This window comes from Hibiscus syriacus, unplaced genomic scaffold, assembly GCF_006381635.1.
Source record: "Hibiscus syriacus cultivar Baekdansim isolate YM2019G1 unplaced genomic scaffold, ASM638163v2 tig00117048_pilon, whole genome shotgun sequence".
Taxonomy (NCBI): domain Eukaryota; kingdom Viridiplantae; phylum Streptophyta; class Magnoliopsida; order Malvales; family Malvaceae; genus Hibiscus; species Hibiscus syriacus.
The window spans coordinates 5929961-6002049 of record NW_024063538.1 but is presented as its reverse complement, the minus strand read 5'-3'; the positions used below and the strand labels follow the sequence as shown (position 1 = coordinate 6002049).

Sequence of the window (72089 nt, the reverse complement as noted above, 5' to 3'; positions counted from 1 at the left end):
GCTGAAGGGCTGGAGATAAACCTTCATTTGTTACATTTGATATGGTGCTGTTCTCCTCCGGTGTTGCCTTACACGAGGTTACCTTTCCCTCATTTGTTGCTTTAGATGATGCAGGAAACTTTTCCCGACTGGATGTCTTTTCCTCATTTGTTTTACCGGACAAACTAACCTTCTGAGAAGGCAGTTTAGGAAGTGATTTCCGCTGCGGCTTCTTGGCATTGACAGGAGAAATTACTTTGGAAGAGATGCACCGAAATGCTTTCTCATCCAGGCTTAGCAGGATTGATTGGTGGCCATTATTGCTGTTACCATCAGAGTCCGAAGGAGTTGAACCTTTTCTTCGACCAAGCTTGGGAGATTTAGCTCTTGTTGGTGGTATCTGAATCCAGAGAATTTTAAAATATCAATGTTTGCAAAATTTGAGAAAACAAATGCAGCCATACATATGAAACTGAGAGAAAAGCAAGCAATGAAGTCCGATGTGGTTAACAAAATGCGTATATTCAAAAATAGAATTCTAAGACCAATAGGGGTAGATTCAGGTGGTAAGCAGCTTGAAATCGCTTAAACAAAATCTCGAGTTCGAGTTCTTGTGTATGCAGAAAATCTCTGTTTGGAGATTCACCCACCAAAACTAGGTGTGTGACACGGGTCGGTCCAGATTAGTCAATGCGAAGCCTTGGAACCAAGAGGGCAACCAAAAAAATAGAATTCTACGTGCACAAAACATATAATGCCTACATTTATCAGCCCATTCAAGATGTAGAACCAGAGCATATAAATGCATGAAAAAGTTGACACATCATGCTATAACTGGGACACGTTTTTTATGATAAAAAATTAGAATAAAATGATTAACCTAAAGTAGCTTTGATATTACTTGGCAATTCACATGACCTACCCTAACGGATTGACTAAATTTTGCAAAGTATCAAATACCCAATGGAAAATATTGGGAAAAGCATGTAAATCAGTATCTTATGACAATAAATGAGTCCGAGAGACTAGAAAATTTATCACCTCAAGCTCAACCTTGCATTTACAATTTCAATTTTATGCTCTCAGGTTTGTTTAGAAAGGTTTTTCATAACTATCACAACATAGATTTAATTGTAATGCAAACTAGTTCAAGTTGTTACAAGTTAAATGCATCAGCTCCATCTAACAAAGAAGTTGACAGAGGTAGGGCTTCCCAATGCGCAATCTAAAGCATTTTGCAGACACAAAAAGTGGCTCTTGCAAAGATGATGAACAGATACATGTAAAGGCTTGAATAAAAATGCATACAATTAGAAAAAAGGTGGCAAACTAAAATATAAGAAAACCTTTTAAAACAGGAAAATAAAGCAATATGAATAAGCATGCCATTGTAATTAAAATTGAAGTAAATATTGCCTATGAAAATTTTATATTCAACGGATCATCTAGCTTTCTATACATCAGAACACTAAACTAACCTTCTTTAGTTCCATTTTAGGAGGTGGAGCCTCCTGATAGAAGCTTGGCATTGGAGTTGCTTTAAAGTTCAAACCCTTCCTAAACATCTTAATTTCAGCTTCTTGGGTTTCCTGGAAGAAAATTGGAATATCATTATGATAAGAAAGGAGTTCAGAACAATAAGTAATTGCATTTACAAAAATCACCTTGGACTTGGCTTGCAAATTGCTTTTTTCTTCTTCCTTTGCCTGAATCTTTTCCTCAAGTTTGGTGTAGAACTGTACAACATAATGGTGAGGGCAAATAACAGTGCTGCAATGACTAACAACATAAAACCTCATAAATATAATATAAATCACCGACCTCTTTCCTTTTCTCAGCTCGTTCATCACACTTGAAACTGAAACCGTAATTTGGAAGAGAACCAACCTTACAGGGTTTGGCATCAGCTTCAGTGGGGCTTCAATGAAGCAATAAGGATAAACATAAATATGCCATTAAAAAATAGAAAGAACAAGAGTGCTCAAATAGCACTCCCTGAACCCACAGTCCCAAACAGAGAGTAATAACAAAAAGTTCAAACCAAAAAGGATACCAGGACTCTGTGTCTCCTTCAGCTTTACCAAGAGTCCCTTTTTTCAGAGGCTTCAGTTTGGGTTTCTCACTGTAATACAAAACAAAACAGTTGAGAATATGCAGGATAATATAGCTGTCATCATCTAGCGCATAAAGTTTAATTTCAGGAGAAAAATTTTTTTGATAGAATTTCAGGAGAAAATAAATAGATAAATGGTGACTAGTGGCCACTAAGCGCTTTCCCTTGGATAACAAATGAATACAAAAGGGTAAAGGACGCATCAAAAAAGGAAAAGAACCGCAAACATAAGAACAAATATTCCGTACAAAGGGCCCTTGGAGAAGGCTGCATCGGTTTTCTCAGAACGCTGTACAGAGAGAGGACAAGCAATGATCAGAAAGGAATGAACAACGTTATAAAAAAAACAGTCAATGGAAACTGCAAACAAAAAGAAACCAGTAATACCCACAACTCCAACCTTGGATGCATTGGCTTGTCCTTCATTACAAGATCGACTTTTTGGAGGCTGTTTCGGATGTGAATTTGTAGCAATAGATCTTCCATTTGAAGTTGTTAACCTCGCCTCTACAATATTTTCATCTTTACCTTTTTTCATTGAAACTGAAGAAGCAATTTTGGGACCAGACGGCTTCTCATTCTTCGTCTTGCATTGAACCTTCCAAGGTTCGCATTGCTTCACATCCACATTATCTTTTACTTCCCCTTCCTATGAAGACAGGATGAATATGATATCAGACTAATGGTAATTCATTAAAGCACTAAGATAAAATGTTTAGACCTTCTACCTTATAATCAATCAATCCACTGTTTCCGATTAAGTCATTCAACCCTTCTCTAGCTTCCCCAGTTGCTCCATTGTCATCCCTTCCATTCAGCAAACAACTCTCAACAGTTTCCTCAATTTTTCCATTAACACCATTCAAAACATTAATGTCGTCTCCAGCCACCCAAAGTTGCGGGTAAACACCATTTTGATGGGCAACCTCAAGCCCACCCGCAGACGAGAGATTATCCGAATCCATCACACTGCACCAGAATAAAAACAAACAAAAGTGTGAGCCTAACTACAAACAATGGAAAAGAAATTAATATACAACATTTTAAAGTAACTCAAAATTCTCAAACCCTAAAAACAATTATAAAATTTATATAATGCTTAATAATTTTCATTGGTTTATTTCTATCCATACAACTTCAAACGGATAAATAAGATCAAATTTGAGTTTCCAAAAATATTTATCGATTTCATAACTCTTTTTAACAGATGTAAAATTTGGGGGGGGGGGGGTAGCAAAGGAAACACTAAACTAGATCTTATTTTTGCAGGTAAACAGTAAACAAACATCGAATTCAATACATAACGAGTTGCTTCATTTTAAAAAAATGAATTAAATCAGTGACAAACCGAGAAAAATAAATGCTCTAAGCAGAATAAATCTTTTACTCCAACGAGTACAGAGATCTTCAACGCCACCAAACAATTAACACATTGCACTTCACACCGATCTACTCTTCACCAAAAATCAAATACGAAATCCATCAGTCTTCTCAGGAACCAAACAAACAAACCTAAAAGGAAAATTGTTGCTTATTTTTCTTTCTTCCTTACCTCGTAAAGCGTGCGTTAAATCAAATCTACATAAACCGAAGACGTAAGTCTAATGACAGGAATTAGTGAAGAAAATCGAAAGGATCTGAGGAAAAAGAGGAAGACAGTAAGATAAAGAGCGAAGATTAGAGGATCTAGGGCCCAATACAGGAAGAAGAATCTTCAAATTGATTGAAATAAAATGTATTTATTTTGAATTTGAAACTCTTTTCTTTTGGATTTGATTGGGTTTTATTGATCACCCGAATTTAACCCGAGTATAAATAATATCATTCTATTTATGCGTTAATTACTTTAAATATCACTCTCTTTTAAATATGTATTTAAAATTATTATTATCTTAATTTTATTAATTTTAACATTAATATTAATATTTAACTCTAATTATGTCATTCCACCGTTAAATTATTAATGGGACACTGACATGACATATGTTTACCATAACTGTGATGACATAGACCTTTTCATTAAAACGACATAATTTTTTATAAGGATTATTCTTATTTTCTAAAAGACGTAATTTTGTTAATGATTTTTATTATTCTCAAAATCCATTAAATTATTCATTAATCTATTCTTATTCTCAAAACAAAACTAAACCCTTCCCAGTCAAACCCCAAAACTCTTCAGACAAATGAACGATTCATGTGGAAAAAAATTGTCTTTCAATTGATTTTTTATTATGTAGTCACTTATTTTCGTCCAGAATTTTATTTAGTATATATATATATATAATATAGTTTAAAAATATTTTTTTCGATAACATATATAATAAATAATTTTGAAAACATTTTTTGAAAATATATATAATATATAGTTTTGAAAACGTTTGTTGAAAATATATAATATATAGTTTTGGAAAACATTTTAAAAATGTATATAATATATAGTTTTGAAAACATTTTTAAAAACGCATAATATTTGGTTTTAAAAACATTTTAAAAACGTATATAATATATAGTTTTGAAAATATTTTTGAAAACATATAATATATGGTTTTGAAAACGTTTTAAAAAACATATATATAATATAGTTTTTGAAAATGTATTTTTGAAAACATATAATATATAGTTCTTTTTTAATATTTGAAAACATATAGTATATAGTTTTAAAAATATTTTTTAAAAATATAATATATGTTATATGGTTTTTCGTTATTATTATTATATTATTTGTATTACTATTTATTATTTATTTATTTAACCATTTCAGGACCAAATCAAAAGTAGGATTCGGGTCCAACAGTCCAATAGGCCCAGTAGGGAGCCCAACCGGGCAGACAAGCCTGACCCAGCAAGCTAACCTGGTGAGCCCAACAAAGTTAGGGTTAGGATATTTAGCAAAGGGCACCACAACACGTCAACCGTTAGATCTAGGCCCCGTGATCTAACGGCCCAGACCACATCAGGAGGGCAACGGGCAGCACGTGAGAACCAAGTGCCACCAAGGCTGAGATTTCTGGCATCGAAATCCGAAAAATCACAACACCCATGGACTGAACCATCCCCAAAATTGTTGGCCAACAAACCAATATGAGGAAACTGAAACCCTTAACCTCAAATAAATCAAGAAATAGGGGTAAACGATCCCCGAAGCAAACGGGATTAACCCCAGAAAATCATTCCGAGCATGGCTATAAAAGCCCATGCAAAGCACGAAAGAAAGAACACGACAACTAACACAAAAAGAACAAGTGGCAACCATGCAATAAAACAAAAAAACAAGCATCAAAATAGCAAAAATCGAGCAAAAGCATCTCGTAAAACCACGAAAAATCATAAAATAACAAATAAGAAGTTTTGATTATGGCCTAGGAGAGGAGCGGTCGTCAGAAGGTGAAGAGGCTCATCGGAAAAGGTAAAATTAAGACTTTGTATTTTAGATCTACGTCGTTGGGTTTGTTTTTAGGGCGTTTGGACTTAGGTTTTGGGTTCACAGGGTCAAGAGGATCATTTTACGCGTAGTTGAAGATTTGGTTTTTTTCTAATTCAAATCCCCGGAGTTTGAGAAGTTCGATGGGAACAGCTACCCGTCAGCTCACATTACCATGTTATGTCGAAAGATGACAAGATATGTAGGAAACAACCAACTCTTGATTCATTGCTTCTAGGAGAGTCTGTCTGGTTTAGCTATCTAGTGGTACAACCAGTTAAAGCGATCTCATATCAGGACCTGGAATGATTTAGCCAAGTCATTCTTGGAACAATACAAACATGTCAAAGATATGAGATCATATCGAGTTATGCTACAAAGTATGAAGAAGAAGCATAACGAAAGTTTCAGACAATAAGCACAGAGGTGGAGGGATTTAGCTGTGCAAGTTCATCCACCCTTGGATGAAAATGAAACCAGAAATCTCTTTGTGCAAACACTGACGACTCCTTACTTCGGGCACCTGGTTGCAATCAAATCTAGAAATTTTGCTGATTTGGTTATGGACGAGGAGATGATAGAAATGACCATAATGCAAGATAAGATCGAGGGAGAGGAGGCTGGAAATAAACCTTCTATGAAGAAGAGGGACGGAGAGGTCAACAACATCAACACCTACAACAATAAATATGTTACAATCTCCAACCCAAAATCAACTACAGTTATACTATCAGGTACTTCTAGACAAGATTCAAGGGAACCCAGGAAAGAAAGAGAAAGGGAACATTTCGATCATGTTCCCATGACTTACAAAGAACTGTATCAACAACTCTTTGACACTCACATAGTGTCACCATACCGGGTGGAACCCATGAAGCCCCCATACCCCAGGTGGTATGATAAGAACGCTCATTGCGAATATCATGGCGGTGTTCCAGGGCACACTATTGAGAACTGGTTCATATTCAAGAGGATCGTGCAAAGAATGCGTAATAAGAATTGGATCCACTTCAACAACTCAGGGGCACCAAATGTTGCACGAAACCCTTTTCCTAACCACCAAGAAGGCGGAGTTAATACAATTGTTGAGGAAATGAACAAGAGAGTCAAAATAAGTGTTGCTGAAATAAAGTCTCCCTTAGCCTGGATATGGAGATAGATGGTGAAAGCAGGGTTTCTTACGTCACATCCTAACACATCAGATCGCAAAAGTGGTAGTCATTGTTGTTATCACAATGAGGATGGACATGATGTACAAGAATTTGTCAAATTTAGAGCTTTGATCTAGCTAATGATAGACATAAAAGAGTTGGAATTTTACGATGAAAGCAATGACACTACCGAAGCGAATGTTTATGCAACTAGAGATGCATCTGAAAAATGAATCAAGGAACATTGTATCTTGGGATGAGACAATAAGAGATCATCATTATTACCACATAATTGTGTTGCCTATGAAACAATGTTTTGTTTGAATTTATCTTTTAAATGCTTGAACCGTTCTTTTAAAATAACATTTCTTTGAGTAATAGAGAATTGTTTGAAATTCAGTGAATATCAAGTATAATGAAATACACATTTTGAGAAATGAGGTTATAGTCTTTTGACATATGCCGATATCAAATTCCTTAAAAATAAGATCCATATTTTTTACCCGAAAAAGAAAAAATGTTTTATCACGTGTACAAGTATAAAAGTAGACAAGATGGGGCATCTCCGATGCATGACATTGCAAGACCAGTTTAGTTTGCATGTCTATTAAGTATGTTCCGTGATGATATACAATTTTCACAAATGGAATGGTGGAATAAACAAATTTGGCTTAGATCAGTTGTTAGAAATTGAGCACTAAAGACTAAATTTTCTGATTTTCACTAACACTCAGACTATAACATATTCTTCTTGACAAACTTAGGAAATCTCAAAATCAAAGAATTATTGTGGTATTAATGAACGATAATTTTAACAATGTTGGGGGCACTCCACTGAAAGTAGTAGGATGTTAATCTTCGGAGGTAATGTCTGAAGCAGTTATGGTGGTAATGTCTGAGCTTTATCAAGTGAGTTTCATTTGAGTTTGTCAAGTCGAAGACTTTTTGACACTTGAATCCTTTAACTAAGGGTATTTCGCTAAAGTAATGGGCAATGTTAAGTTCCCTAACTTTATGAATACGAGTACATTAAGATCATGACACTAGTCTCTAGGTGTCGAGATGAATCTCCCAGTAAAGCGAGGACATCAAGTTTAACAAAGTATAATAAATATGGATTTGAAATTAATTTCGATAAAAATAGACTAAGAGAGTTAAGAAACATCTGTTATAGTTGACTACACAAAATCACTCAGAGGTTTTTTTTAGATCAATATTTCGTCGCTATCTCTGCTTAAGGAGTATGTGAAAATTGAACAAATGGAAGATTCCTGAGAATTGAAGTAGAAATGCTCTCTAAAGGGCCTTACAGTGAAATGTATCAGTTGCGCTTGTTTACATCCTATTTGAAAATAATGAAAATCAAAACCAAATTGCATTGGCTTCTCATGGATCTTGACACTTTTCAAAGGGATATAACTTTTGAAAACAACTTGTGTGATTCATTTATTTAATATTCAGTGAATTGATACTTTGCTTCAATTGTTGTGACATCATTTTTATACCTAACCTTTTAAAAAAAGGGAGATATATCTCAGACAAGACAGTTTTTTTGAAAAATCGATTGAAGGACCTGAAACGATGTGGGGCATCTCCAGGTTCCCAATCTCTTCTCTTTCCACCATCCATGCCTCATAACGTGGTTCCTATCAAAACAGAGCTTGACATTGCGAAGAAAAATGTAGTGTTACAATCCAGTTTAGCTTAAATCAATGGTGAATGGCTAGTTTCCAGTTAAAGTTTTTAATCCATATTTCAATGCCACTCGAAGAACATCTCATATGAATTTCCCGTGAAATGGAGTCGTCCAAAGATCATCTCACTTGGTTCAGACCCATGAAGGGGAACCACGTAAAGAATATACCACTTGGATTTCCCGTGAAGAGGAGTCATCTAAAGAATTATTACCAGCTTAGACCCACGAAGGGGAGTCATCCTTTATTTAAAGGAACCATTTACAGCATAGCTCAAAGCGAGAAGGGTTATCTGTCAACGAAAACTTTCATGTTTGATTCTATTCAGATCGAGGGTGTATCAACCGCATGGTAGCAGCGAGTAACTACTTACCATTTGAATTTTAAACTGAGGTCTTTAAGTCAAGAAGAAGACCTAGGTTGGTTGTGATTTAGCAATAAGGAACTATCTCCCAACTGAATTTACATTATAGCTCAAGGCGAGAAGGGTTATCTGTTAATAAAAACTTTCGAGTTTGATTTCATTCAGCTCGAGGGTGTATCAACCGCATGGTAATAGCGAGGAACTACTTTCTTATTGAAGTAAACCGAGGTCTTTAACTCAAGAAGAAGACCTAGGTTGGTTGTGATTTAGCAATAAGGAATTATCTCTTAGCCTAATCTATGACATAGCTCAAGGACAGAAGGGTTATCTGTCAACAAAAACTTTTGAGTTCAATTTCATTCAGCTCGAAGGCATATCAACCGCGTAGTAACAGTAAGGAACTACTTTCTGGTCAAATTTTCAAACCGAAGTCTTTAGTCAAGAAGAAGACCAAGTTTGACTACGATTTGGCAACAAGAAGTCACATTCCGAATCAAATTTTGAACTATGATTTCAACTTCAAAATGAAGTATATCATGTTCAAAGACATCTCAATAGTCACCCGTAGTTCGGCTCAACAACAGGGAGCCTTACTTTTTCTTCAAGTCTCAACTCCATAGCAGATGGTAGTTGATAAAGATTCAACGGCAACATGGAGTTGGATTTTAAACTCAGAAGTCGACAACTCCCATAGGAACATGCTTGTTTCCAAGCCCATATACCGAACGAAAATTTGCGGTAAGACGTAGATCAGGTAAGAAAATAAACCGAGGTGTCAGATCAACCTAGTTTTTATTTTTAAAGATAAATGATCGGTGGGTACTCTAACACATTTATTTAAGTCGAAGCCTAATTCCGGACCCAACCGAAAAACAGTTACGACACACTGAAAAATCAAAATGGAGAAATGATTGTTGCGATCGAAATGAATGAAGAGCAGGAAATATGGTAAGGATTTTTTTAAAAAAATGAAAGAGGATATTTTTTTTGTTTTGTTCGAAATATATTATGGTTTTATCTAAAAAAAGATATTTTTTGGGAACATTTCTAGGGTTTTATCTAAAATACTTATTCCAATTGTTGTTTGGTTTGGGTAAAATGTAACTGAAATATGATTTTTTTTTAAATATTTGTTTGTTAATGCTTAATAGTTTTTTTTAGATTTGTGATAAAATAGGGTTTTCATTTGTTGTTTTCGATATGTTTTTTTTAGTTTATGATTGTTGCTGCATATGACTATTTTTATATGTATTGTGATTGTTGCTACTGAATAGGGTTTTTACTGTTATAAAGTTGTCATTAATGGTGGTCCAATTTTTTTCTTGAGTTTACATGTGAATGATGGTCCATTTACTAGTTTTATGTCTCTCAAAATTTGATTTTAAAAGTTGGGTAAAGGGACCACCATTATGTTAAAGTAATATTTTATGTTTTAAGGACTTATTTTTTATGATTTTTTTACAGGTACATAATCTGAATATTTTACAATTTTCATGCACCATGGTGACTTTATGGTAAAATCTTCTAGTTTAAGGTACACTGGCAAGCAGGTAAGTTTTTTTTATATGTGCCATGTGGACAGTATGTCAATGCTTGAGATGTATGATATGGTCGAAGAGTTAGGTTATTCTAGTATGTGGAAACTATTTTGAAAAGAACCTAGGGGATATTAACTGTTAAGCCATTAAGAACATGTTGTGATATTGTGAACATATTAGAACATATGCCCAGAAATAGAAAAAAATCATTTGTACTTGGAAGAAAGTGAATAAAACTTTAGAATAGAAACCAGTGAAACAATTTTGAATACAACAAATGAAACTCATAAAACTATTGTAACTGAAACTCACGAAACATTTAGGACTTAATTACACTCTGAAGAAGATAAAAATTTGTAGATGATGAAAGTGATTCTTCTAATAGTGGGTTTAAGTACAACGACAATGAAGTGAGTGATGAAGAGGAGTCTATACTTAAGGTACATGTGAGAGTAGATTTTGAAAGAGAATTTAATGAGTTATGCAATAGAGATGAGGGTGAGGTTGATGTGTCTTCGAATGATAAAGATGGGACTAATTGAGTAGAGTCATTACATAGTGAAAATGAATCTGAATATGAATTTGAACCATATGGTCAAGGAAAATGTAGATGTCCTGAGTTTAACGTTGAAACTGATATGAAAAACTCACAATTTAAAGTTAGGATGATTTTTGGTGATAAGTTGAAGTTGAAAGAGACTATCAGGTAGTATATGATTAAGAATAGGGTTGATACCATATTCAAAAGAATTGACAGTGTAAGAGTGCATGTTGTTTGCAATGAAGGGTGTCCATGGTATATTTGGGCATCAAGGGTTAATCGAACAGATAAGACGAACACCTCATGGAAGATTAAGCCTTATGTAGGAGAGTAAAATTGTGTGATGGGTTTTAAAAATAAAAATACAACCTATAAGTGGATGGCTAAAACATATCTTAAAAAATTAAGGTTGATCCTAAGTACCCGATTAAAGCTTTAAGACAAAATATATTAGAAGAACATATCTACAAAGTGTCATTGAGTAAATGTTTGAGAGCCAAACACTTAACTCTTAATATCATCCTTGGGAATGGTCAATACTTAAAAATATATGACTATCTTGGCGAAATTAGAGTTTCTAATTCTGGTAGCACAATCAATCTAAAACTGAACAATTGGGTTTTCGAAGGAATGTGCATATGTTTACAAGCAAGCAAAAAAGGTTTCAAAGGTTGCAGATCTATAATTAGCATTGATGGTTGTCTCCTTAAGGGTTATTATGGAGGTACTCTTTTGGTTGTTGTTGGTATTAATGGTAATGACAGCATATATCCAATTGTTTATGTTATTGTTGAGAGTGAAAATGAATCATCTTGTTCTTGATTTTTTTTACTGTTGGAAATTGATTTGGAGATTGTATACAACCATAATATTAAATTTACATCAGACAAACAAAAGGTAATTATGATTTACCTTCCTATTTTTTTTAAATAGTGTTACAAATACTTGGTTTACTTTCTATTTAGAATAATTTTACTAATACTTGTTTGTTTACTGTTTTTAGGGACTGGTTGAGGTAATGTTACATGTTTTACCTAATATTGAGAATATGACTTGTGTGAGACACTTATACTCCAACTTTAAGAATAATGCTCAATTCAAAGGGAAAAACTTAAAGGATGCATTATGGAAGGCAGCTCGAGCAACATACAAAAAAGAGTTTGAAGATGCAATGATTGAACTCAAAGCATTATCAAAATCAACCTTTGATTGGTTGAATACAAATGATCCTCCTGCCTAATAGTTCAAATCTCATTTCTCTCCAAGGGGCAAATCTGACATGTTACTCAACAATTTGTCAGAGTGCTTTAACAAGGTAAGTTGATTAAAATTATTAACCTTGTTTGTTTTCATTTTATGGATACTAAGTGCCAATTTTTTCTATTACAAGATGATTTTGGAAGCTCGGGATAAGCCAATTATAACTCTAATGGAGATGACCTTGACCAAGATAATGAAAAAATTGCTATGGAAAAAGAAGTTGCAGACAAGTACACTGGAAGTTTGTGTCTAAGAATTAAAAAAAATTGAACTTGTAATTCAACAGTCCACTACATACTGTTAATTTGGATATTGCACATTTATTGTAATTTTTTGTATTCTTACTAATTCTTGCTTGATTGTTGTGTGTAGGTGTTAGCCTACCTATGCTTGAGGTCAAAAGTACCAGGTGTCTTTTGGATCATCCAACCAACATAATATTGATTTAGAAAATCATTCATGCTCATGTAAAAAGTGGGATCTCACTAGTTTGTACCATAAAAATCTATGTTATATTTTCATTCTCATTTACTTTATTAATTTCATTTATAGGAATCTCATGCATACATGTTGTTTCTGTAATGGTGTCCAATAATCATAGGCTTGAAGTTTATGTTCAGAACTGTTATTTTGTAACCACCCAACAAGAAATTTATAGCCACTTTATTAAACACATGAGATGGACTAATCAATGGCTAACTGCACTACTTGTGAGCCAGTTATTGTACCTATGTATCAACAATTAGAAATCCACCAAGAAGGCATAAGAAAAATAGGAGAAAAGAAGCTGATGAAACCACGAAGTCTCATACTACAATTACCAAGAAAGGATTGAGAATGTATTGCTCCAAGTGTGGTCAAGTAGGACACAACCAAAGGACATGCAAAGGGAAAGATGGGGCAACATGCCACCTAAGCGGCCTAATTTCAATACATCAAGAAAAACTAACCAAAGAAGGGTTGAATTTAGACACAACAAGACAAAATTACAAGTATACATTTCTCATTTTATTTTTCTATTTTAACCTTATATCGGAATCATGTTTTTCATTTTCATACACATGTGAATATAGGTTAGGAACAGAACTATATCAACGACCACAACATCATCATGGGCTACACATCACAAGCACCATCATCACAAGTTACGAAATCACAAACTAATTCATATGTCTTTGTCCTTACTCTAGGCCACGCAGTTTATCCAACCAACCAACAAGCAGAAAATGTAATAAAGTTAGATGGATGTCAACCTCACAAGAAGACATCACTGCCAACTAGCATTTAAACCAATCAAGCACTATAACCCATATTTCCCAAGAAGATTGTCCCTATGTTTTTACAAAACGATCAAGGATGGTGTAGGTTGTAGGTTGATACTGTTTAAGAACTTAGATATTTTGGTAGATGTTTTGGATTGAATACTTAAGTTGATGAACAATGGTCATTTGAACACGTGTTTAATGACTTTGATATTTTGTTTCATACTTTTATGGGTTTCATAGGTCGATATTGTTTCAATATAAGTGCTTATGTGCATTTTATGTTTTTGTACATGTGTGTTTATTATCAACCACGATTGTAATTGAATGACATTTATTATGTTTACCATTCATATCCACTTATATTATTCACTGACATGGTCTCATTTTACATCCATTACATGCATACTATAAATGTATTTCAAGTACAATATATATATGTCAATTTCACATAAATCAAAGGGTGACATTTTACATCAACTACGTCATTCACAAAAATGTTATACATGCATCTAAACCCTAAACCAAATACAACCCATTAATCCTCAAAATTTCACCCTCAAATTTTTGTCCCATTATAAACTAAAAGTACAATCCACAAATTTTAGTCTATATTTTCATCACCATTATTTTAACATCAATGGTTTACATACCATACCAATACAAACCATAAAACAAAAGTAACAATCCAAGTAATTCTCTAATTCCTTTTTCTAATTTCATTTGCTTTGATTTTCTTCAGCAATCCCACAAGAACAACACATGCTCGTGGAGTCATTAGAGGATCAAACTAAAAGAAAAATCGACAAGCAGGTTGTATCAAACTTCCATAATTTTTGCACCCAAAAAACCTCTTTCTCGGATTATCATTGGACCATGACATCCTCAATTGAGCCGGATATCCACAACCAAAGATCAGTTATGCAATAGGTTGCTCTATTCCACCTTCTTGTTTTGCCTCATCCATCGTCAAACTTTCCCTTTGTGATTTTTGTTTTCTGCCGTTTATGAGAAGAGAAGAGAAGAGAATGAGAGGATTTAGATTTAGATTTAGATTTAGATTTAGATTTAGGTTTGCAAATTATGGTTTTATATCAAAATAAATCATTATTAAAAATGCCAACATGAGATCCTACTTGGATTAAATTACTTTAATGAAACAATCCATGTCATCACTGTTACGGTAAGCAGATGTCATGTCAGCATCCCATTAACGGTTTAACAGAGAGGTGGTATAATTGGAGTTAAACATTAACGTTAGTGTTAAAATTATCAAAATTGAAATGTCAGTGGTATTTTCAAGCCCGCGCTTAAAGGCGAATGGTATTTGAAGTAATTAATCCTTTTATTTATAATTGTATGTTTTTATTAGGTATAAAGGTATTATATTTTAAATTAGATGTAGATATTTAAATTCATACAAGACAGGGCCGACCCTGGATCAAGGCACGAGAGACACTCACCCAAGACTCACAAATTAAAACAATATTAGTATAATATGTTTTCTTATTTTTTTATAACAAATTCAAAAAAAATATAAAACAAAATAATGGGGTTCATAAATTTATTAATATTCCAATTCTCATCATTAAATTTTTATATTAATGTTAATAAACTTTTTAACTTCCCATAAAACTCTAATTTAATATTTCTTTCCCGAAATTCAAAACAAATCTAATTGAATATATCTAATTTTTGGACTTTCCAAATTCTCACCATCAATTTACCAAATCTCTTTCTCGATTTCCATATTAATGAAAATATTTATGAAAGTTATTTTTTTCTCTTAAAAACTCAACAGAAGGAAAAATTTAAGTATAACATGCTTCTTTTCTCTTGTATATTTCACAATTCCTTTTAAAATTATTATCCTAACTATTTAATTTTTCGTAATTCTCACAAACACAAAGTCACAATTGTCCTCTCATCAATTGTGGTGCTTGAATCATATTGAATATTGTCCTTTAAATTCTAAGTAGATCATGTTTTAAAATTCTTTCTTATGATTTTTATATATTTCCAAATTCTAGATAAAATTGTTCTTTTATTTTCAAATGTTATGTTATGTATTGAGAAAAATATGTTAGAAAGTATAGATATTGACATTGTCATCAATGGTTTTTTATCATGAAATGTTCAAAGACAAATTTTTATAAGTATTTATATGCTTAAATATACTTTTTGATATTTTTAATATCATAATGAATTACCATTTGTTTAATTTAATAAAAAAATAGAATATAAATATATTAAACATTTCTTAAATTTCTTTAAAATTAGGGGCCTATATTTTTATTTTTGCATGAAGAAAAATAATAATCAGGACCAACCCTGATACAAGATACGATCATATATAATTATTGGATCAATTAATATTAATTATCACTAAATTTAATTTTTTGATGCAAATAAAAGTGGTTAATTTCATTAAAAAGATAAAATATTATAAATTACAATAAAGATTTACAATAATAAGTGTAAACTTAATACATAATTAGAATATTTTTCTATAACTATTACACAATAAATTATATATTTGAGATCATACACGGACTACAAAGAGAAAAGGTTAAAAGCCCTTCCAAAAATTTTGAACGAATTTAACTGTATCAATAAACTAGCCACTAGATTTAATTACGATTTAAATTTTTTTATTCAATTTAATAGTTAACTTTTAAGTTAAAAATACACACCCAATCTGGTCATATTAATTATATTATTTTTGTAGGTTATGTTAAATTATATTTAAATTTTACTTTAGACTTGTTCAGAACAGATGTATATCCCTACTTGCACCATACACTGGCAGCATACATTTAAGGGTGTCAATTGACACTAAAGATGTAAATGAGACGAGACAGATCGCGAGCTACTCGAGATTGATTCGATCAAGGCTCGATAAATACTCCGATCGAATGGACTCCACTTGAGCTTGAGCTCGACTCGAGTTCTTAACGAGCCGAAATGAGCTACTCCATATTCGACTCAAAAAGCTCGTGAGCAGCTCGAAGAAAATGTTATATTATAATTTTATATATTTTTAAAATTACATTATTAAAAATATATTAAAAATACATTATTGATAATTATAAAATTTTAAAAATATATTAAAAATTCTATAATACAACTACCCTCAAATTTTAATTTTTTAATTAATCAGCCCAAATTCAATTGTTACATTATATATTACTAAAAGAAAAATAAAAGCCTATGTAATTAAGCACATGTTATATTACACGTGATTGATTGATTTTTTTCTTTATTTTTTAACTTTTTACTGCACAAGTACTTGACAACGTAGAAAAATAAAATAAAAAATAAGAAAAAACAGTCAAACAATAGAAAAATTGAAAATTGTTAAAAATTATTTTTTAATAAATATTCTTATATTTATTTTAAATTAATAAAAAAATTTATTTATCTAATGACAAATATTTAATATATTTCTAATGATAATATTTTTAATAACTAATTTTTTATATTGTTGTTATATTTTGAGGTTTCGGGTTCAAATATCATAAATATCAAGGGTTTAAACATTTAATATCAATATACTATATTGCACTTACCTCATAAATTGGTACCAAGTCAATTAATTAATGTTATTATAATGAACCCTAAACCATAAATCATAAACTATAAACCTTAAACCCTAAAACATTATCTTTTTATTTATGCAGCCACATAATTCGAAATATTAAATTCTTTTATTGTCTTATAGGTTTTAAGAGGTGGCAGATTAATTTGAATAGACCCGTATCGTACATATGATTTTGATGGGCGTATCTCCCAACATAGAATTTCTGTATATGCAAGGATTTAAACTTGAAATTTTACTTAAAGTGATATCAAATTATTTGTCACTTGAAACAAAAATATTAATTTTTGGTAACATAAAATTTAAGTATGAGTTTTCGTTTACATACTATATAAGTTGCATTACTAAAAAAAATGAATAAATTAAAATAAATAATTTAAAATGCATACTACTGCTTACTTAGTTCAATCTTAAAATATAAATCCCTAAATAAATACTGCAGTCTACATGGAACATGCTGAAAAACTAAAATGCAACAGGTCAACTTGTTCTACCTGTAATCAACGACTGTTATATCTTCTCTAAATTGGAGAACGATTAATAAAATATATAAATGTAATAAAAAATTAATATTTGATATATCTAGTACCATGAGAGCAGAATTTATGTTTATTTAATTTTGATGATGGTAGCAAAAAAATAAAAAAGCTTGGTGTTTTTTTTTTGGGTATAAAATTAAAAGGAGGGAACGATTCAAATGAAATTAAAAAGAAAGTCAAAACAGTAGAGCGCGTTGCAAACAATTCTCGACTCAGTTGGAATGCAAAAACAATTTAAAAATTTTACTCCAAAACATGGAAGGTCCATAAGGTTTATGTAGTCCCCTCAGGTTTTGAAATTTAGGTGAAAACTCCAAAATAAGTCAAGTTCCAATATCCCACGTCGCTGAGAAAGGATGCTAACAGCTTTTCCTCATGTTTATAAAGCCACAAGTAGCAGTGAATCACCCTTCAAAACTCACGGAGTCGTGTGGTTTGAGCTTGAATCGAGCTCAAAATTGAGCTTAAATTTGAGTTTGAATCGAGCATAAATAGAGCTTGAATCAAGTTCGAGTTTCGAGCTTCAATCGAGCTTGAATCGAACTCAAGTTTCGAGCTTCAATCGAGCTCTTGAATTTGTTTTGAGTTCGAGCTTTTTCGAGTTCGAGTCGAGTTTTAATATTATGTTTCGAGTTCGAGTTGAGTTTGATAATTTTTAGCTCGCGAGTTTTTGAGTCGAGTTGAGCTTATTATTAAAGTTTTCGAGTTCGAGTCGAGCTCAACAATACTCAAGCTCGACTCGGCTCGTTTACACCCCTAATTGACACCCCCAAAATATGTAAAAGAAAAATATTTTCATATAAATAATATATATATATATATATATATATGAAAATGCCATACACCTTTTAAAAGGAAATTGATGTTATTTTAAAAAAAAAATTATTTTTTAAAAAAATATATAGAGTAAACTACACAAATGTCTACTACTATTTCAGTAAATTTTTATTTTCTCCATTGGAGTTTTAAAAGTAACAATTGGATTACTAATAGAATCGATTTATAACAAAATGATCACTAACAGTATCTATTTGTAACAAAATGATCAATTCATTGTTATCCCCATTAAATTTTACCCCTAAACTATTGCAAAACATCGAATAGGTAATTGAGCAATCATTTTATATCTAATTTACTCTAATAACTTTCTAATTTTTTTAAAAAAAATCAAAAATTATAATTATACTTGAATAACTTTTTTAATAATAAAAATCTATAAAACATTAAAAATTAAAAGATCTAAAAAATACTAAAAATGACGAGTTTATAACAAAATAAATAGTAAATATATTTTTATTATTTTAATTAACTATAATTTTTATTATTTAGAATACTATTATTCCAAGTAGCCCATCATAACTGTATAAATTGAAGTTAATTAAAATAATAAAAATATATTTACTATTTATTTTCTTATAAACTCGTCATTTTTAGTATGTTCTATATCTTTTAATTTTATTACATTTTTAATGTTTTTATACTTTTTTAAAAAAAAATATTCAAGTACAATTATAAATTTTTTGGATTTTTTTAAATTAGAAAGTTTTTAGGGTAAATTAAATATAAATTCATTGTTCAAAGACATATTTAATATTTTAGTGGTAGTTAAAGGTAAAACTAAATATTTACCTTTTTTTAATATTGTCACATCATCAATTTAACGGAGATGACGGTAGAATGATCCTTTTGTTACATATCAATAACGTGAGTGATCATTTTGTTATAAATCGATAACAATAGTGATCAATTTATTATTTTTGAAACTTCAACGGAAGAACGAAAACTTATTCAGACATTTGTGAATATTTGTATTGTTTACCCAAATTTAATAATAAAAATTTTAAAACTCAATTTTCTCACTTGAATTTTTTTTATCTAATTTTCAATTTTAACACATCAAAATAAATTTTCTAGCTCTTCCATATACTTTTAAATCTGAGTTGTATGATAAACATAGCTTTGAGTTAAAATTAAAGAATTGGATCACTTTTCGAGTATTAATCATTAAAGAATTGAATCACTTTTTTAATATTAATCGATTAAATTTATTAATTTAATTGTTCAATAAATATAAAGTTTAACAAGTTTGAGTAAATCTTTCAAAACTAATATTAATCGATTAATTTATTAATCAATAACGTTTTTCTGTTTAAAGTATTCGATATAAAATTGTAAAGACAATATCATCCTTAGAATTTACATGGTAATATTTATAAACTAATACTTTTTTTTTACTTTTTTCACAAAATTTAAATAAGTTACACATGTTTTTTTTTTGAAGAAAACATATTCTTATATATAATTTTAATAATTTTTTTCCTTTACATAAATAAAATTAATATATATACTTCAACTATCATTTAAATTTTAAAAATAATTAAATTGTATTGAAAAATAATTCCACAAATAAGAAATTGTATATATCCTTTATGCTTAATAATGTTATATTAACAACAACCAGTTGGTCTAGTGGGATAAGGCAGTAGGTCCCTTAAGCAAGGTCAGGGGTTCGAATCTTGGCGTTTACGAATGGAGCAAACTAGGTTGGGAGAGTCGCCTTTGCCTTTGTAGTATCCGATCTGGATTAGTTAATAAATCGGATACTAGTTATTAATTCAAAAAAATATTGTTATATTAAAACAATAATATATTTAAACTTATAATTCACGTTTTTTTTATATAATATCAAACAATTTTTGTTTTGGTTAATATTATTTTGAAATTAAATTCGCTTTTATTTACTTGTGAAAACATCTTAAATTTTGATTGAAGAACAAGTTATTATCAATTCGATTTGTATAAAAGCAAATGAAATAATAGCAATTGAATTGAAGAAGTTAAGGAGGCGCAACTAGGATGGTCTCTTGCGCTTTAAACGATCCTCAGTTGTATTGATAACTAGCACTACAACAAAAATGGTTTTTAGCGGCAGATTTAGCGGCGTTTTTACAGTAAACGCCAGTGATTTTTTATATGTAGCGACGTTTTTTGACAAACGCCGCTATATCCAAATATATAGTGGTGTTTTTGTGCAAACGCCGCTAAAAACGTGTACTTTAGTGGCATTTATGTAAAAAAACGCCGCAATATCCGAATATATAGCGACGTTTTCACAAAAACGCCGCCAAAATCACGTACTTTAGTGGTGTTTTTGGACAAACGCCGCGATATCCAAATATATAATGGCATTTTTGTGCAAACGCCGCTAAAAATGCGTACTTTAGTGGCCTTTATGTAAAAAACGCCGCAATATCCGAATATATAGCGGCGTTTTCACATAAAACGTCGCTAAAAACATGTACTTTAGTGGCGTTTATGTATAAAACGCCGCAATAGCCCAGATATATAGTGGCGTTTTTGTAAAAACGCCGCTATAAACTTGTGCAATATTGGCGTTTTAAATTAAAACACCACAAAATCACGTACATTAGTGGCATTTTTTCGTGTAAACGCTGCGAAAGGATAATTATATCTCCCCCTTTCTCCTGCCCGATCCCTAATTCATTTTCCCTATTCTTCCCTATCTTCCCTCTTCTCTGGTACAACATCTTCTCCGCCACTAACTATTATTCTTGCGTCAATCTTCTCGACGCTGTCGTATTCTTGCCGTCAAGTAGTCTCGAAGCTACTGTCACCGTTCACGCCGTCATGACCTTCACCGTCACGCCCATCAAGATCTCCTCAATGTTCTGAGTCAGGCCAGCATCCTCACCTTCAGCATCGTCAATATCTACGATTTCTGGTTTTTGCTTTCTGTTTCAATTTGGTTTTTGGTCGTTCAATCTAGTTTTTTCTTCAATCTGGTTTACAGAGCTTCCTTTCTTTTTTGGGTATATTTTTATTGTTACAGTACAAATCCCAGTTATTTTCTGCATATGTTTTGTGTGTTGCAGAATGTTTTTTTTCTTAGTTTATGACCTATGGCTTCCTGGAACTCGGCTTTTCTTTGATGGTTTAAGAATTTCAGAAGTGTTTTTCAGGTTAGTGTGATTTATAATTATTTTGCATATAGCTGACAATGTTCATTCAAATTGTTTCCCCCTTTTTTTCACAGTTATTATGTTCTTAGTGTTATGTTTCTATGATATGTTTGTTTCCTTGTATTTCACTATTCCTATATAATTGGTTTATGCCTTTAGTTTTGCAAAAGTAATCATAATGAATCATTATGATTTGTGAGTGATTATGTTGTGTTTTCTAGTTTTTATTATTGGCCTCTACACCTTGGAATTTGGGGATCATACTGTTTGGACTGTGTTCTTCTTACTGTTTGTGAGAGTATTTCATCATGTTAGAAGTGTTATACCTTCTGAAACTAAAGAATGATGGTTTTCTAATTCATATAGGTTTCAGTACCTATCACGATGAGTTTCACCACACTCAGTTTTTGGAATGAAATCAGAATTTAGTTATAACAACTTACAATACTTCATCATAATTACTTCGAAAGATGTGCTTTTTGTGGAACATTTCTTGATCCTGACCAAACTTTCACCGTCTTTGCAAAGGATATCAGTCGTTAGATTCTGATAATTTGATGGAGCATTATATGGGTTTTGAGCACTCAGTTTTGTTTATAGAAATTGATAGTGCCTTGTAATTTGTCAATACAAAAGTTAAAATCACCTCGTGAACCCATTATGGATGTACTGCATGTCTCATGACTGAGACCTGAGTTGTAACATGTAATTATTTTCCAAATTCATGAATGTGTGATATTTTATTTAATGATGTTCCTCGATCTTCGAATGGCTTGCACTTTTATGAAATCTGGATATTTTTTTGACCATTTATCTTATCTAGAAGATTTTACTGCATGTAATCACTCAAGGGAAAAAAGGCACATAGATAAACCGTGAGTCTGAACTCTTTCTTGTTTAATGATTTGAGGGAAATACATTTATTGCTTAGTGCCAGCCATTTTGTGAAGTCATTTTTATAACGTACTAAATTGGTTCATCTAAAATTACTCACATTTATGTTGTTGTATTGGTTTGATTAAGCAGGTTCATACTGTTCTTTTCTCTCCCTCCTGTCATTGGCCTTTTGTTTATGGATTCTCAGTATGCACCTAGGTTTTTGGTTCTCTAATTTCTTAGCACTCTGACTGCAATCTTTGACTAACTGTTCTCTGTAGGCAGCACTGTGCTCCATACGGATCATAAAGAAAGTTCCGGACCTGGCTGAAAACTTTATGTATCTGCTTCACTACTTAAAGAAAAACATCATGGAGTCCTAGTAACCGGAGTTCAACTTTGTACAGATCTTTGCAAAGTCAGTTCTGAAGCCCTTGAATATTTTAGAGAGGTAATTGGTTATGGCTTTTTTAACATTTTTTTCAGTTCAATGTAACTCTCTACCTAACAAGAGTTGTGACTATGAAAAGAAGCAGTAATGAGTAGAATTTCTTTTGAATATTGATTTCCTCGCTTCCTGATAATATTATATTATATTTCTATACATGTGAAAAGATAATAGTTTTATCATCAATGCAGAACTGTATTGAAGGTTTGGTCAAAACTCTGAGGGATATCGCAAACAGTCCCTATTCACCTGAGTATGACATACAAAGTTTGAATCTTTATTTGGCACATGTATGTATGATGATAAACCATTTATACTCACAACTTGATGTGAAATGTAACTTAAGCATGTATGTTCGAGTTTCGTAGACTTGTATCACGTTGTTTCATAAAATGGAAGGTCAATTTGAACATATTGATAGAAGGAGATTATTTCTCTTTGCAATATTTTATTAATAATTCCCCTTTATTTTGTATTTTGCATTCTTTATATTTCAGCCTGCAAAGTGGTCCTTTAATTCACATACAGTTTTAAAGAACAATTAGCAGGCACCAAGGTACGCTGCACTCACTTTTCCTGTCAAACATAATTATTATTCCTTGAAAACAGGATATTTTATTTGCATCTCTCCATCTTGTTGGTTTTTCGCAATGTTAAGACTTGGAGTCTAAGTGAGATCATTAGTCTATTTATGTTTCTTAACATCAATTTTGTTTTTTATACTATCAATATTACTTGCTACTTTAAGTGATTAGTTAAAGTAGCCTTAACTAAGGATATATAACCTCTGAGTTACTTTATTTCCTTTGTTTACTTCATTTGAAATGCGCGTTTTTTTGTGCTGCTCTTTAACTGAAACAATGAGGTATATAAGAGAAGATTTATAAACTCGATCACCCATATGTATGGACAGAGTAAGAGAAATTGATTGTGGATAAAACTCTAGAAAATTTAATCCACGATCCCTAAGCAAAATCGTCAGAATGTCCACGTGGCGTATTTGCTCTGACGCCGGATCAAATTATCGTTGGGAGGATTCCGGTCCGTTCTTGCCGTCAAAACCCTATAATGACCCGAAAGGAACTCCTATTGCTCCATACCCTTCCATGGTCGATCTCCCACTTCAAGGTAATAATCTCTAAATTTTTCCGCCGCTATATTCTTATTTTGTACTCTCAAATTTCATAAATCGTACGCAGTATGTTCGAAGATTAGATTCAATTCCCAAGCCACCCCAATCAATTACATACTGTAGGTGGAAGGTCGTTATCTGTTTCAAGTGAAGCATTTAAGCGTGCAAGGAGTCTTCTTGGTGAACCGGAGCTAGGGGATTTATTTGGTGAAATGGATGAAGATGTTCTCCATATATATAGGGAGGAAAAACCTAACGATGCTTCATTAAACAAGGAAAACTATTTTTTTTAATTTAAAGTGAAAGAACCTAGATTAAATTCTAGAAAACAATGTCAAACTACATTACATTTAATTTTAGTGTTTATAAATTTTAATTTATTTTGTTGTTAAGTATTTTTCAGCATAATTTGTATCTTAATTAAAATTTATGGTTGTTGTTAATTAGATTACATGATATTAAATTTAGGTGATGTATAACAAAAATGGAATATGCAAAATCAATTAATATTACCTAAAGAACGGTCATTAGCGGCGCGTGTATCAAAAAACGCCGCTATAGATCTAACCTTTTGTGGCGTTTGTTCCAAAAACGCCGCTATAAATCTCGACCTATTGAGGCGTTTGTCCCAAAAATGCCGTTATAGATCTCGACCTATTGCGGCGTTTGTCCAAAAAACGTCGCTATAGATCTCGACCTATTGCGGCCTTTGTCCCAAAAACGCCGCTAACTTTAGCGGCGCTGGTTTCGTCGACGCTTCTTGCGGCGTTTTTACTATCGCCGCGAGTGCTTTTAGCGGCGCTTAAAAACGCCGCAATAGGTTAATATTGCTGTAGTGTAGGGACAATGATGTAAATGAATTGTGATTGAACTAATAAAATTGTCTTTGTTTTCGTTTATTCAATTTTAAAGATGTTTTATATTTAATTTGTGTTTGTTTAAATTTGTAGTATTATTGTCATGTTTGTTTATTTATTTCTGAAAATGTTTGTGTTTGTTCATTTAATGTCCGCAAACATGTTTATTTAACATTTGTGAATATGTTTTTTTAACGTTCGTGAAGGTGTTCGTTTAAAGTTCATGAACATATTCATGTAGCGTTTGTAAATATATTTTTCTAACGTTAGATTAATGTTCGTCAACCAAAACTCTCTTTTGATCCCTTTATTTGCAAGCAAAGAAAAATAGTGAAATTACACCACTAGTCTTTAATGTCCTTAAGCTTCACAATTTAAACTCTAAAAGTCACCTCATGTTCAATTTAATCAATATCTTCACCACTATTTAAAATATAAAATAAAAAACAGAAAATGAGAACCGAGTAAACAAGCTTATAAACCATTCGATAAGTGAGACAATAAACGAGTTTGTTCGTGAACATAAATAAACCGAACATATATATATATATATATTAGTGTTCTTTTGTTTATAAAATGAACATAAAAAAATTTATTCATACTTATTTTTTTAGCTTAACAAACAAACATAAAACAAGCGTTATGCAAACAATTCATCAAGCGCTCTCTTGATTTACAATCGTCTAGGACAATCATAAAATTTTATATTATGAGGTGTGATCATAGAAAGTTATATTAGAAATATAGGTATTACGAAATTACAAAATTTTAAGAGATGTGAAATTAAATCATCGATAGAAAATACTTAAATCATATAAGAATGCAAAATTTGTAAACGGACAACCATATCCTCAACATCCTTCTAGGGTAGTTCTAATGCGCATTGGTCCAATTTAAAGCTAATTTGTGAAAAATTTTAACATAAAATGTTAATATGACCAACCTAAAAAGTTATACGATTTGCAATAATTCTGATTACAAAAAAATGATATATTACGATAGGTTTTAACTTAAAATATTACAAGACTACTCTAAAAAGTTAAACAATTAATAATATTTTCGGTTACAATAAAAATATCTTGATAATAATTTTTTAGATTTCAATCAATATGCAATTTTTATGATTTTATAATATATATATATCCTAACATAAAATCATACGTTAATCTTAAAAATAAATAACATTGGTTTTGAAATAAAAATAATAATATCTTTATTTGAACATTAAGATTTTATAATAGGGTAAACTATACTAAAGACCACCCAACTATAGCTTCTTTTTATTTTGACCATCATTTTTAAATTCTTATCAATCAGGCCACCCAACTATAGCTCATTTTTATTTTGACCATCATTTTTAAATTCTTATCAATCAGGCCACCCAACTATTTAAATGCATCCAATCAAACCACATGCAGATAACACTTAATGGAACTGCTGACATGACAGTTAATAAAAGTGGTATAATTATACATTTGATCCTCACTATTTATATATTCTATTAATTTGGTCATAATTTTAATTTAATTCAATAAAATTAATTCCCAATTAGATGACGAGACATGTCACAACTATATTGGAAGATAATTTGTTCATTAAATTATTTTTATTTTAAATAAAAAGAAAACTTTAGATTTTTATATTCTTAAATTATTTTTATATATAATGTTTAAAAATAATTTAATGATTATATAAAAATAATAATTCAATAATTTTAAAATCTAAAGTTTTCTTTTTATTTAAAATAAAAATAATTTAATGATTATATATAAAAATAATTTAAATGCATATTTAATGAAAAAATATTTCAAGTGTAGAATTATTAAATCGCATGTTAGACTTAAAGAAAAAGAAAGCAAGCAACGGAAGATTTGATTTTTTTTTACGTAGATTAATTATTAGCGGTATGTAAAATTATATACACAATGTAGTGAAAATATACCAATTGGATGGTCTAGCCTAACGGCTTAGGCACAGGCAGAGCCAAGGTACTTGGTTTATCTTATTTGTGAAAAAAGGTTTTTTGCACGTGGACCGCACTCAAGGTAGGCATTTCTTGAACCGTTATATGTTACTTTGCTTGAAAGCTTACGAGCAAATCCACATTTTATTTAATTAGCCAATAAAAAGGAAAAGGGTCTAATTTATTCTCAGTCTCTTTACTCTTTATATTTTAAAATTTCAATTGATAATAATATTTAAAAATGAGAATAAATTCCCGATAATAAAAAGAAAGAGATCACATTTCAATTGAATTTAGGGTAAACTACAAGGTTTTATTACTTAAGCTATTACTTTTATTTTATTTTGGTATCTAAACTTTATTTTTTAAAAATTATATCTAACGTTTAGTTTATATTTTAATTTGGTCCATCTGCTTATAATTCTAGGAATGTAATTTATCTTCCCTTTCAATCAAATTTCAATTGATAATAATATTTAAAAATGAGATTAAATTCCCTTAATAAAAAGAAAGAGATCACGTTTCGATTGAATTTAGTGTAAATTAAAAGATATCACATTTCAATTGATTTTAGGGTAAATTACACGTTTAGTATTTAAATTATTATTTTTGTTTTGGTATCTATTTTTTTTAATCATATCTAACGTTTAGGTTTTAATTTAGCCACAATGTGGTTAGATACAATGCGTTGGCAGCCTCAGCTTGGCAGGATGGGAATGAAGGTCGAGGAAGTAGGGAAGAAATGGTTATTCGCTATTGGCTCACCCTTGTATCAGGCCTTGGTACGACCTATACATGATTGAGTCATGACAGTTTTGGCAAAATTAAGAATGGATGGTACCTCAGACTCAACCGTTGCAGTGGAATGAAAAAAGGATTTTACCTTTTTAATGATGACATAATATTACCTTATGGTGATATGTCGACATCATCATTAAGTTTTTAACGATGAGATACCAAAATAACACTTACACTAAAAGTTAGGTATAATTTTGAAAAAGAATAAAATTTAAGTATCAAAATGGAACAAAATTAATAGTTTAAATACTAAACATGTAGTTTACCCTTGAATTTAATCTTTCATTTTTTAAACATAGAGATTAAATTCTCGAGACTAAAAATAATGAGATCAAATGACAAAAGTGAGAAGCATAGAGGGGCTTATAACATAATTAGACGAAAAAAGCAAATCCTGAACAAAGATAACCGGACTACGTTTCCGTGTGGTTGAGAACCTATGCGTAACGCACGTGTCGAATTGCCTATTCCCAGGTTTGACGTGGCAGTACCCCATCGGATCTTTGATGCTGGTTCCAACATTATACCAAAACTCTCTTCGCTATCGTTATCGGACAACTAAAAACACGCCACGTAAGCAAAAAAGATAAGATGAGTACACGTGATTTTGGCGCTCACAATAACAAAAACACGCACGCATTCGGCATTTCCCCTAACTCGATGATTCTGCTTCGCTGTCAATTACAGATTTGAACGAGTCAAAAAGTCATTTCCATAAATACAACTTTCCGAAAATCCCCACATTCCTCGTTGAAGATGAAAATGAAGTGGTGGACGAGGTCTCCGTCCAAGAGAATGTTGCACGTGAAGGTGAAGCCATTGAAGCTTGAAGGAATAACCAGAAACGAGGAAGATGATGGTGACAAAGACGATGCCAAAGTCCTGGCTATTGAAATAATTTGGAAAGGACCCAAGCCCAGATTGGCTTCGTTTTACATATCTTCGTCTTCGAGGCACAAGAGGAACCGCGGCAGCCAGAGAGTTTTAGGGAATCGGAAACCGATCGAATGGGACGATGACGAATTCGAAAACGTATGCGATTTCTCGGTCGTTTCCAACGGGTCTTGGGATGTTTTGTTTAATGTATTGCATGTAAGTAAATTGCAGAAACCTCATTTTCCTTTTTAAGATTTCTGATTTGGTATTGAGATTCCTTTTTGATTTAGGGAAAGAATTCTGAAGGAAATAGTAAATTGGCGGTTGCGGGGAAGGTTTCTCTGGATTTGGCAAAACTGGTTCCGGTGACGGGGTGTTCGGACGTTGAACGGAAGCTTCCGGTTGCGTTAAAAGTTGACGGTGTTGTCGTCGAAGCTTCTTTATTCGTAAGTTTCAATGTCCTTTCATAACCGATTTTCTCTCTTGTTTTTTCCAGCTAGGGCTTCTATCTGTTTCGAATATTTTATTTCTCGGTCTAATTTTCCAGTCAAATGATTATAATTGAATTGTTTTTTTTAATATGAACTCTGCTTGACTTTTTCCTTTTTTTGTTTTGCTTTTATTTCATAGATTTTAGTGAGTTTTGTCAGAGGTACTACAGACACGACAGGAGGTGCCCAAAACTCAGCCGAGTCAATCAAGGAAGATGGATTCTTCAAAATAGTGAAGAGTTTAACCCGGCAGAAGGAGAAAAATTATAGCTGTCAAACTGATCAATTGAATTCCCGTGACTCGGACGAGTCGCTGGTATTTGATTCAGATGGTTTGCATGGGAATGACTCTACCACCACGAGTGAAAGTAACAGCGGCGAGCTGAGTTTAGGACCTGAGTTGGAATCATTCCGAAGTTTTGAAAATCAGTTGGAACCACCCCAGAACAACATGGTAAGAATGTTCTCATGGAAGAAAAGACGGTTAAGTTTTCGATCTTTGAAGAAGAAAGCACAGCCGTTGGTTCAAACCGGAGAAAACTGCTGGGAAGTGAAGCAATTACTCAGCAGAAACGGACAAGCAACACTAAAAGCCGAAGTGTTCTTCGCATCGTTCGACCAAAGAAGTGAAAGAGCTGCCGGGGAGAGTGCCTGCACGGCACTAGTAGCCGTCATTGCCCACCGTCTCAATTCAAACCAAGCCTCCATGCCAACGAGACTCGAATTCGATAGCCTCATAACAGAAGGCTCATCTCAGTGGCGCGAGCTCTGCTCCAACATAGCTTACACCGATTCCTTCCCCGACAAGCATTTTGATCTCGATACTGTTCTAAAAGCTGATCACAAGCCTGTCATCGTTCTGCAAGACAAATCATTCACAGGGTTCTTCAGCCCCGAGAGATTCAAGTGCTTGAAAGATGCAATGTCTTTCGATGAGATATGGAACGAAATAAGCAACGACCATGATCAGCCGAGGGTTTACATTATCAGTTGGAACGATCATTTCTTCTTGTTGAAAGTAGAATCAAAGGCGTATTACATAATCGATACTTTGGGTGAGCGGTTGTTTGAGGGTTGTAAGCAAGCCTACATGTTGAAGTTCGATGATTCGAGTTCAATGTATGGGAAGGAGGAGGTGGGAGGAAGTGAAGAAGATGAGATGGTTATATGCAGGGGGAAAGAATGTTGCAGGGAATACATAAAAAGATTTCTAGCGGCCATAACAGTTGAGGAGCTCGAGGAAGAAGAGAAAAAGGGCAGAATATCGACATTTTCTCTTCACCGGCGACTGCAAATCGATTTTCATTATACTTCTACTTCAAGTTCTTCAATGGCAACGAGCTGAAGAGTGTTTTTGACTCAGGGTTGATACATTGTACAGTTGTTTAGGTTTTAGCATTGTGATTAATTTTATACGATTTGTATATATTCTTTAAATAATAGAAGTTATATCAACTAATAATGAGCACCAACCAAGTTCAAATATTGATTTAGGAAGCATTACCTTATGGTTATGGCAGCTTACTCATGGCTGATATGTGAGAGAAGATAAAGATTGTTAATGCAGTTCTCAAGGCAGCTAATATAACCGTCCGTCTTGGAAGACTGTTCGACGCAGAAGATCGATATGTTTAACTGAGCTTGATCAAGACCGAGGATTATTTAACTTGTTAATTGAACGTTTAAACGTATTAGTGTCGAAGGAAGATGGTGCCAAAACATTTGAGGGAGATCACCATTGCTTGATCCAAACCTTTGATACATGGAAGCACAAACAGGAAAGAGATAACATTCTTTATACATTGCGGATCAAGAGTCTCTCCTATTAGTTTGCTGTCGATTGCCTCATCTAACCGAAACTCCTAAATATATGCAGATTTACATAAAGTCGATGTCGATGATCTAAAGGTTCCGAAGTCGAGGATCCTGCACTTTTCATTCTTCCAGTTAAGGGGCTGTAAGGAAGCTGTGGGGACAAAGCAAAACTGCTGATCCCTTGTGGATCATGGAAGCATCTTTCTCTTCCTCATTGCAGCATCCACATTCATCCATTCATTCGACTCCGGAGAAGCGTTCAAGGGGTCATATCTGTTGCTCTTATGAAAGGAAGATAATCTTTTATCAATTGCAGGGGACCTGTTCCACTGTGCAATTATGGAATCGGTATCTTTGGTTTCTCGATTCCGACTGTCTCCAAGGCATGGCGTTGAAAGAGGGCCCAACCGCAACGATATATCACAGGAGATTTCGCAGTATGGGTTGTTGTAAGAACTTCTAACACCTATTTGGTTCATCTTAGCAGACTTATGGAAGATACCGAAACCATGCCTCGGATCTTCGGATTTAAGATCATTGCCATAGTAGTAAAGTGGATAAACTGAACACTTCTCTGAAGGTAACCATTGGTTATTATTAGGTAGAGAAACATTCCCAGGTGCAAAAGTGGTGAAACAACCATCCCGGCCAGCGTATTTCGGAGATTCAAAGCTCGATCGAATCGCATTCACGGTTGCAGGTTTCGTAAAGCTAACCAAGCAATGTGAGTTAGCCATGAGATTTGCTTGAGTAGCCGAGTTAAGGTAACACCTTGGACTACAATTTCGTTGGCTGCTCAAGGTTCTTGGCGTGCAGCCTAAAGTGAGAGCAGCTAACAAAAGAACGTATAAATCACTAGTGCTGTTCATAATCAAGCCAGAAAAAATCCCAGAAAGACCCAAATTGCAAATATGCAGATTTCAGCTCAAATTCAAACAGAAGCAAAAGGGTACCTTCAATACAAGGTTGAAGAAGCTTTCCAGTTTCAGTACTGTCATCTCGTCTAATGATTGTGTTAACAGCATCGTTTGTTCGATCCCATAGGGTTTTAATGTTCATATACTCACCCTATGCAAAGTCAATTTGATCAAAATCTGGGTTTTTCAACACAGAAAATAGAGTGATCAAAAACTCAAAAAGTTGACATTTTTACCTCAGAATTTGCTTTCGAGTACATGATTTCTTCAGCTTTCAAAACCACAACAGGGAGCTTCTCTTTCCATTCTTTGTTTTTCTTAGTTGAAGAGCTATGAATTTCATTCACAACTCTAAACCAAGACCACATACATAAAATTAGTGACTGATAAAGAAATCTAGAGAGTAGAAATAAACATTTAGATGAAAGAAGGAAGAACCTGAAGATTTCTTGAACAAGGGAACCTCTGATGGTTTGGTGAGTATCACTGTGCCAAGCTTTTCTCTCAAAGACATAAGGTCTTGGACCTGGTCTAGGCATCTTCCTATGAATTCAGGCTTATGGTTTCTTCAAAGGGAAACAAGATGCTTTTGGATTTTGTATTTTGCTTTGTTCAAGCAGTGAGCCGAATAGACAGGAAATGATGCAGCGGTGTGTGAAGCAACATATAACCGGTGAAAGAAAGGGACTTGACTGCTGCTCTTGTTTTTTAGTGTGCAATTTCTTGTATTTAACGTTTTGATTTATGAGTTTGGTGTGTCCCCCACTCATACACGTGCTTGCTTCCCCAGTCTCCCTCAACATACCCCAGGGATATAAATGATCGTACAATTCACCGAATTATTATTAAATCGTTTGTATAATATTTATTTATATTCGTTTTTTAAATTTAAAAATAAAAATAAATATAATTAAATTTTTTATATTTATTTAATAAATAAATGAATACGAATAGAAGTATATTTAGTTCGTTTATATTTACAAATAAACTCTTTTATAGACTTATTAGTTTATGTTTATGAACAAATTCATTTAGTGGCTCGTTTATTTTTTATTCTTTTCAATGTTGATGAATGTAAGGATTAAATTGAATATATTGTGAAATTTAGAATTTAAATTATGAAACTTAAAGAATTTAAGTATTAATAATATAATTTTAATATAACTTACAAATAAACATATTCACAAAAATATAAACAAACGTTAAACGATTATATTTAACGAATATATAAATGAATGATAAAAAATTAGCTACAAAATATACTCCAATCTAAACTTGATTCATTTACACTACTAAGCATAACTCACTAGTACATAGTTTTTTCCTGTGCAATAAAAGATAGTTGAAAAGAAATAAACAATTAGCCACGAAATATACTCCAATCCATTTTTTTCAAATATGTTAATCTTATTGAATAAGATATAATTACGAGAATAATAAAATTTTGTCATTAAATATTAATTTAATTAAAAATAAGGATTCAATATTATTCTTTTAGTTTTATTTTGGTATTTAATTTTGTGTGTGAAAGCGGATAGATGTATAATATATTTTTGGGTAAAGTACATAAATAGTCTCCGACTATAGGTCATAAAAGTTATAAAATAGTCCCTCGACTATAAGGAGTTGCTTTGTTGAGTCCATCAACTATGAAAAGTTATAAAATTGTCACTCGATTATTTATTATGTTTCAAACTCATCATTTTCTGTTAAAAAACTAACGGTCATCTAAGCTGAACGTTAACATGTTCATTGAGATATGATGATCATTTAAGATTATGCGTGTCATAACCATTTTTTAGGTAAAACAATTAAATATTATTTAAAAAAGCGATTATGACTTTTATTTGGAAAAATTGAGTGATTTTGGATTAATTGGAATTAAATTAAAAGGAGTCGCCATCGACCTTTGGGTTAGGTAGGTCGAATACCTAAAAATGTCTTTCTAAAATAATTTTAAGAAAAAATCATTTTTAAGACAAAAATGGTATACGTTTACCAAAGATTCGATTAAAAACGGTTCGAGAGTCGGTTACGCGTGAGAAATGATAAACACCCCCACAACGCCCAAAATTGGTACTGTATCGCTTACACGTTGTCGTACATGGTGAAAATCGTGAGTCGAACGTAAAGTTAAGATGTGATCCATTTATTGAAATTTAATTAATTTGCTTCGAATAAATTAATTACATAAAATTCTTTAACTCGAAAAGAAATATCGAAATTAGTAATCCTCCATCGGGAAAGCTAACTCGACTATTTCTTGTCAATAAAAGAATATTCCCTCATTGATAAATATGCGAATCAAATATAAATGAAATTGACATTTGCATTCAAATAAAAGGAAATAAATAGTGAATTAAAAATAACACACATTGCATTATTAAAATAAATTAATTAGTAAAATTAAATTGATTTATTTCAAGTTCGTATTTATTCGAATGTCGTATTGGATTATACCACTTCGATCAAGTGATACTTTCCACGCCCATTCTACAATTACGTGTTCTCGAAAGTAGTTGAATATCATAAAATATATAAAAACATGAAAGAAATAAATATTAAACAAATTCACTTACATACAGTAATTATGGTTAATATTTACTTAAGAATGCATACATATATAATGTAAAATATATTCACATGAAGATCAAAATAAAACAAGTGACTATTACAAATTAAATGAAATGACAATAAAATAAGTAAATAAAATTACAAGGACCAAAAGGAGGAAAACAGAAAGCTAAAGGACCAAAAGAGTAAAAACAAAAACTTAAAGGACTAAATAGTACAAACAAAAATTTAAGGGACTAAAATAATAAAAGCGGAAGCTTTAGGGACCAAAAAATGTAAAAACAAAATCTTGGGGACTAAAACAATAAAACATAATATTAAAGGGCTAAAACATAAATATACACAAACCAGAGCTCAAAAAGAAAATACTAAATATTATAAGTACTAAAAATGAAATAACCCATAAATCATACTTATAGACCAAAATAAAATAAACAATAAATATGGAGAACTAAACAATAATTAAACCAAAATGTCAAACGAATGACTAAAATAAAATATTTGCAAATATCATATACAAATTCGAACACCAAGGAAGATGTACAAAACATTAAATCAAGGACTAAAATTATTCAGAGCACAAATTGCCATTAAAACATAAATTAACCAATAAACATATCAACAACAAATAAGGACTAAAATGATATGAAACAGAAATTTGTAAGGACAAACAATAATTTTACCTAAAGGTACTTATACTAAAACAGTGGCCATAATGTAAACAAAATAAATTAAAACACTAATTATAAATAAAGTAAAGTTACATTTAGTGATTGAAATGAAATGTTTGCAAATATTAAAACCATAATCAAATATAAATGAAAATTGTATGATACATACCATGGGGACCTAAATATAAAGGAAGAAGAATGAGTGCCCAAAACAGAATATTACAAACTTCATTAATGACCAAATCATAATGTTACAAACGAAAAGGGACTTAGCAAAACACGCAGACCCTCCCTTAGCAAAACGACATCGTTTCACACACCAAATATAAGGCCAAGCCTAGGCCAAATTCATCCCATTTCCTCATTTTTTCCTTTGCCTGCGAGAGAGAAAGAGAGAGAAGGGGAGAAAGAGAGAGAAAATTCTCTCCAAGCTTCAACCGAAGCCCAGATTCCGATGGGGTTTTACCGTACCGGCCGCACTGATCGGCGACCACCGTTGTACGCCGGCGCCGGAGCGGAGAGAAAAGGGCACTACTTGAAGCACCTCAATGCCCTGGTCCCGAATCTGGGGTTAGTTTCCCTTGAAAAGGGCTCAAACGGTGTGAATCCATGAAGAACCCGAAGGGTTCTTCAACTCCAGCGAGCTCAGCTTTCAACGGAGAAACGAGGTAAGGGTTTCTCTCCCTTCTCCCTTTTTGTTTTCCTTTTTTTTCTCTCTGGTTCGAATAGGTTGCCTGGGATTTTTCTTTCCCCCTTTGTAAACTCTCATTTTCTCTCTGTGTGTTTCACTCTGAAAAACCCGAATGCTCTCCTTTCTTTTTCTTTATTTTATGTTTGCATGCTAGATCTGATTGATGGTTGTTGATGATGGCTTTTGATGATATTTGAGTGTCTCAATGTAGGATAATAATATCCTAGAATTATAGGATGAGATTTCTGATTTTCTGACTTAGATAGGATCTGGGTCACTGTTTGATGGATTGGTGAGTCACTGTTGATGCAGGGAAGGACGATGACGGTGTCAGAACTGGTGGCTGAAGCAACATAGAAGTAGGCAACGGTGACATGCAGTGGCGGTTACAGTACTCATATATGCTAGGGTTCCTATAACCCTAGAATGGTCATTGATCTGGACCGTTAATTTGGGTCCAGATCAATGGATGAGATTGAGCGACGCTGGATCTCCAAGAAACCCTAATATGTTTAGGGTTTTAAATCGAGTCGGATTTGGGTCTCGGGTGGGCTGCATCAGATGGGTTCCCATCAATTTGGGGCTTGGGTTGTAACTGGGAATGGGTTTGAGTGATTCGGGCTTCAGAATTGGGCCGCTTGTAATATGATACTGGGCTCCAAATGGCCTGCAAAAGAGTGTAATTTATATTATTAACAATAATAATAATAATAATAATAATAAATAATAATGATAATAATAATAATAATAGATAAAAAATAGAAAAGACCCGGACAAAAATGAGTGTCTACAACTGCCTCTCTTTGCACATTCTTGTGTTAACAAGAATAGGGCAAAGACGACAACACAACACGTTTTTGTCTGGTTCTCTTCCTTTTATGCTTAGAAGTTTGATTGTTGGGGACGACACTGCTCATACGTGATGAAGAGTTCGGGTCGTCTAAGGGTGACACGGTTCCTACGTGATGAGGAAATTTGGTCGAGGGATGACACTGCTCATACGTGATGAAGAGTTCTTGGCCATCTTTAGGAAGGGTGATAACTTGGTTCTTACGTGATGAGGACGACTGGTTATCTAGGGTGACATGGCTCCTATGTGATAAGGAGGTCTAGTCGGGGGATGACACTGCTCATACGCAATGAAGAGTTCTTGGCCATCTTTAGGAAGGACGATAACACGGTTCCTACTTGATGAGGACGACTGATTATCTATGGTTGACATGGCTCCTACATGATGAGGAGGTCTGTTCGGTGGATGACACGGCTCATACTTGATGAAGAGTTCTGGCCATCTTTAGGGATAATAGTTTCAAGGGAAACTGACTCAAAGACTTGTTTCAAAAGAAAAAGACTCAAAGATTTGTTTCAAGAAAAACAAACTCAAAGGTGATGTGTTTCAAAAGCAACTGTCTCAAAAGAGACAAAATTCGTTTCAATGGAAACATCTCAAAGATGACTTTTAAAGGAAATTGTCTCAAGCGAGACAAAATTTGTGTTTAAGGGAAACGTTCTCAAAGATCGGTGTTTTGAGAGAAACAAACTCAAAGATGTTTTTGTTTCAAGAAAAACATACTCAAAGATTTTGTTTGTTTTGTTTCAAGGGAAACAAACTCAAAGATGGTAAATTTTGTTTCCAAAGAAACAAATTCAAATATTTTTCTCAAAGAAACTATCTCAAGAGAAACAAACTCAAAGATTTTCCTTCAAAAGAAACTGTTTTAAGGGAGAAAACCTTGTTTCCAGAGAAGCAAACTCAAAGACGATATTGTTTTTAAGGGAAAATGTTTCAAGAGCAAAATTCGTTTCAAGGGAAAACGACTCAAAGATAGTTTTATTTCAAGAGAAACAAACTCAAAGATTTTGTATTTCTAGAGAAACTGCCTCAAGGGAGACAAAATTTACTTTAATAGAAACGATCTCAAAGGTGGGTATTTTCAAAAAAAAAATGTCTCGAGAGACAAAATTTTGTTTCAAAGGAAACAAACTCAAAGATTTTTTTCAAAAGAAATTGTCTTTAAGAGATAATATTTTGTTTCAAAAAAATAGACTCAAAGATAAATTACATCTTAAGTGAGACCAATTTGTTTCAAAGGAAACAATCTCAAAGGTTGGTTTTTCATTAGAAAATGTCTCAAGAGAGGCAAAATTTGTTTTAATAGAAATAGACTCAAAGATGATTTTTTTTAAAAGAAACAAACTCAAAGATTTTTTTACGAAAAACTTTTTGAAGAGAGACAAAACTTTGTTTCAAAAGAAAAATAATCAAAGATGAGTTTTGTTTCAAGGGAAACATGCTCACAGATGGTAAATGTTGTTTCCAAAGAAATAGACTCAAAGATTTTTCAAAAGAAACTTTCTTAAAAGAGACAAAAACAAAGAAACATACTCAAATATATTTTCATTTTGTTTCAAGCGAAACAGACTCAAAGATTTCTCAAGAAAATCTGTCTCAAGAGAGACAAAGTTTTGTTTCAAAAGAAATAGACTCAAAAATCTGTTGTTTCAAAAGAAATAACTCAAAGATGATGGTTTGTTTCCAGTGAAACAAATTCATAATTTGGAAAATGGTCTCCACTAAGACAACATTTGTTTTTAGTGAAATTGTCTCAAACGAGACAAAAATTATTTTTAGAGAAATTGTCTCAAATGAGACAAAAATTGTTTTTAGAGAAATTGCCTCAAGTGAGACAAAGTTTGTTTTCGAGAAAACGATCTCAAGTGAGACCAACTTTGTTTAATGTGAAAACAAATTCGAAATTTGTATTCTCAAAGGAAAAATGTCTCAAACGAGATGAAATTTGTTTTGAAAAAAATAACAATCTCAAGTGAGATTAATTTTCGTTTCAAGTGAATCAAATTCAAAATTTTTATATCAAAGGAAAAAATGTCTCAAGCGAGACGAAATGTGTTTTGAAAGAAATAAAAATCTCAAGTGAGATTAATTTTGTTTCAAGTGAAGCAAATTCAAAATTTGTATCTCAAAGGAAAAATGTCTCAAGCGAGACGAAATTTGTTTTAAGATAAATTTTCTTAAGTGAGACAAAATTTGTTTTTCAAGAAATTATCTCGAGTGAGACAAAATTTGTTTTTAGAGAAATTGTCTCAAGTGAGACAAATTTTGTTTTTGAGAAAACGATCTCAAGTGAGATCAACTTTGTTTAATGTTAAACAAATTCGAAATTTGTATTTCAAAGGAAAAATGTCTCAAGCGAGACAAGATTTGTTTTTCAAAAGATTGTCTCAAACGAGACAAATTTTGTTTTTAGAAAATTCTCAAAATTTGTGGAAAAATGTCTCATGTGAGACTGAATTTTACTTTAATAAAAAAAACCTCAAAGGTGATAGATAGTCTTCTTGTTCCTGTATGTTGAGGAAATGTCTTGATTGTTGACTTCAGGAAGTCAAATCATTGCTTCTTCAAGTTAGAGATATCTGGTCATTTCTGAGCTTTGATTTCCTGAGAGATCAAAATAATGTATTTTTGACTGACTATCTTGGATGTTATGATGGATGTCAAGATGAAATTTATTTGATTTTTTTATTGAATTTGTCCTCAAGTGATGAAAGAAATGTCTTTAATGCACATTATGATAAATGTTTGATGCAAATTTTATGTATCATGTATGTATGTATGTGTATGTATGTATGTGTTGATGTATGTATTGATGTATGTTTTCTCGATCTGGAAGGAGAATGGTTGCAAGAGCAGTCTTCACTCTATCATTGATTTAGTTTTTCTTCATTTCCACCATGGTGTACTCTTGCAAACCTTGACCTAAGACCATTTGTTTGTCCCATCAAATTTTGTCAAAAAATTAGCTTTCTCTTGCCCCAGCTTCGATCTTGAGCTGCAGAGATGTATTTGTTGAATTTCAAGATACTTATAGAGAGATTATCTTGTTTGAAAATGTTTTTCTTTTTTCAAAAGGAATTTTGAAAAATATTGTCCCTTTCAAGGTTTCATAATTGACAACTCATAAAACAAGAGTTCATTGGATATCAAAAGAATTAATTATACTGTTAATCCTTCAATAAATTATAGCTATTTGACAAGTGTCAAGATTAATGCTATCTTTAAGTAAGAAAAGGATAAAAATGTATCAGGTCGTTATTTTTGGTCAATGGTATGGTGTTCTCATTTATTTGATGGTCACTGATCGAATAGAGTAGCTTCTGTACTCATTTATTGGAAGTGTTCTCTAACTCCCAGTTCTTGTGTTCTCATTCAGGTTGTGCGATGCCTCATCAATGGATTTATGCGATCGCCTACACAATTTTCTTATTCGAGCCGCCTTTTCAGGTTTTCAACTCGAATCCTCCTTTGGTTTCAAGACGTTATTCAGAATATACATCTTGAACCCCCCCCTTTTGTTATTTTTTTCTCTATCATGCATTAAAGATTTTAGAAAACATTTTTTAAAATAAAAGATTAATCTTGATGGGCGAGATGAAATATGAAGATAATCTCTTCTGTTTAGAAATCCATGTATGATTAGAAGGGACTTTTAAGGTACGTAATGTAGGCTATGGTTCATGGTTATGAAAGAAATAGATAAATAGGCCCAAATAAGTGTTTAAGGGTAATTGAACCAAGGATCAATTCAATCTGATGCCTTCAATCTGGTTTTTCTCAATTTGGATATGCTCGTATATGTCTTTCCCTTGATGTTCTTTGATCTTCAAGTGAAGTGATTCTGGAGTGATTGTGCTTGACCAATCTCATGGTTTGAAGCTCGATGCGTCATTTGAGTCAAGGGACTCTTTGTCTTTTTGCTTTTGTCTTCTTTTTCTTTGCTTTTTCTTTTGCTATTTTACTTTGATTTTTCTTTGTTTTTTTTGCTATTTGTTTTTTCTTTTGCTTTGGTTTTTTTCTTTGTTTCTTTTCTCTTTGTTTTCTTTTTCTTTGCTCTTTTTTTGTTTGTTTTTTCTTGTCCCTTCGCTTTGATTTGATCTTTGCACTATGCATCTGGTTCACCTTTCGGTATCTCATCTGGATCAATGTCTTCACTCATACGAGTAGATTTCCTCCATCTTACCCCCTAATGTGGAGGGTGATCCTTGGTTAGGATTGAATAAGAAGAAAACATGATAATTCAGGCTCAAAGGGGGACACAAGGGATATATTTTCTCATTTTGTGAAGGGATAAAGAAATAAAGCAGTTCATCATCTCATACATAAAAGTCTTTGCAGAAGAGGTTCCCCAAGGGAATAGATTTTCAGGAATAATTTTTATTCACATGAAAAAAATGTAATTAATGCATGACAAAATTATTTTGAATTAATTTTGTTTTTTTCTTCTTGCTCCCGGTGTCTCAATTGTTCGAGCTCATCTTCAGAAAGTTGAGTCGAGATGCCCCAAGTTGTCTTCTTGCAGGAAGGTTCATGTTCAAATGAACATCTTGCACTCAATGCTTGTTGGTTTTAATGGTAGAAAAATGTTGGTTTGACATCTAAGAAGACGATGGTGACTTCATTGGCTCAAATAAAGGCATGGATATGAAATTTTTTTGGTGTCTCGAAAAGATAAAAGCAATGTTTCAAGGTCTCAAAGGGAGGGAATGTCAAAATTTGGTTCTTTGGTAGTGACCAGGAATTATTCTGGGAAAAAAAATCGAGAGATTTTATTTTGGGTTTAGACAAAATAAGAAAGGGTCTAATCTTGCCATATGTCAAAAATCTATAGTTCTTGAAGAATTAAAAGAATCCGTAATTCATTTGATATTCAAAGAACTAAAGATTAAAACTCGCTCAATTATTCAACCTTAGAAGGTAGCATAAATTCAAATATTAAGACTAAAAATATTTAAGATCATATTAAAGATAGAACAAAAACGAGTTCAAACAAAATATTTTCTCTGGATGCAAATGGTAGATGCAATGCCCTCATCCATCTTTGATTGTCCATGCCCCTGAATCTATCAGGTTCTGGATCTTGCGCTTCAGTGCCTCACAATTTTCAGCGGAATGTCTGAAGCTTCTTAGGTGGTAATTGCGTACTGGATCAATATCGTAGACCTCAAGGAACAATGACTCTTTTCTCGGGTCATCCTGGAAGGCTCAATCATACAACCAACTGAACATGCTCCTATCGTACTGATTTCATCTTCTTGCTTCTATTCTCAACGTGGTTAGGACCACTTCATCGAATCCTCCGCTGATTGATTCCATGTTTTTATGAATGATGTATGTGAAAATGCTTAAAATGAAATGCAGATGCAAAATGCAAAGATGCAAATGCAAATGCAAAAATGTTGATCCCAATGATGAATATCGTAGAATAATTTTTACCAGAAATAAAAGGTTTCACATTACAAGACATCCCACTTTACAGACATGCCTTCACTTAGATGGTTGAGTCTGAAGTAGTTCACTGATTCGTCTCAAATCTTTGTCCTAAGAAATGATGCCTCTCAATGCACTGTAATCTAACTCGGTTGATGCCCCTACGGTGGTAAAGTCGGTACGTCGCTCCTTGATAAATAGCTATGAAATGATCGTAGATAAAAATCGAATGATGGATCACTCCTCGGATCAGTGGATCATCATATCAATCTCGAATGATGCACGATCTTCGAGCAAATCTCATTCTGGTACTCTGAACTTCGTTTAGCCCTCGGCGCATGTCTATGTACGAGACTACTTGATTGAAAACTTTTATCTATTCTTGTGAAAATTTTTCTCTCATATATCCCATTGTGGATCAACATTTTTCGTATTATGGTGATGCAATGCAATACAAAAAATGATGACAAAATGACACAAACAAAAGAAAAGAAATAAGTTAGTGTACACAAACAAAAGAAAAGAAATTAGTTAGTATAAATAAGAAAATTGATACATATAAAAATGTTATTGAAAGATAAATATAACTCCTACCCCGTCATGATATATACCCGAACATGCTTTATATAGATAACAATCCTACTCGGACATGCTTTCTACCCACAATGATCTATTTTCAAGAAATTGGTCCTAACCGCATGGTATCTAGTTCGCATGCTTTTATTCAACAAAATTTAAACTAAAAAGGAAAGGTTCAGAAACGCTCCTCCTTTGTGTACACTTAGTTTGGGTACCTACTGACGAATAGAGCTTCGGTATAACTATACCTAGGGTGACCGTTCTATGGTTCACTATATGCATGGTTTCAGCTCTAACGAAAAAAGGTACCCGAATTGTCCCTGATGTCGGTGCCCCCTTGGGCTGCCAGACCATCGATCCTCACCCATTACAGGTTTCGAACGGAATGAGTTCAATTCGAGGGGATTCACAGTCTTATACTCATACGAGGAATAAATCCCTACGAAGGTATAAGATATGTATCCCATGGGTTATTTGCTAAAACTCATACGAAGAATAAATTCTTACGAGAGTAAAGCATTCACCCAAACTAATTTGGATCGAAGCTCGTGTCTAGAGCTCATGTTATGCAAATTTACGTGATGTGTGTGAGGAGAAACGTACTTACCTTTGACTCAAAAATGAAAAAAAGATAAAACTTGATAAAAACCTGGATCGATCTGAAAGCAAAATTAAAATGTTAGTATAACAATAAAAAAATGAAGCAATTAAAAACTTCAATAAAAAAATCATAAGTTAACTAAAGAATCGAACTCATAATTTCCACCAAAACGACAATGTGCAAGCGACCTACAACTTGACTCTCTAAAAAAACTGTCCCCAGTGGAGTCGCCAAGCTGTCATAACCATTTTTTAGGTAAAACAATTAAATATTATTTAAAAAACAATTATGACTTTTATTTGGAAAAAATGAGTGATTTTGGATTAATTGGAATTAAATTAAAAGGAGTCGCCATCGACCTTTGGGTTAGGTAGGTCGAATACCTAAAAACGTCTTTCTAAAATAATTTTAAGAAAAAAATCATTTTTAAGACAAAAATGGTCTACGTTTACCAAAGATTCGATTAAAAATGGTTCGGGAGTCGGTTACACGTGAGAAATGATAAACACCCCCACAGCGCCCAAAATTGGTACTGTGTCGGTTACACGTTGTCGTACATGGTGAAAATCGTGAGTTGAACGTAAAGTTAAGATGTGATCCATTTATTGAAATTTAATTAATTTTCTTCGAATAAATTAATTACAAAACAATTCTTTAACTCGAAAAGAAATATCGAAATTAGTAATCCTCCATCGGGAAAGCTAACTCGACTATTTCTTGTCAATAAAAGAATATTCCCTCATTGATAAATATGCGAATCAAATATAAATGAAATTGACATTTGCATTCAAATAAAAAGAAATAAATAGTGAATTAAAAATAACACACATTGCATTATTAAAATAAATTAATTAGTAAAATTAAATTGATTTATTTCAAGTTCGTATTTATTCGAATGTCGTATTGGATTATACCACTTCGATCAAGTGATACTTTCCACGCCCATTCTACAATTACGTGTTCTCGAAAGTAGTTGAATATCATAAAATATATAAAAACATGAAAGAAATAAATATTAAACAAATTCACTTACATACAGTAATTATGGTTAATATTTACTTAAGAATGCATACATACATAATGTAAAATATATTCACATGAAGATCAAAATAAAACAAGTGACTATTACAAATTAAATGAAATGACAATAAAATAAGTAAATAAAATTACAAGGACCAAAAGGAGGAAAACATAACGCTAAAGGACCAAAAGAGTAAAAACATAAACTTAAAGGACTAAATAGTACAAACAAAAAGTTAAGGGACTAAAATAATAAAAGCGGAAGCTTTAGGGATAAAAAATGTAAAAACAAAATCTTGGGGACTAAAATAATAAAACATAATTTTAAAGGGCTAAAACATAAATATACACAAACCAGAGCTCAAAAAGAAAATACTAAATATTATAAGTACTAAAAATGAAATAACCCATAAATCATACTTATAGACCAAAATAAAATAAACAATAAATACGGAGAACTAAACAATAATTAAACCAAAATGTCAAACGAATGACTAAAATAAAATATTTGCAAATATCATATACAAATTCGAACACCAAGGAAGATTTACAAAACATTAAATCAAGGACTAAAATAATTCAGAGCATAAATTGCCATTAAAAACATAAATTAACCAACAAACATATCAACAACAAATAAGGACTCAAATGATATGAAACAGAAATTTGTAAGGACAAACAATAATTTTACCTAAAGGTACTTATACTAAAACAGTGGCCATAATGTAAACAAAATAAATTAAAACACTAATTATAAATAAAGTAAAGTTACATTTAGTGATTGAAATGAAATGTTTGCAAATATTAAAACCATAATCAAACATAAACGAAAATTGTATGATACATACCATGGGGACCCAAATATAAAGGAAGAAGAATGAGTGCCCAAAACATAATATTACAAACTTCATTAATGACCAAATCATAATGTTACAAACGAAAAGGGACTTAAACTGATATTTACCCCTTTTAGCAAAACACGCAGACCCTCACTTGGCAAAATGACGTCGTTTCACACATCAAATATAAGGCCAAGCCTAGGCTAAATTCATCCCATTTCCTCATTTTTTCTTTTGCCTGCGAGAGAGAAAGAGAGAGAAGGGGAGAAAGAGAGAGAAAATTCTCTCCAAGCTTCAACCGAAGCCCAGATTTTGGTAGGGTTCCACCGTGTCGGCCGCCACTGATCGACGGCCATCGCCGTACGCCAGCGTCAGAGCGAAGAGAAAAAGGTACTACTCGAAGCATCTCAACGCCCTGGTCCCGAATCTGGGGTTAGTTTCCCTTGGAAAGGGCTCAAATGGTGTGAATCCACGAAGAAATTGAAGGGTTCTTCAACTCCGACGAGCTCAGCTTTCAACGGAGAAACAAGGTAAGGGTTTCTCTCCCTTCTCCCTTTTTGTTTTCCTTTTTTTTTTCTCTCTGGTTCGAATAGGTTGCATGGGATTTTTCTTTCCCCCTTTGTAAACTCTCCTTTTCTCTCTGTGTGTTTCACTCTGAAAAACCCGAATGCTCTCCTTTTTTTTTCTTTATTTTATGTTGCATGCTAGATCTGATTGATGGTTGTTGATGATGGCTTTTGATGATATTTGAGTGTCTCAATGTAGGATAATAATATCCTAGAATTATAGGATGAGATTTCTGATTTTATGACTTAGATAGAATCTGGGTCACTGTTTGATGGATTGGTGAGTCACTGTTGATGCAGGGAAGGACGATGACGGCGTCAGAACTGGTGGCTGAAGCAACAGAGAAGTAGGCAACGGCGACATGCAGTGACGGCGACAGTACTCATATGGGCTAGGGTTCCTGTAACCCTAGAATGGTCATTGATCTGGACTGTTGATTTGGGTCTAGATCAATGGATGAGATTTAGCGGTGCTAGATCTCCAAGAAACCCTAATATGTTTAGGGTTTTAAATCGGGTAGGATTTGGGTCTCGGGTGGGCTGTATCAGATGGGTTCCCATCAGTTTGAGGCTTGGGTTGTAACTGGGAATGGGTTTGAGTGATTCGGGCTTCAGAATTGGGCCGCTTGTAATATGCTACTAGGCTCCAAATGGCCTACAAAAGAGTGTAATTTATATTAATAACAATAATAATAATAATAATAATAATAATAAATAATAATAATAATAATAATAATAATAATAATAATAATAATAATAATGATAATAATAATAATAATAGATAAAAAAATAGAAAAGACCCGGACAAAAACGGGTGTCTACAATGAGATTATATTTTATCATATATCAGTTAGCAGGTTAACGTATAACTCAAACTATCGCAAAAAATTCTAATGGAACAGAGCAAGTTTGGAACGTGATGAATAGCCGGGTGACCATTTTGTAACTTTTAATAGTCAAGGGACTCAACAAAGCAATTCTCTATAGTTGGAGGACCATTTTGTTACATTTAATAGTCAAAAGACTTAAAGAAGCAATATCCTATAGTTGAGGATCATTTGTGTGCTTTATCCTATTTTTTGTTATTATTTAAGCTAATTAATTTTTATTATATTATTATTTTAAGATTATTCTGCCAACATTCGTTACAAATTCAGTCAATTAATGATTGTTTGAATGTGATATTAATTTCTAATCATTATTAATTTTTTAAAATAAAAAAATACCAATTTCTAAGTATCTAAAGAGATCAAACGACATGCATGCAGTCGGAGGTTTAGGTGATGATGTAGCTTCAATGACTGTGAAAAAAAGACGATGACTGGGTAAAAATAATTTTGTACGACAATATTTAGAGTCACATTCAATGAAAAAAAATGAATGATCGACAAATCAGAGGCTAACGATGTAAGGAGTGATCGGTGGTGAATGATTCGACGGTGACATATTTTAGCATCAGAATTAAGAGATATAGAAATTTATAAATATTTTAGAAAATTAATTTATAAAGTAATATTTGTTAGAAAGTATTTATATGCTCAATTACGAAATCTATAAAAATAATAACCATTCTTTAGTTTTCTAGTGTTAATCATTGAGTTTCTTAATTCATAATTTTAAAATTAAAATTAAAACTAAATTTTAAATTGATTTTAGTATGAAGTAGAAAACCGTAATTCAACTTTCGTATTTGAAATTATTATGTAAATATTTATTATGAACTTATAAAAAGAAAATAGAAATATACAATTTATTGTCTACCTAATCCTTGTACACTACAAACGGGAATAGTCGAATAGGACGTGTGGGATGGAACAACATTGTCACAGTTGCTGACATTTATGTATCAGCTTTCCTATTTAGGCATGAATTAAGTGATATTATTATTAAATTAATTATTTTTTAAGAAAATTGGTTCGACTACCATAGATATTAAAAGTGTAAACGTTTAATGTCGAAAAGTTGAGAGTTATCTTCATTGACAGATGTACATGGCCTCTAGGGTGGGCAAGTGCCCACCCTGAAATTTTCTAAAATAATAAATCTTCTCGTATGAATTTCAATTTCTTTTTGTTTAATTATTCATTTTATTGATTATGTCCACCCTGAATTTTTATAATGCTCACCCTGAAATTGTATCGTATTCATTTGCATACAAAAGTTTTATATTATAAATATATGTGTGCCCAAGCTAAAAAAATTTCTAAATCCACCACTAGTTATCTTTAAACATATATTATATTGTACTTAACCTATATTAATAATAATAATAAAAAAATTTCCTATTCCTATTCCTAATCGTAATTCTAATCCTACTATTAATCTTACTCCTATTCCTTATCCTAATCCTAATCTATCATGTACTTCATAGTTCATACTAACTAATCCAACCCAAGCCTTCACCTTATAGAATTTCCATGGGTTTTAAATTATCGAATTAAGTTTTATCTTCTATCTATATCTCAAATAAGTTATTATTAACCTTAACTATAATTTTTTATATGTATAATTTATGGTTAGATAAATATCAGATTCTACATTAACTTTGGTCTAATATGTAATACGATATATTAACCTTAATTTCATATAACTATATATAAAGCTAGATCCAATTATATAGTGCAACTTATTTTTGTTTTACAAATATTTAAAACCGTTAAACGAGTAAAAATAGGCTGTTAAAATTAACTTCTAATTTTTCTCTGAATATTTTTTCATTTCATACTATTAATTTCAATTGTCTATTTTTACTCATTTACCTATTTATTTTTATAAGGTATAACGATAAAAATGTTTGGTAAAATGGTACCTAAGACCCTCGTACTTTTATGTCATTTTAATTTTAAAATAATTATTTAATCTAACAGACATTTTAATTTTAAAATAAAAAAATTATAAGCTAAAATACTCTAAAAATAAATATTACAACAACTATTTAATAAAATACTACATATATTTTTGACATTATATCATTTCATAAATAACATTTTATGTTTATTTTTATATTAATTAATGTATAACACTAAAGTGTAACTATATCTTGTGAATCATACATATATAAAATAGGATGTTGTTCCACGTTCGACGAGCGGTGATGAGCACCAATAATGATAGGCACCGATAAATTAATTTATAAAACATTAAGATTCTAAAGGAATCAAGTATAATTATAAATTAGTTGAAAATTTAAAAGTAAATTATTTAAAATAAAAGGCGAACTATACTAGTGACCACCTTGTAATACACCAAACATTGGGTCAGTGACGAAAGTGGAAGGATTTAAAATTTAGTGGTTTAATTTTAATAAATTGAAAGGTTTAAGGACTGATTTGGAAACTTTTGTCTAGGACATTTTATCAAATATTGAAAAATGGAAGGGCATAATGATCTTTTAGCAGGAAATGAATTTAATATTCATTTTTAAGGATATTTAACATGTGGGAAATAAAGGAAATGGAAAAGTCTGGAACTCTTCTATTCATCTTCTTTTTTTCCTTGTTCCACAGTAAAACTCCATAGCTAAGGTGAGATATCTTAAAGTTGGTTGTTCTTTTTAATTTTGGGTTGATTTTGAAGCTTTGATTAGTATAGAAACTTAAGGAAGCTTAAAGATGAAAAGAAAAAAAGAGACTGAGGATTTAATGGTGAATTAGTGAAATAGGTTTTTAAGGGATTGGATGAAATGTGGTCAGTACTTGGATATTAAAGATGTATTTGACTTTTCAAAGTTCTAATTAAGGTGTTTGAAATATTAGAAAGGATTGAAAACATGTTTGATGAATATGTATGATTTTTAGTTTTAAGTATTCTATGGAGTATTTTGGTTGTTAAAAGAGGATTAATGGATATAAGTTGTTTGGAATAAGTATTAATGAGTTTTAGGGCTTGAATGGAGTTAATAGTAAGAGATTTAATTTAAGTTTGGATTTAATTCGAAGTGAAATAGGTAAATTATGGGTAAGGATATCGATACTGGAAAAACAATATCGATACTATAAGGTTAAATTGAAAGAAATTTTATGAATCGGATGAACATTATCGATACTGATTGAAGTAGTATCGATACTGATGTAGAGGTATCGATACCAAGAGTAAGGTATCGATACTGTAATGGAAGATGAAATTCCAGAATGTCAAAATGGTATCGATACTGAAGTATGTATCTGTACCATAGAAGAAAAGTATTGGTACTGTGTATATAGTACCGATACTGTTCAGTCTGAAATTTTAAATTAGGGGTTTTATTTCATTTTTGTAAACACTTATTGGTTAGCCGTTAATTGAGATTCGATATTTATCTTGGACATGTTGATGTGTAGATTTGGATCGAAAGCGTACCGAACGAAGCGTAGTAGAAAAGAGATTGAACGAAAGTTAAAAGGATTTCATTTAGGACTTACGTGAGGCAAAGGTGAGTGCAACTTGTTTATTTTATATTAGATATGAGGACGACTTGCGATAAGCCAACCTCGAAGGTTTTCGATCGAACACATTTTTATTTATTTTATGCTATATTTTTATGATGTTTTATATAAATTGTATTTCTCAAGTATTTTTTTGATTTTATTAATATGTGAATATGATATATATGAATATGTTCTATGTGAAACCGTTCTATGTGAAAATGTTCTACGTGAATGTGATATATGTAAATAAGAGATACTTTGAATAATGACATGTGAAATAATTATATGGTTAAAGCCCAAAGTACATGTTATGGGAATTAGAGGTATAGTTGGCATGCCAAGAGTTGAGGGTTCTACGCGGTCCTTCAGGACAATTCTACGTGGCACTTCGGTGTAAATTCTACGTGGCAGTTTCGACTGCAATTATAGTGCACAACCTCAATGTACTCACATACCTTGAGTTCTCAGTGATATGCATTGTGCTAATAAAACAAATTGATATGAATTGAACATTGTATAATATTATAAGTATGCATATGAAATGTATATCGATTTCCATATACAATGTTGATTGAAAATGTTTAAGTAAATACTTTATTTTTCTATGCTCATTATGCCTCACTAAGTCAACGACTTAGCGTGTGAGTGTTTTCACATGTAGGTTCAATAAGATCCAAGGAGTAAAGCTAGGAGGACAACATACACTTGAAGATGATCAGATCATAACAATTTGAATTGTAGGTGTTTATTTTTGTTATTTTGAAAATTTTGTTGGCATGTATCATAAAGTTTTAAATCGTAATGCTCTAATCAGTTTTGTAACCATACTATTTTACATTTATGTAAATTATCAAGTATTTAATTTCATTTTGAAATATTAATTTTTAATATTAACTTTTATATAAGGGTTCATCATTAAAAGTAAAATAAAAGTTTAAATTTACAACGAATTTTTAGAGAGTCAAAGTTTTGAAAAGTCAATGTGACACCTTAGATTCGTATCCGGGTCGGGTATGGGTTAAAGGTGTTACATTTATTGGTATCAGAACTATGATTTAACTGATTTTAAGTTCAAAACGAAGCAATTTATGTTTTAAAAAGCGTACATGCCAACGAAATGTTAAAAGTCTTTATTCTGATAGGGTAATAAGTATGTTGTCCTTGCAAATTTAGTTAGTGATTATATCTTAATAGATGTCAGACTACGAGGGCTCCCAAAGTGAAGCGGTAGAAGAAAATGAGGGTAATAGTAATTCACCTTCCCCAGTTAGGCAAGGTGAAGAATAGGAGCCTCAAGGAGTACCTGTGCAAGAACAAGGAGTATTTTTCAAGACGTTGGACGCAATTCTGACGCGTTTCCAACCGTCTGCTCCCTCAACTCATAGGATGAATATGGCTAAGGAACTAAAGAGTTTAGGAGCACTTGAATTTAAGAGAGAAGTTGAGGAAGGTCCCATTTTTAAGGACCTTTGGGTTAACGATATAAATATTATGCTTGAGGGTATCCATTGTTCTGAAATAGAAAAGCTGGATGGAGTAGTCTCATTGCTACGAGGACAAGCACGTATATGGTGGACTAACATGACGATGAGAGCTCCTAGTGACCAAGTGACATGACCGTTCGTTTAGTAAGAGTACAAGAACAAATATGTCGGTGATCAATTCATTAGACAAATGATGCAGGAGTTCATGAGTTTGAAATAAGGGAATCACACTGTGTATAAGTACAAGTGTGCGTTTAATAAATTGAGTAGATTTGTAGCTGAATTGGTCCCGACGGAAAAAGACCCATGTGATTAGTTCGTAGAGGGTTTGTGCCCCAGATTGATGGAGCTGTTGTTAGCGCTGAACCTTTCTACATTTCAAGAGGTAGTAAATCGAGCTAAAGCCTTGGAGCGAGCTCAGAATGAAAGATTTGGGGAGCAAAAGACTCAGTTAACCAAGAGAGCGGGTGCCTCATTGAGTGCATCACAATTAAAGAAAAACTGAGGTTTAGGTTTTCAACCTCAGTCTAGATCAGAATAAGGTGCATCATCAGGTAGAGGATCAAACCCGGTGAGAGCTAAGCAAACCCAATCAACTGAATCAGGAGCTGGAAGGCCAAGTCAATGTCAGCATTGTGGCAAGCATCATAGTGGCATATGTCGAATGGTCTCCGAAGCATGTTTTAGATGTGGGGACATTGGACATTTTATCCGGGATTGTTCCTTAATGATTGGAGAGCCCATATAGTCAGATAGATCTGCTACTGTACCTAAAAGAGGTAGAGGAAGGAATCAGTATGAATCAATCACTCAGCCTGAAATGCGCTCGACTGCTCGGGTGTACAACCTTAAGACTAGTGAAGATCGTGATGATCCGGAGATCATTGCAGGTACTTTCTAATTAATTGATAAACCTGTTTTGGTATTGATTGACCTGAGATCAACTTATTCTTATATTAGTAGTATATTGGTGAGAGTTTTGAGAATCCAATTAGAAGCTATAAGTAGTGAGGTAATTGTGACTAACCTGTTAGGGCATAGTGCTCGGGTGATCCAGATTTTTTAAGGGTGTTGTTGAAAACATTTTTGATGTTTCGATATAACAAATAAAATGTAAATGACTTTTAAATGAATTTTAAGATTTTATATTCAATTTCAAAAATAATATTCGATCCAATTAATTGAATATCACATATATTACTCCAAGTTTTCAAATGTCAATTTTACTCTTTACTTAAGTGAAAAATTGTGTTTCAATCTTAAAACATTTTTGAAATAATTTTTACAAAGTATTTCAAACCAAAATTGAGCCAAAAATGAGTTTTAAATAGGGAGGTACTGATACCCTCTTAAGAGGTACCGATACCCCTCATACTTCGAATGAAATAAGGGTACGAATACCCTATAGGGTACCGATACCCCTATGCAAAGAGGTACCGATACCTAGCTCAAAGGTACCGATACCCTTTTTGTTGATTCTTGCTCCGAGAAAAAAAGAATGCCCAATGGGTACCGGTACCCTTGAGAGGTACCGATACCCCTAGTTTTATAACCGTCGAAATATTTGAATTTTACACAGGATGTATCGATACCCCTTGAAGATGTACCGATACCCCTACGCTCCCAACAACTTTTTGAAGTAGAATTCACACTACAAAGGCTCTATTAACTTCACCAATGATCCCCAATGTTTATAACTCGTGCAAGGTGTATTTAAACAAGTTCTGAAGCCTATGATCAATAAGTATTGAGAAATAATCAAGAGAGAAAGCATCAAACATCAAGTTTGTGCAATTCAAGCCAATTTTCATTCAATATTCATTTTGCTTTCAAGAACACACTTTGTGCTCAATTATATTCATATTTTAGTGTTCTTTCCTTGTTCTAGAATTGTGCAAACAATCTACCTTATGAGGTTTTTTTGTAAAGTTTGCGAATTTGTAATTTTCTTTTTGGGAGAGAGTGTTCTCAAGAATTTGGGGTATAATTCTTGAGGGATTTCTAAGGTTACACTTTGTCCTAAAAAAGACAAATTAGTGAATTTGTTGAAAATCTTTAGTGTGGATAGCTAAGGTAGTGGACGTAGACTTTGGTTGAGAAAGTTGAACCACTCTAAATCGATATGCAAATATTTTCAATTTTCTGTTAAAGCTTCCACCGACGTTTTAATTGCCAATTCACCCCCTCTTGGTCGATTCATCCAATCGATTAACTCAACAATTGGTATCATAGCTACACTCATTTGAATGTTTTACCACCTCTTGAGTAGATTCAAGAAGAGTTAGATCGATATTGGAAGAATAGGATGAGATAGTTCATTCAAGCTAGTGACATAGGAGCATGGAAAATCGTGATGAACAGATACTCTGAACCATCTACACATCCAAATTTGTGGAGTGAAGAAGAGACGAGATTATTCAAACTCAACTCAAAGGCTATCCATATTCTTTTCTGTGCACTTGGACTAGATGAATACGGGAGAGTATCATCTTGTATAACCTCCAAGGAGATATTGGACAAACTTCAAGTCACTCATGAAGAACAACGAGGTAAAAGAATCTAAAATTAGTCTTCTTACTCATAGCTATGAAAATTTCAATATGAAACCGGATGAAGACATCAAAGCTATGACGGATAGATTTTCCGTGATTGTCAATGACCTCAAGGCATATGAAGAAATCATTCCAAATGAGAAGCTTATGAGAAAGATAATTTATTCTCTTCCAAAAGCTTGGCAATCGAAGAAGACGACGATTATCGAAGCTAAAGACCTAAAGTCTTTAACTCTCGATGAGCTTATTGGTTTTCTGCTCATGCATGAAATGATGAGTCAAGATGAGGTAGACCTCAAGAAGAAGGATGAGACAAAGAAAGAGATGGTGAAAAAGAAGAATGTTGGAGTTGCTCTCAAATCCACAAAAGAAGAGAGTGATTCTGATGACGATGATGAAGAAATGACATTATTTGCCAAACGGTTTAGAAAATTAATGAAGCCCAACAGAGGAAGAAAATTCAAACGAAATGAAGGCTTCAAAAATGAACCAAAGAAGAATGACCTGATCATTTGCTATGAATGCAAAAAGCCTGAGAATGTCAAATATGATTGCTCACAATTAAAGAAGAAGGGTCAATCAAAGAAGAAGCACAAGACACAAATGGCTACTTGGAGCGATGATGAATCATCAAATAAAGAGGAACAAGAAGTAGTAAACCTATGCTTGATGGCCACTGGGGAAGATTCTCAGGTAACCTCTAACTCATTTGATTTAGAAGATTATTCAGTCGTGACAACGTAAATTTGCAAATGCCAATGGAACAGATAAGAACATGAAGAGCAGATTTATCTAGCCAAGGAAAGGTTTATCTGAAGAAGTCTGAAGTAGGTGTGATGAAACTGCCTATGACACACGCCAGCTGGATGACCTACTTCACGTGCAAGAAAGCCTTAATTATTTTGACAGCCACCTTTTCTTTTCAAGTCTGGGCATTTAATAACGATTATTTAAGGAAACTCCAAAAGCATGTTAAGCCATAGGAGATCTTTCCTTATAAATAACCAGTCGTAGCCGCCAAAGAAAAGAAGGCAAGGAAAAAAAGAGAAGAGCTTTATCCAAGGCGTGAGCAAGCAATTCCAGTTCTTTCCCACCATCAACAGACCAACCTTCCTTGGTGTTCTCCATAACCAGACTTTAGTAGAGCGGTGATTAGGTCTCGAGAGAGGCTGATCACCAAGAAAGGCGCGGTGCTGATCAGAATCGTCGTGATAGAGCCCCCGATTTTGGGAGTCATTCTTCCTTTATTCTTAACTCTTTATTTATTTGGGGTTTTATTAAACGTTGAATCTTGGATGATCTTTGATAGCACCATGACTATCTTACTTGGTGTTAAACTTTGTTTTGCCTGAACAATATTCTTATGTTTTATGAATGATGAATTATGTTTTGCTTATGACTGTTTTGCCCATTGTTTAAATATTTTACCTTACGCTGTAAAAGCATCGAGAGATCACCTGGGGTTTTGGTAAAACATGTCTTGGTAATATAAGAGCATCGAGAGATAACCTTTTGTCTAGATAGTGATTCTTAGATTCGAGAGAATTAAGATAGATCCACATGAGCAATGGAATAAATCCTGGATGGTGAAGTTCTAACTTGTTACCTTAGAGATAAAGAGTGAGTTTCAATCGACTAAAAGGGATAGACACTAGAGTAGGATACACAACGTCTATAGTTTACGCTGAGAGGTATTGCTACAACAACAGTTTGACAAACCAAGGGTTGTAGTTAACGCTGAGGGGTATTGCCATAGAAACCGTCTAAGAATACCTAGTAATCCTGTCGAGCGGGTTTAACAAGTCATAATAATTCATTCTAGACTTAAAAATAATTGTTGAAAATACAAAGGTTTAGCATAAGTGCTCTGTGATATGTTTGAATATGTGAGGATGTTTGCATTATATTTAAATCAACATTTGTCTTGTGTTATCTTATTTTAGTATTCTGCATACTTATTTTGCCTCGACCGAGCTTTTTTACAATCATTAAATCACTTCTTCATTTTATTAATATTAGTTCTTAAGCTGACACTTAGTAGGAATTAGTTCGTGACACTAGTTCTAGTTGTAGTGAAAATATATTTCCAATCCAATCCATGTGGAGACGATACTCACTTACTCTATATTACTTGAATCGATTGTGTATACTTGCATAGATTTGGTTGCCTTAACATATACATTTACAAGCGATCAAGTTTTTGATGCCGTTGCTGGGGATTGGCAACTGACAAAATTATTAGCCATAACAAGTTCTTTTTGTGTCACCTTATATTTATTTAGTCTAACGTAGTTTATTATTTTATTTTGTAGGTTTTTGCATGACCCTGAGATCTGCTGGTAAGCCTTTGGAACCATTCGACCCTGAAATTGAGCAATCACTCAGACAAAGGTTGCATGCCCAAAGAACTAGAGAACAATTAAACCAAATTCAAATGCAAGACAACATGGGAGATTTAGGACCTGATGCAGCTATCAATCTTCAAGTTGCAAGGCCAAGAGCGATACGAGATCATTTGAACCCGATTTTCGATTATCTCAATCTAGGCATAGTGGCACCTGAAATACAAGCCACTCATTTTGAACTGAAACCGGTGATGTTTATTGTGCTAAACTCTATTGGACAATTTGGTGGTTCACCTAATGAGGATGCTAGGCAAAATATTCGTGCTTTCCTTGAAGTATGTGACTCGTTTCGGCAACAAGGAGTACATGAAGACGTGCTTAAATTAAAAATTTTCCCTTAATCCCTACGTGATAGAGCAAGAGCCTGGCTCAACGGAGTTTCTTTTGGCTCAATGGAGTCATGGGCAGATTTATGCAAGAGTTTTTTACTCTGATACAATCCGCCTAATATGAATACATAGCTTCACAATGACATTGCAAGTTTTCGCCAAGGAGATGATGAATAAATGTACGAATGTTGGGATAGGTAAAAAAGTCTACTTCGTAAATGTGTTAACCATGGCTTTCACGATTGGACGTAAGTGGTGATGTTTTACAATGGAGTCAATGCACCAACTCGAATGATGCTAGATGCCTCAGTAAATGGCACCTTACTGGACAAATCACCCGAGGAAGCTTTTGACATCCTCGACAGGATAACAAATAATGATTATCAATTTCCAAATATAAGATTGGGAACCGACAGAAAAACATCTGGAGCATATGAATTAGAGGGTAAGGATTCGGTAGCCACTCAACTTTCTGCCATAACCAATATGTTGAAAAATTTACAACATCCTAATGAGGTAAGAGAAGTCAAGGTGACCAGTAACGGATACATATTTTGTCACGACAACTATCATGAAAGTGAATGCCCAAAAAACCACGAGTCAACAAATTTTGTGGGCAGCTATAATCGGAGCAACAATAACACCTATTCAAATATGTACAATCCTGGTTGGAGACAACACCCAAATTTTTCATGGAGTAATCAAGGAAACAACAACAATTAAGCAACAAATTACAGGCCACAGCAAAACAACTCTGACCATCAACACTTTCAGAATCAGCATCATCAGCAGCCCTGGCAAAACAATAAATGTATAACTTCTTCCTCTAATACTAATTCCAATACTATTTCCTTGGAGTTATCATTGTAGGAATTTATGGCTTCGACGAAAGATATCATAGCCTCCACAAAGACCTTGATGCACGAACATTTTACAATAATTAAAAATCAATGAAACTTGTTACAAAGCCAAACAACACTTTTGCAAAGCCATAGTTCATCTCTAAGAGCATTGGATAATCAAGTGGGACAAATTTCCATGACACTACATTCTCACCCACAAGGAAATCTCCCTAGTGATACTGAAAGCACTAGACATCATGGGAAGGAGAAATGCAATGTACTTACACTAAGGAGTGGAAAATAGATCAACCAAGATGACAAGTTTGGGGGAGAACACATGAACAGTCCTCGCCATGACATAACACAACCAGAGGATTGAGCTGAAAATATTGAACGAGAGGCAGCGCCTGAAGAGAAGGAAAGAATTGAAGGTTCAGAAAGGCATCACTCAAACAACAAGGAATTCACGGTCAAGGCAAGAGATTCTTTAGCAACAACAGCAGACAATGTGAGACCTCCACCACCATTCCCTTAACGATTGAAGAAACATGATGATGAAATCCAGTTCAAGAAATTCATTGATGTTCTAGACCAGTTGTGTATCAATGTACCCTTGCTAGAAGCCATCGAGCAAATGCCTTCCTATGCCAAGTTTCTTAAGGACATTGTTACAAAGAAACGAAAGGTAGAACGTGTTTCCACAGCAATAGAAATCTGTTCGGCAGTAAGCAAACTCCCACCAAAACAAAAAGACCCTGGCAGCTTTATAATACCATGCTCAATTGGTAATGACTTCATAGGACGAGCTCTTCTTGATTTGGGATCAAGTGTAAACTTGATACCAAAGTCCATATTTATGAAACTAGAAGGGTATCACGCCTGTCCAACCTCAGTCATTTTACAACTAGCCGATCAGTTATATGTGTGGCCAGAGGGCAGTAGAGAGGACGTCATAGTGATGATGGATAAATTTGTATTTCAGTTGATTTTCTCATCATGGTTTGCAAAGTTTCGATGAAAACACACCAATCATTCTGGGACGACCTTTGATAGCCCCTGGGAGAATCCTAATAGATTGTGAAAAAAGAGAGTTCACAATGCGAGTAGGAGAGCAAAACATCACCGTCAATGTATTCAACTGCATGAAATATGTGGATGATTAAGAAGAGTGCCAATGCATTAGAGAAGTAGAGGAGAAGATAATCCTTGGACGAGGTGAATCTCTAAGACTCGATGAATACAACACTTTATACCATCACCCTACAACCGAGATGTACGAACAAGACACATTTGGCCCAAGCGAATTATGCTCAGAAGATGATTCAGAGAATCATGGCCTTGACAATGAAATTCTGAACAATGAGTTCCCTGAAAATGATACCAATGCATAATACGGAGGAAAGACAAATGATCAGCCGATACTTCTTCATAATAAATCAGGTATGAAATTTGAACCCTTAGATTATGATGAAGTTAAGTCTCAAGAGTCATCCTTGCAATATGCACCGAATCTGGAACTTAAAACTTTACCATCACATTTGAAATATGCTTATCTAGGAGTTGATGAAACTCTACCAGTAATAATTTCTACCAACCTAACCTCCGAACAGGAGAATAGTTTGTTGAATATTTTGTCACAACACAGAAAAGCTCTAGGATGGACAATGACAGACTTTAAGGGAATCGGTCCAACCATATGAATGAACAAAATTAACCTCAAAGATAGCCATAGCACTTCGGTGGAACCCCAAAAAAGGCTCAATCCAATCATGAAGAAGGTAGTCATAAAAGAAATTATAAAATGGTTGGACGCAAGAGTAATTTATCCTATATTCGATAGTTCATGGGTCAGCCCGGTGCAGTGTGTGTCCAAAAAGGGTGGTGTGACCGTGATTAAAGGCGAACATTACAAACTCCTCACGACAAGAATAGTCATGGGCTGGAGCATATGCATGGATTACAGGAAGCTCAACAAAGCCACAAAGAAAGACCATTTTCCCTTCATTTTCATCGACCAAATGCTTGATAGGTTAGCGAGAAAAGTATTTTACTGCTTTCTCGATGGATACTCAGGGTATAATCAAATAGCCATAGCACTGGAGGATAAAGAGAAAACCACTTTCACATGCCTATATGGTACCTATACATTTAGACGAATGCCGTTTGGACTGTGTAATGCTCCAGCTACATTCCAAAGATGCATGATGGTAATCTTTTCAGATATGGTGGAAAAATGTATGGAAATATTTGTGGATGATTTCTCTGTCTCGGGTGATGATTTTGACCGATGTCTCAGTAATCTATCCAAGGTACTGAGACGATGTGAAGAAGCCAACCTAGTGCTGAATTGAGAGAAATGCCATTTTATGGTGACCGAAGGAATAGTGTTGGGTCACAAAATTTCATGTCGAGGCATTGAAGTCGACAAAGCCAAGGTGGACATAATTGTAAACCTTCCCCCACCCACCAATGTGTGAGGTGTACACAATTTCCTTGGACATGCAAGCTTCTACATGCGGTTCATAAAAGATTTTTCTCAAATCTCTAAACCCTTATGTCTTTTTCTTCAACAAAATCATCCATTTGAATTTACTAATGATTGTTTAAATGCCTTCACAGATTTGAAGAAAAAGCTACCGACAACACCAATTGTTATCCCACCAGATTAGAAAGAACCTTTCGAGCTAATGTGCGACGCAAGTGACTATGCAGTCGGAGAAGTGCTAGGGTAACGAAAAAGTAAATTCTTTCATGTTATATACTATGCAAGCCGTACTCTTAATGATGCACAAGTAAACTATACCACCACTGAAAAAGAACTCTTAGCATTAGTATTTGTATTCAATAAGTTTAGGCCATACTTAGTAGGCACTAAGGTAATTGTGCATACATATTATTAGTAAATGAGTTCAATTTAAAGATTAAGGATTAAAAAGGTATAGAGAATCAAGTGGAAGACTATTTGTCTAGGCTAGATAACAAACCTAATTGTCCTGACATAACAGAAATTAAAGAGGATTTCCCTGATGAGAAAATATTATTTGTCACGGCTATGCCGTGGTATGCTGACATAGTTAACTTTCTTGTTAGTGGTATTGTTCCTCATGATTTATCTAGCCAGGGCAGAAAGAAGTTTCGATATGGTGTGTGACATTACTACTGGGATGAACCGTTCCTATTCAAGTAATGCGGAGACCAAATAATTCAAAGATGCATTCTAGAAGAAGAACAGAAAGATATTCTACACCAATGGTACTCGTCACCATATGGAGGGCATTTTAGTGGAATGAGAACAGCAGCGAATGTGCTTCAGTCTGGATTTTATTGGCCAACCTTGTTCAAGGATGATATTAGTCATGTGAAAGATGCCAACGAACAGGAAACATATCGAAACAACATAAGATGCCATGGAAAAATATTATGGAAATTGAACTTTTAGATGTATGGGGAATAGACTTCATGGGACCTTTTACCACATCTTTTGGAGATTTGTACATTCTCTTGGTAGTGAATTATATATCAAAGTGAGTTGAGGCCATTGCAACACCTAAAAATGATTCCAAGACGGTGTTAAAATTTTTGCACAAAAATATATTCACCCGATTTGGAACACCACGAGCTATCATTAGCGATGAAGGCACACATTTTGACAATAAACTGATTGCCAAAGCACTGAAACGATATGGAGTACGACATAAGATAGCTATGGAATATCACCCTCAAACGAATGGACAAACCAAAGTGTCTAACTGGGAAATTAAACAGATCCTTGAGAAGGTAGTCAACCCAAGTCGAAAGGACTGGTCACCAAAGCTAGATGAAGCACTATGGTCCTATTGCACAACATTCAAGACACTATTGGGAATGTCACCGTTCAAACTGGTCTATGGAAAAGAATGTCATATGCCTGTTGAACTTGAACATAGAGCCTACTGGGCCATCAAAAAGTTAAACAAAGCCGTCCGATCAAGGAAAGCCCTAGCCTCAACACAGAGTTTCAAACATTTCCAAACAGCTGAAGCAGAAGCACGCTACAAAATCCTTCAGAAACGACAAGTATATTTGGAAGATGGATTCATCTTCCCAGTCGAGAATGAGGAACCGTTTGGACCAGAAGTGATGGACGTGATACGAAAACACAATTGGGAGAAGTTTGCTTACCATCCCAAAGCCGTAGCACTGAAGATGGTAAGGGAGTTCTGCACCCATCTCGAAGACCCGTCCGACCACACAATATACGTCCGAGGGAAGCTCCTTCGATTTTCCTCTTTAACACTCAACAGATACTTCAAGTTGGGGAAAGTGGAGGAGCAGCACAAGTGATTCGTGGCTGAGACGGATCAAGAAACGTACAATAGAGTACTGGAAGATTTATGCTTCGGGTGGGCCAAGTTCGAAGGGAATGCTCCAACGAGGAAAAGAGTAGATTGACAAGCCCTAAAACTGAACATGAAGGATTGAAACAATTTTCTCAAAGGCAAGATGATGCCAACATCTCACAACACCACTGTACTCGTAAAAAGATTGATGCTCTTGCACTCGATCATATCGGTTGCCATGGCTAGAATGGCCGATATGGTCAAGCACACTCAGGAAACACGTGAAAAGATAGGACAACTGGAGGATCACATGGAAATTTACTTCGAGTATCTCAAGGCTAGGGACATGCAACTCAATGCATTCTTCAAGGAATTTCTCCCAAACACTAACACCAGACTGCCAACCTTCTTCAGTTTCATCCTTAAATACAATGAGATCGACAACACATACCATGCCTCGACATCGCATGTCCCTCCAGAAGTTCCCCCAGGAGTACCCACTGATGTGCCACCACTAGCAACCAATGTCCCACCCACACCAGAGGAAGGCCAAGGTGACACAGAAGAGTTCCTCAGCTCCTCCTCCTTTTCCACCTCCGATAACAGTCAAGATACCCCACCCAACTTATTCTCCGATGAAGATTTCACTCCAGCACCGAAGCAATCTGAGCAAGATCCCATTCTATCCCTAGTTCATCAAGCACTATCAGTCCTAGCAGTAGCTTAATGTCCAGCACCAGTTCTAGCACAACCGACTCCTACTACCGAGCAGTCAACTACAACACGAGCCTCGACCAGTAAGAAGTGCTATAAGAGAACCACAGGCTGTATACTTCAGCCATATCCCTCGATAAAAGCAGCAGTAGATTCGGGATCCGAGAGTCCCTTTCCTCACAAACGACGCCGAACGAGGGCATCTAGTCAAGCCACCCCACCATAGTGAGTTTTCATTTAGTTTTAGTTTTTTTTTCCGCATCTGCATATAGCATCATGAATTTTTAGTTATCATGCATTGAGGACAATGCATCCCTCAAGTTTGGGGGAGGTATTGCACCATACTCTGCCATACTTTGTTAAATAGCAGTTGATGATAATTGGTTGAAAATTTTGGTTGTCATGAAATAAGCAGGTTAAGATTATTGTTAGGAATGAATTAGGGATGCCCAATGATGAATGCATAATTTGATTGCCTAGACCAGAATTATTGTAAGACTGTCTAAGGAAAAGAACCAACCCTAGGCCTGATTATTTTAAATTTACAAACACGATTGTGGGTTGTCCTTGTTTCAGGTAATCTGTAAAATTTTGGTAAAGACTTTCTTCTTGTCGAGACTTCAAAAATATTTTAAGGGTAAAGTGAAAACTCTCTAGTGTTTAAAAACTTGAAAAAAGGGACACTCCTCTGTGCAAATGCATAAACAGAAAACTCCATAAGAATTTAAGAGTAACCAAGGCATATGAGTGAATTAAAGTAGTCAAAGGATGACTATGCCCGACTAGCTTGGGGGTGGAAGGTATGCTCCATTTCACCTAGAGTGTGGAATGGTAGGTGTGATCTGACTCCCCAGAAAAATAAATAAAAAAATAAAATCGTTGATAAATAACTAGGAGTATAACCAACCCTGACAAATAATTTTGTTCCTTGACAATCCAAAAGTTCTTACTTTAAGTTTTCTAATTACCTTTATGCATAGACTGGTTACAATCACGCATACACAATAGCAAAGAATCCTGACTAGGGAAGGGACTTGACTGATATGACTGTCGAACATGTTGAGGCCAAATATTTTTGCTGAGGGCTGAAATCTCAAACCATATGATTTTCTTAACACTGCTTGCCATGACAATTTTGATTTCCTTCTAGTTATTATATATTGCTTGGGGACAAGCAATATCTTAAGTTTGGGGGTATGATAACTCCGTAAAAAGACTTAATTTCCAGTCTCTTTACTTAAGTTATTGCTCGTCTAAACAAAGTATGCACATCATTTTAGTTGCATTTAGTTTCATATAGGTTATGTTAGCTTCTGGTGGATAAGTTTTGCTTCGACAAGATTTATTTGGTTTGATTGATGCTACTGATGAGAAAGGGTTGTTTGGATTGCGTTTGTACAGGAAACTTACAGAAGAAGAACATTTCAGTCATGACAACGTAAATTTGCAAAGGCTAATGGAACAGATAAGAACGTGAAGAGCATATTTATCTCACCGAGGCAAGGTTTATCTGAAGAAGTCTGAAGCAGGTGTGATGAAACCACCTATGACACACGCCAGTTGGATGACCTACTTCACGTGCAAGCAACCTTTAATTATTCTGACAGCCGCCTTTCCTTTTCAAGTCTGGGCATTTAATAATGATTATTTAAGGAAACTCCAAAAGCATGTTAAGCCCTAGGAGATTTTTCCTTATAAATAACCAGTCGTAGCCACCAAAGAAAAGAAGGCAAGAAAAAAAAGAGAAGAGCTTTATCCAAGGCGTGAGCAAGCAATTCCAGTGCTTTCCCACCATCAACAGACCAACCTTCCTTGGTGTCCTCCATAACCAGACTTTAGTAGAGCGGTGATTATGTCTCGAGAGAGGCTGATCACCAAGGAAGGCGCAGTGCTGATCAGAATCGTCGCGATAGAGCCCCCGATTTTGGGAGTCATTCTTCCTTTATTCTTAACTCTTTATTTATTTGGGGTTGTATTAAAGGTTGAATCTTGGATGATCTTTGGTAGAACCATGACTGTCTTACTTGGTGTTAAACTTTGTTTTGCCTGAACAATATTCTTATGTTTTATGAATGATGAATTATGCTTTGCTTATGACTGTTTCGCTCATTGTTTAAATATTTTACTTTATGCTATAAGAGCATCGAGAGATCGCCTGGGGGTTTGGTAAAACATGTCTTGGCAATATAAGAACATCGAGAGATAGCCTTTTGTCTAGATAGTGATTCTTAGATTCGAGAGAATTAAGATAGATCCACATGAGCAATGGAAGGAATATGGGATAGTGAAGTTCTAACTTGTTACCTTAGAGATCAGGAGTGAGTTTCAATCGACTAAAAGGGATATATGCTAGAGTAGGATAGACAATGCCTATAGTTTACGTTGAGAGGTATTGCTACAACAATTTGAAAAACCAAGGGTTGTAGTTAACGCTGAGGGGTATTGCCATAACAACCGTCTAAGAATACCTAATAATCTTGTCAGGCAGGTTTAGCAAGTCATAATAATTCATTCTAGACTTAAAAATAATTGTTGACAATACAAAGGTTTAGCATAAGTGCTCTGTGATATGTCTGAATATGTGAGGTTGTTTGCATAATATTTAAATCAACACTCGTCTTGTTTTATCTTATTTTAGTATTCTGCATACTTATTTTGCCTCGGCCAAACTTTTATACAATTATTAAATCACTTTTTCATTTTATTAATATTAGTTCTTAAGCTGACACTTAGTAGGAATTAGTTCGTGACACTAGTTCTAGTTGTGGTGAAAATATATTTTAAATCCAATCCCTGTGGAGTCTATACTCACTTACCCTATATTACTTGAATTGATTGTGTATACTTGCACATATTTTCTTTCCTTAACATATACATTTACAAGCGATCAGGAACAAAACGTTTTGAAAATGGAGAAAATTCAAAATCCAACTATATTAGAAAACGCTCTAATACTTAGAATCATAGAGGTCCCCAAAAAACCTATAATGGTAAAATTGTTAGAAGTATATGGATCCCAAAAGGACTTAATAATACTAAACAAATGGATACCCAAGGGGACTAGGATTTTAGAAACTAATGAATATGTACCCAAAAGAATTTGGGTACCAAAAATCAAAAGTTAATATTTTTTTAGGAAGAGGATCATTGGTTCAAGGCACGAGATACAAGTTCAAACTCATGGTTCCTTGATAGTGGATGCTCAAGACACATGATCGGAGACAAGAGCCAGTTTATAGAGCTTAACGACAAATATGGAGAAGTGGTAACCTTTGGTGACAACTCAAAAGGTTACATTGAAGATATAGGTACTATAGGTAATACCTCTTCCATACAAATAGAAAAAGTATTATATGTGAATGGGTTAAAGTATAATCTACTAAGTATTAGTCGATTGTGTGATAAGGTATACAATGTCATGTTTGAAACAAATGGTTGTAAATTTATTGACATTGCATCTAATAAGATTATGCTTATTGATTATAGAATAGGAAACATTTACATGGTCATTTAGATTCAATAAATATGAATAATTTATGCCTAGTTGCTAAGGATGAATTTGATAGTTGGTTATAGCATAGAAGACTAGGTCACACAAGCATGAGTGTTTTACAAAGACTAATTCAAGGAGATTTAGTAAGAGGGTTGCCAAAGCTAAAGTTTGATAAAGATAAAATTTGTGATGCATGCTCAAAGGGAAAACAAAAGAAAGTTTCCTTTAAATCCATTAATGATGTATCCACTAGTAGAGTATTACAATTGATCCATATAGATCTTTTTGGGCTAATTAAGACTATTAGTTTTGGTGGAAAACAATATGGCTTTGTATTAGTAGATGACTATTCTAGTTGGGTTCTATTTTTAAGTACTAAAGATTAAGCATTAGAAAATTTTCAAATGTAATCCAAAATGAAAAAGGTTACTCCATTTCAATTGTTAGGAGTGATCATGGTACGAAATTTGAAAATCTTGGATTTACTGATTTTTGTAATTCAAATGGGATTAGCCATAATTTTTCAGCACCTAGAACCCCTCAACAAAATGAAGTTGTTGAGAGGAAAAATTGAACTTTAGAAGAAATGGCTAGAACCATGCTGTGTGAAAACAATTTGCCAAAATATTTTTGGGCAGAAGCCACAAATACCGCTTGTTATGTTATAAATCGAGTAATGATTAGGCCTATTTTAAAGAAAACTCCATATGAAATTTTCAAAAATAAAAAGCCTAACATTAGCTATTTTCATCCATTTTGATGTAAATGTTTTGTTTTAAACAATGGTAAAGACAATCTTGGAAAATATGATGCTAAAAGTGATGAAGGAATTTTTCTGGGTTATTCCTTAAATTCTAAAGCTTATCGAGTATTTAATAAAATAACTTTAGTGGTAGAAGAGTCTATCCATGTTGTTTTCGATGATAATCCCCTTTTGAGGAAAGATTTTTGTGTTAATGATGATATAGGTATTATAAATACATATGGCGTTGGACATGAGGTTAGAGAACCATCATCAAAGGAAGAAGTGAAGAATGAGAAAACTCAAGATACCTTCAAGAATCTAACCATTAAAGAAAGGGAAATCATATACTCAAAAGAATATAACTATGTCAAGGATGGTGAGATTTTAGGTGATCCATCTAAAGGGGTAACTACTCGATCTTCTCTTAGGGACATTTGTAATTATTTTGCATTTATCTCATGCATAGAGCTTAAAAATGTTAAAAAAGCATTAACCGATGAAAATTGGATTATGGCTATGCAAGAAGAGTTAAATCAATTTGAGAGAAGTCAAGTATGGACATTAGTTGAAAGGCCTTGTAATAAATCTACTATAGGTACTAAATGGGTGTTTAGGAACAAATTAGATGAAAGTGGTAATATAGTGAGGACCAAGGCTAGACTTGTTACTCAAGGCTATACTCAAGAAGAGGGAATTGATTATAATGAAACATATACTCCTGTAGCTAGGATGGAAACAATTAGAATGTTATTAGCATTTGCATGTTTCAATGAATTTAAATTATATCAAATGGATGTTAAAAGTGCATTTTAAATGTTTTTATAAAAGAAGAAGTGTATGTGGAACAACCTCCTGGTTTTGAAGATTAAAAATTTCCAAATCATGTTTTTAAATTGAAAAAAGCACTATATGGTTTAAAACAAGCTCCTAGAGCTTGGAATGAAAGATTGTCAAAATTTTTAATTGAAAAAGGTTTTTCAAAAGGGAAGGTTGAAACTACATTTTTTTTAAAGCGAAAAGGTAACTATTTATTAGTAGTTCAAATTTATGTTGATGATATAATAATTGGATCTACTAATGATGCTTTTTGCCAAGAATTTTCTAAGCTAATATAGAGTGAATTTGAGATGAGCATGATGTGGGAGATTTCATTTTTCTTGGGGCTCCAAATCAACCAAAGAAAAGATGACATTTTCATTAATCAAGCAAAGTACGTCAAGGATATCCTCAAAAAGTTTGGATTGGAGAATATGAAACCTCAAGCCACTCCAATGAGCTCATCTACAAAGCTTGACAAAGTTGAAGGAGGTAAATCTGTAGATGTTAAACTTTATACGTCAATGATTGGTTCTTTACTTTATCTAATCGCAAGTAGACCGTAAATTATGTTTAGTGTTTTCTTATGTGCTAGATTTCAATCATGCCCTAAGGAATCACATCTAAAAGCCGTTAAGAGAATCTTTATATACCTTAAGGATAGTTTAGGACTTTGGTATCCTAGAGACTCTAGCTTTAACTTTCATGCTTTCTCTGATGCAGATTATGGAGGATGCAAAATAGATAGGAAAAGCACCTCCGGTACTTGTCAATTCCTAGGAAATATGCTAATTTCATGGTTTTCAAAGAAACAAAATAGTGTTGCATTATCTACCACTGAAGCGAAATACATTTCAACCAGTAGTTGTTGCGCACAAGTTTTGTGGATGAAACATCAAGTTTTAGACTATGGAATTGAAGTTGGTACCATACCTATTAAGTGTGACAATACAAGTGCTATATGTCTCACTAAAAATCCCATCCAACACTCTAGAACTAAGCACATTGAAACTAGACATCATTTCATTAGATATCATGTCATAAAACGAGATGTAGTTATAGAATTTGTTGATACTTTGCATCAAATAGTTGATATTTTTACAAAACCTTTAGAAAAAGAAAGATTTTGGACACTTAGGAGAGAATTAAGTTTAACTAATATACCTTGACTTAGTGTTTAAAATGATTTTATTACTTTTAATTAGAAAATGAAAAATACTTATAAAAATAATATTTTTGAATGCATTCTATGCTAATAGTTAGGGGGAGTTTATAATCTTTAGTGAAAATTAATAAGATGTTCAAATAAAATTTTAAGGATATTTTTGATTGATTGAACAAAGTTAATTTTCGAAATAATAGTTTCCAATACCATTAGAGCTCATTAATTTAGCATTCTAAGTGTTTAAATGCAGATTTTTGACGTTTCTGTGCATCAGGTATCGATACCCCATAAACAGGTATCGATACCCCATAAACAGGTATCGATACCCCATAAAGAGGTTTCGATACCCCCTTGCTAGGTATTAATATTGCTTCAATGTGTATCGATGGCCTCTTTGAATACGTATCGATACCCTCTTTGAATGTGTATCGATACGTCTAGATGGGTACCGATACCCCCTGTCGGGTTTAGGCTTAAAATCCCTAAAATCAACATTTTTGCTCAAAAACTAAAACTCTCAACACTCATGTCGTTCACTTGCTCTCAACCCCTACTCTCTACCTTGCTTCATACCAACAAATTTTAGAATGAATTCGATAGTTCTTCATCTTCTAATCCTGTTGCAATCATCAAATCGTGCAAACAACAACAAATTCTCACTCAAATCTGAATTTTTCAAGGTAATGTTTCTAAAACCACTATTTTATTGATTTTTGAACATAAAACTAGTTTTAGTTAGTTCTAGTTCGAATTAGTGATCTGGCATTGCTTATATTATGATTTTACACTAGAATATACAACAAATTTCATAAAAAACCTAAGATTTTTCAAAAAAAAATTAATTAAAAAAAAATGTTTTGTTTTTAAATTGTTATTTTTGATTTAATTATGTTGTTTTAATGAAAACTATACATATAATGATCTTTAAAACTTAGTTTTTCAAATAGTTTTCAAAAATTGCCCATTAGGTTATTTTTAGAGAACCTTGAAATATTGAGGACTCGTATTGAGTTTTGGGATTGATTGTTGCATACATGTGTTTTCAAATTGCAGGTATCCTTATTTCTATTCCAATTTCGTAAACCATGTCTCATTCTAAATGCCCTAGGACATCTTCGAGTCATTCAAACCAACTTCCAAACCCACCTCCAAACTACCTCCAAATCCACTTCCTAATCCTAATCCAAATGAACCCGATATGACAATTAGAAATTCTTGTTTTAATGAACCTGGTCGTCGAGAAAATCTTTACACTAGGTTTGTTAACCTCTTCGAGTCTTATAAAATTCGGAAAGAACGTATCCCTTCTCTTCAAGCCGTGCTAGATATGAATTTTAAATATCTTCTTACTCTCCAATTATGGAAGTTTGATAAACTCTTTCAGCTCGAACCAGTTGTTTACCAACAACTTGTTCGCATTTTCTATTCCAATGCGGTATACATTCAAAATGAGTCCCAAACTACCACAGTAGGTATTAGGTCTTATCTTCTAGACCAATACATTTATATTGACTCAGACTACATCGCTAACACATTTGGTTTAGATAATAGCGGCTTAGATAATGAGCGAAAAATAGTAGGTACCTTATAAAGACAAATCTAGTGCGAGTACGTTGTTAGATCACCACGAACGTTTTCTTTATCTGATCATCTCTTGATGGTTTAGACCATCCGGAGGAAAATACTCTACTCTTAGAGCTTTAGACCTATGGTTGATACATTGTATCCAGAAAAATTGGAAAATAAACCTCCTACAGATTATCTTTGTCGAACTCGTTGAAACTGTAAACAATGTCCCCTCTAAACGTGTAGAAACTTTAGTTTACGATTGTCTTCTAAGTAATATATTTATCAAAGCCAACCTTAGGGTAGACCTTGATGTAGCCATCCCTCTTACCATGCTAATAAATCTAAAAACTTTGCGTAAATCGGGATAGAGTGGTGACAAGGATCAATGGGTTCGTTCAACCCAGAAAACACCATGTGCTAGCTCCTCACGAGTTGTATCGGCTCTGACTGATGATCCAGAGCTTGACGAACTTTTTCAGGATATCGATGATCCCGTTAACCTAGCCGAGGATGAGCCAACCCAACAAGAGAGTTCGATGCCTCCATATTTTCGCTCATTCATGGAGACATTGGATTTGAGGTTTGTATCATTAGAGTCCCACTTCACTGCTATGGGGACTCAACAGTTGGAGAATCAACAAGAAATTCTAGCTAACCGTGAAGTAATGGATAATCGATTTAATGTTATGAACGATAGACTCGATGCACTTACACGAGATGTGGCTAATATATGGGCACATCTATCTTCTCCAGATCCTCCGATGGATGATTGACCTCTACTTTCTAGTTTTCTTAGGTTGAATTTGAACTTAATTGTTAAAACATTTTGGATGGTTGTTTGAATATTTGTTTGGATTTTGGATACTTGTTTGTATGGTTGAATGATTATTAGTTGTTTGAACTTAATTTTTATGTTGGTTTCATAATTTTTTTCATCATTTCCATTTTAGATCATATATGACCGATTACCATTACACATTATTTATCAATATTGATTTTATGGACTAATGGCTAATCTTTTTCTTGACTTTGATCTTAGCAGCTATAACTATATAAATCAAATGGCTATTTTCTTTAAAAACTTGTTTAGACGTTTTAATAGAGTATTTTTTATTTAATAAAAAGGGGGAGAATATAGTAAGAGGGAATGGGAGTAAATTTTTCAAAAATGATTTTTCAAAAGAAAATCTTAAAATTTCTAAAATGTTTTGTTATATCAAAAAGGGGGAGATTGTTGAAAATATTTTTGATGTTTCGATATAAAAAATAAAGTGTAAATGAATTTTAAGATTTTATATTCAATTTCAAAAATAATATTCGATCCAATTAATCGAATATCACATATATTACTCCAAGTTTTCAAATGTCAATTTTACTCCTTACTGAAGTGAAAATTTATGTTTCAATCTTAAAGCATTTTTGAAATACTTTTTACAAAGTATTTCGAACTAAAATCGAGCCAAAAATGAGTTTTAAATAGGGAGGTACTGATACCCTCTTAGGAGGTATCGATACCCCTCATACTTCGAATGCAATAAAGGTGTGAATACCCCATAGGATACCGATACCCCTATGCAAAGAGGTATCGATACCTAGCTCAAAGGTACCGATACCCCTTATGTTGATCTTGGCTCCGAGAAAAAAAGAATGCCCAATGGGTACCGGTACCCCTAGTCTTATAACAGTCAAAATATTTGAATTTGACACAAGATGTATAAATACCCCTTGAAGGTGTATTGATACCCCTGCGCTCCCAACATCTTTTTGATGTAGAATTTATACCACAATAGCTCTATTGACTTCACCAATG

At 33.3% G+C, this 72089-nt stretch overlaps 3 protein-coding genes across 6 annotated transcripts in view; 1 reads left to right on the top strand and 2 right to left on the bottom strand.

The window, feature by feature from the left end:
* The window catches only part of LOC120197706 (protein WVD2-like 6), a 4302-nt gene extending 450 nt beyond the window's left edge, over positions 1-3852 (bottom strand). The window contains exons 1-10 of one of the 4 annotated variants that reach the window (XM_039199129.1): positions 3645-3852; positions 3441-3546; positions 2821-3061; positions 2493-2741; positions 2341-2381; positions 2033-2101; positions 1801-1897; positions 1644-1715; positions 1458-1568; positions 1-379 (exon numbers count right to left, since the gene is read on the bottom strand). The exon at positions 1-379 is cut by the window's left edge and continues 450 nt beyond it. In XM_039199129.1, coding sequence (XP_039055060.1) covers positions 1-379; positions 1458-1568; positions 1644-1715; positions 1801-1897; positions 2033-2101; positions 2341-2381; positions 2493-2741; positions 2821-3057 — 1255 coding nt within the window. In that variant the 5' untranslated portion in view covers positions 3058-3061; positions 3441-3546; positions 3645-3852. Of the gene's footprint in view, positions 380-1457; positions 1569-1643; positions 1716-1800; positions 1898-2032; positions 2102-2340; positions 2382-2492; positions 2742-2820; positions 3064-3440; positions 3547-3644 lie in introns of all 4 variants that reach the window. The other 3 variants (XM_039199128.1, XM_039199130.1, XM_039199127.1) reach the window with 3 other exon arrangements.
* A 24394-nt stretch (positions 3853-28246) lies between these two features.
* LOC120197732 lies at positions 28247-30302 on the top strand. The gene is made up of 3 exons (XM_039199149.1): positions 28247-28609; positions 28684-28839; positions 29024-30302. Exons 1-3 carry the CDS (start codon positions 28274-28276, stop codon positions 30227-30229), a joined length of 1698 nt encoding a protein of 565 aa, XP_039055080.1. The 5' UTR covers positions 28247-28273; the 3' UTR covers positions 30230-30302.
* Positions 30303-30685: 383 nt separating this feature from the next.
* Positions 30686-32155, bottom strand: LOC120197589. Its single transcript, XM_039199068.1, has 4 exons — positions 32055-32155; positions 31853-31967; positions 31653-31767; positions 30686-31531 (listed from the first exon to the last, which is right to left on the bottom strand). The coding sequence occupies exons 1-4, from the start codon at positions 32153-32155 to the stop codon at positions 30888-30890; spliced, it is 975 nt and encodes a 324-aa protein (XP_039054999.1). The 3' UTR covers positions 30686-30887.
* Between the last annotated feature and the right edge of the window lie 39934 nt (positions 32156-72089).

Bases quoted from the DNA above. Each gene is read 5' to 3' on its own strand.
- LOC120197589 (XM_039199068.1), bottom strand. From the start codon at position 32,155: ATGCCTAGACCAGGTCCAAGACCTTATGTCTTTGAGAGAAAAGCTTGG. The intron at 31,968-32,054 runs GTTCTTCCTTCT...GTCTTGGTTTAG, and splicing joins CTTGTTCAAGAAATCTTCAG to AGTTGTGAATGAAATTCATA. The intron at 31,768-31,852 runs GTAAAAATGTCA...GACTTTGCATAG, and splicing joins ACTCGAAAGCAAATTCTGAG to GGTGAGTATATGAACATTAA.
- LOC120197732 (XM_039199149.1), top strand. From the start codon at position 28,274: ATGAAAATGAAGTGGTGGACGAGGTCTCCGTCCAAGAGAATGTTGCAC. The intron at 28,610-28,683 runs GTAAGTAAATTG...TTTTTGATTTAG, and splicing joins TTTTGTTTAATGTATTGCAT to GGAAAGAATTCTGAAGGAAA. The intron at 28,840-29,023 runs GTAAGTTTCAAT...TTTATTTCATAG, and splicing joins TCGTCGAAGCTTCTTTATTC to ATTTTAGTGAGTTTTGTCAG.